Genomic DNA, 72,089 nt, shown 5'->3' with positions numbered 1-72,089 from the left:
GGCGGCACACGGCCCCATGTGGCGGCACACGGCCCCATGTGGCTGCACACAGCCCACTATTGCTGGCACATGGCCCCATGTGGCGGCACCCGGCCCCATGTGGCGGCACCCGGCCCCATGTGGCGGCACCCGGCCCCATGTGGCGGCACCCGGCCCCATGTGGCGGCACACGGCCCCATGTGGCTGCACACGGCCCCATGTGGCTGCACACGGCCCCATGTGGCTGCACACAGCCCACTATTGCTGGCACATGGCCCCATGTGGCGGCACATGGCCCCATGTGGTGGCACACGGCCCCATGTGGCTGCACACAGCCCACTATTGCTGGCACATGGCCCCATGTGGCGGCACATGGCCCCATGTGGTGGCACACGGCCCCATGTGGCTGCACACAGCCCACTATTGCTGGCACATGGCCCCATGTGGCGGCACCCGGCCCCATGTGGCGGCACACGGCCCCATGTAGCGGCACATGGCCCACTATTGCTGGCACACAGCTCCCTGTGTTATATATCGCCCCATGCTGCTGCTTTTAGGAAAATAAACTTTCCTTACCTTCTCCAGCATTGTCCTGTCTGTGTCCCCCTCCTCGGGGTTGATCTCCGGCCTCCTGCATTTCCTGGTTCTCGGCCGGTCATGTGATCGGCACGGCAGAGTGAAATCTCTTGTGCCTTATCACAGCAGCAGGAGGGAGGCCTGGCAGACACGCTGGAGGAGGTGAGTAAAAAGTTTATTATTTTACTGTTTGCAGCAGCATAGGGGACATGGCTAACACGGGGGAGGGGGCATGTGCAATCAAAGAAGGGGCAGGCAGATATAATATACACTGCTGCCCCAGCCTATCGCCGCGGTGCACTTTCAGCACCATGGTGGTGGACAGCAGCTGTGCATATTATATGAGCGGGTGCAGGAGATTAAAGTCTGCTGCTCCCAGCTTTCACAAGTCCCCCAGCAGAGCTCCAGAGCTGCCCGCACCTCCCCTGGACTCTGTAGTGTGTGTATATATATATATATATACACACCCCCCCCGTATATTCGGATTATAAGACGCACCCCCTACTTTCCCCCAAAATTTGGGGGAACAAAAGTGCGTCTTATAAAGCGAAAAATACGGTATATATAAGTAAATTATTTGACAAGCCATAGTCAAGATTTTAGATTTCATAATCAATCATCAGTTTGTTTTAGGAATATAATTATAATGTTTCTACCTATGTGGCTCTTTTTCTTTTGATACATTTACAAAACTGGCTGCTACAACAAATAATACAAGTTAAAATTCCTATACGTAAAAGCAAAAATATTTTTCATGGATAATCAGTAAACTTCTGATTTACTAGTTTATGACCCTTGATCAATCTAGAGTTGAAATATTCTGTGCATACAATATATAGAATTCCAAAATTGGAACATAAGGAATACTCACTTGTATACACAGATATTAGTGAATTGTTTCCTGTCACATTATTTTCCCCAACAACAGCAGTGACCAGCAATGTGTAATGAGGTAAACTAAGTCAGGCTCTAATATCAAACTCAATAGATATAAATACTGTCAAACTCTAGATTTCATAAAAATATAAACCTGGTCAGACAGTATTGTAAATTCTCATGGTCCAACATTTCATTGTCCCTAAATGTACTCACTTGTATACACAGATATTTCCGAACTGTTTCCTGTCATATTATCCTCTCCAACAACAGCAGTGACCAGCAATGTGTAATAATTCCCCGGTGTCAGGCCGTCAATTGTATCAGAAGTTGAAGTCACAGTTCTATTGAAAGTTGGGTCTCCCAAAATCTGTATTTCATAAGCGCTTGCATTTCCATCTGGTTTCTGCCAGTTCAGAGATATAGAAGTGGTGGTGATGATCCCAGTCATCAGGTTCTTCACCAAATCAGGCTCTAATATGAACCAAAAAAAGATATAAATACTGTCAAACTCTAGCTTTCATAAAACTATAAACTGTCAGACAGTATAGTAAACTCTCATGGTCTAACATTCCATAGTCCCATAAATGTACCCACTTGTATACACAAATATTGCTGAACTGTTTCCGGTAGCATTATTTTCTTCAACAACAGCAGTGACTATCAATGTGTAATAATTCCCCGGTGTAAGGCCGTCAATTGTGTCTGAAGTAGAAGTCACGGTTTTATTGAAAGTTGGGTCTCCAAGAATCTGGATATCATAAGAACTTGCATTTCCATCTGGTTTCTCCCAGCTCAGAGATATAGAAGTGGTGGTGATGATCCCAGTCATTGGCTTCTTCACTAAATCAGGCTCTAATGTCAAACAAAATAGATATAAATGCTGTCAAACTCTAACTTTCATAAAAATATAAACTAGGTCAGACAGTATTGTAAATTCTCATGGTCCAGTATTTCATAGTCCACAACTGTACTCACTTGTATACACAGATATTGCTGAACTGTTACCGGTCACATTATTTTCCCCAATAACAGCAGTGACGAGCAATGTGTAATAATTCCCCGGTGTCAGGCCGTCAATTATATCAGAAGTTGAAGTCACGGTTTTATTGAAAGTTGGATCTCCCAGAATTTGGATGTAATAAGAACTTGCATTTCCATCTGGTTTCTCCCAGCTCAGAGATATAGAAGTGGTGGTGATAATACTGGTCATCAGGTTCTTCACTACATCAGGTTCTGTTATGAAACAGAAAATGTAAGAATAAAGTGTATTACTTTCTTTGATAAAGAAATTTACCTGGTCAGAATATATCTTAGTTTTGTGTGACCCAAAAATTCAAAGTTTATTAATGTATGGTAAATATAGATACAGGTCCTAACTGATAACCTGGAATTTCATACATTTTCAATTTTCATACATTTACTTTTCTAGAAATTAAAGCAATATTTTTCAGTTTGAAATTTATCTCCTAACCATACTTCAGCCATATGAAAACGGACAAGTTTGAGATCTCTGGGATTGTGACAAAAGAGACCTCTTATCAATCTAAAGAACAAGGCTCAGAATTCTTAGCATCTAGGATCTGCAAAACTCAGTCTAAATATAGTCAATGTGTGCAGGCTCAACGACCATTAAATATATTGTCTATGGATCTATCGTAGAAAGCAGCCTATAGCGCATGTCTTTTTCTAACAGTCTCATAGACACTGAATAAAGTGCAGGTCTAACATGCACCTTTCTGCTCCATTCAGAAAAGGCCAGTTCCCAGACTCCTGAGTCTATTCATGGAATTCATGAATTTCAGGTGCCTGATCCTTTACAATCAGTAAGTCATTTCTTCTTCTGTGGATAGGAAATAAGTTTCATTTGTGTGAATATCTCTTTAATTTATCTGCAACCTGATATCCAACCATGCTTTCTTTAATGAGATATCAAACCAAACCTCCCTGTCTATTATGTCATAAAACATTATCAGTAAATGACATAAAGGAGTCTATAGGACTAAAAAGTTTCACATTTGCTTATTGTAGCAAAGTACTGTAGTATACTCTAGTGAAGTACTGGGGACTTTTAATTCAGATAGTTGAAGTGTCAGTAGGAGTAGAGCTTGTAAAATATTATTTTATTATGGTATCAGATACATATACATATAGTTATAATTAAGTAAATTAAATAAAGAGACAGAGTCAGGATTTTACATTTCACTCTCAGTTATCAGTTTGTGTTTGGAATATAATTATGTTTCTACCAATGTGGCTCTTTTTCTTTTGATACATTTGCAAGACTGGCTGCTACAATAAATATTTCTTTTTAATTCCTATAAGTAAAAGAAACAAACTTTTCATGGATAATCAATAAACTTCTGATTCACTAGTTTATGACCATTGATCGATCTAAAGTAGAAATATTCTGTGCATATGTGACCCTCCTGGACTATCAGGTCGTCACAGGGTACTGCAGGCGCTTTTCCTTTAGTGCAATATTCAAATACCTCATGATTCTGGGTCCCGATCTTACAGTGCTGCCTCCAACTGCAAATCAAATCCTACGAACACCCTGTACCACACCCACCAGACACACCAGTGGGCGGCTTAAGCGGAATAGGATCGCCCACCTAGGGGTCAGGAAGGGGAGGTCAGTAGAGTGTCAGTGAAGTAGGAGTAGAGTGAAGTGGAGGAAGCAGGGAGCGGTGGCTCCCCAGAGTAGCTGTCTAGATTGGAGGCGGTGGTCTGGAACTAGAGGAGTTGGACCCCCAGTCACAGGGGATTGAGGCAAGGTGCCTGGACCTGTTGAGTGATCGGTCGGCAGCCTGGTCCTATCACTGGTCCGGGATCGAAGGCACGGCGAGGTACACAGACCCTATGTCGGGGAGATGCTTCAGGCAACCCAGCCATTAACCTGCGGAGAGCGGAGCCTTTATGGACTGTTCCCACTAGCTCCAGAATCGGGGCACTAGTGCAATGAGGGGGACAGGGCCATCCACATATGCAGCCCACTAAAATCCAAAGCGTGAGCCCTGAGAGCAGGCTCCCACACTTAGCCACAGTGGGGAGCAAGGCCCGGCAAGTTCCAGACTACCAGGCTACTGCAGTGAATCTAAACTTTGTGCCAGGAGGTAGGTCACGGATCACAAGAGAGCACTCCAGGGTACGGGACCCGGACGAGCTCCCCTTGAGAGGCAGCGGCACCTAGAGACTTGGCTTACCCAGTTGTCAGCGTCTGCTTATTGGCTGAGTGAGTACATGAGTGATCTCCCTGTCACGGAACCCAGTATCATCTTCCAGAGCCCCGGGGCATAACCCTATCCGTGGAATGGTAACGACACCTTGCTGCCCTATTCCATCACCCTGGGTACTCCCAACAACGGCAGCGGCGGTACTCCCAATTACCACACACCAATGCTGCCGTCACGAACTATCATCTCCCTGTAAATATCCCCTTTTACTTTAGAGTGTGGCTCCAAGCCCCCGGGTCCGGTGACCCTCGAGCCACGAATGGACATTGCCCACTGATCCGAGAGGTTCGATCCACTACTGGGGTGGCACACATACAATATATAGAAGTCCAAAATCTAAATATAAGGAATACTCACTTGTATACACAGATATTGCTGAACTGTTACCGATCACATTATTCTCCCCAACAACAGCATTGACCAGCAATGTGTAATAATTCCCCGGTGTCAGACCTTCAATTGTGTCAGAAGTTATAGTCACGGTTTTATTGAAAGTTGGGTCTCCCAGAATCTGGATTTCATAAGAACTTGCATTTCCATCTGGTTTCTCCCAGCTCAGAGATATAGAAGTGGTGGTGATGATTCCCACCATCAGGTTTGTCACTAGTTCTGGTTCTGTTATAAAATAAAAAATATATATAAATAATGTCAAACTCTAGGTTTTATAAAGAAATTAAAGAGGTATTCCCACTAACGAAGATAAATTTTATCAATACAATTTGGAATAATAAGTACCACAATTGGATGAGATTAAAAAAATGTTCCTGTGCTGAGATTTTCTATATGTGTCCATGCTGTGTACTGTGTAATAGCCATGTCTGACTGTACAGGGACATGATCTAATCATACCACAGCTCCTGGGACAGAAAGTAAATAAACAAATATACAGATATTACTACATGGGATTGCAAATAATTCTTTCTTTGAGGTAAAAACAAGCAGGGAAATGTTTTACCTCACAAAAAGAATCAGCTATGATCCTGTGCTATAATATCTTATAATTTTTTGCATTCTCCTGGCTCAGGAGATGTGGTATGATCAGACCATATCCCTGTACGGTCATACACATCCATTAGGGCTCATTCACATGACCATTCCGTTTTTGCGGTCCGCAAAACAGAGTCCATTTTTTTCATGGATGCATCTGTGTGGAATCTGTGCGACATCTGTTCCATTCTGTATACGGGCCGTGTGTCATTCGTGTGTCATCCGTGTGCCTTCTGTTTTTTTTGCGGAACGCAAAACACGGAAGCAGCTAGATAGATAGACAGATAGATACATAGATAGACAGATAGATAGATAGATAGATAGATAGATAGATAGATAGATAGAGGGATAAATAGAGGAATGAATGAATGAATGAATGAATGTGTAATGTCACCTGACATCAAGCCCTGGGGTTACTGATGTCATGGCGTCTATCGGATACCAGACATCAGTAACCCAGTCAGTAATTAAAAAATAGACAACAAACAAATTTTTATTTGAAAAAACACTGCCCAACACATTCCCTCTCTCACCAATTTATTGAAAAGAAAAAACAAATCCGGGTCCGGCGTAATCCAATAAGGGGGTCCCATGACGATCCATACTCACTGTCCCAGTCAATGAAGAACAGAATGTTTCCCATTGGCTGGGAGAGCAATGCAGTGACCTGAGCTAACATCATGAGGTCAGCCCAGGTCACTGCAGGGCATGACCAGCGATGACTTCAGGAGGTTAGTGTGGTACATTACCTGAGGTAATGGAAGCCTCTGCACTCCTGATGTCAGAGCTGACGACTGAGTTCAATAACCGCCGCGTTCTCAGATCACCTCTCGCGAGTGGTCCATGACGTCACCGCTAAGACGTCACAGTCTCGGGTCCGCCCACGAGAGGTGATGTGAGAATGCGGCTGTCAGTGACGAGCGCTGACGTCAGGAGAGCAGGACTTCATCATTGGAGGTAATAAACTTTACTAACCTACTGACGGCAGTGCTCATCATCCCCGTGGCTGCTCACATTGCAGTGCGTGCATATGCTGACACATTGCAGTGCCGGCATATGCTGACACACTGCAGTGCGGGCATATGCTGACACACTGCAGTGCAAACAGATGCTGACACGCTGCAGTGCCGGCATATGCAGACACACTGCAGTGCGGGCAGCCGCGGAGCGGGAGTGGGACACAGACTGCAGCGGTACCTGACGGAGGTCACACGGAACTGCTTCCGTGTGGCTTCCGGGGATTTTGCTGGTCCATTGACTTGTACTGAGTCACGGTCCGTTATTATGAAACAGAATAGGACATGTTCTATAATAACGGAACGGACATAAGGCATCCGATGGGCTTTTTGTAGGATCGGATGCACACGGAAGTGCTAACGTGTACCATCCGATCCTACACAAAAGACATTGAAAAGATGGTTCTGTCCGTTGGTCCGCAAAAAAACAGGAACTGAAAAGGACAGACGGAACGGTCATGTGAATGAGCCTTTAAAGAGCATATGGCGGGGGCACATTTATAAGATTATCTCAGCATATTTTACAAAAAAAAAACCATATCCAATTGTGGAAATTATTATTATTATTCCAAGATCTATTAGTTAAAATAAACATTAATATTAGCTTTGTTTGTGAGAAAACCTCTTTAACCTGGTAAGACTGTATTGCAGCTTATGGTGTAATATGGTCTGATAGAAATACTCACTTGTATACACAGATAGTTCTGAGCTGTTTCCGGTCACATTATTTTCTCCAACAACAGCAGTGACGAGCAATGTGTAATAATTCCCCGGTGTCAGGCCTTCAATTGTATCAGACGTTAAAGTCACTATTTTATTGAAAATTGGGTCTCCCAAAATCTGGATTTCATAGAAACTTGTATTTCCATCTGGTTTCTCCCAGCTCAGAGATATAGAGGTGGTGGTGATGATCCCAGGCATCAGGTTTTTCACTAGATCAGGTTCTATAATGAAACAGAAAAAGTAAGAGTAATGTGTGTCACTTTCTTTGATAAGTAAACTTTAAATTATTGGGTCACACATAACAAATATATATTCAGAAAATTTCCTTATGTAAGTACGTACATAAAGATCTGAACTTCGAATTATGTTTTTGTTTTTGTTAAATATTTAAGTAATTTGTTTTCCTGAAATTTAAGAGTATTCCCAAGATAGAAAGTTATCAGCTAACCATTTACCAGCCATAGAATAGTGGATGAAATAGAGATCTGTAGGATTGCAACCAAGAATACGCCTGTCGTCCCTAAGAACAAACTCTGAAAAGTGGAGAACTGGGATCTGAGAAACCACGTTTAAATGGAGTCGTGATACACATGCTTGACCACCTCTCCATTTATTTTTTATGGGTCTGATTTAAAAAGCAGACTGTAGTGCATAGTATGGACAATGCATAAAGCAGAGATCAAACAAGCGCATGTCTGCTCCTTTCAGAGCCATTGGAATTTATTCAGGAATCCAATGTTACACTTTTGGAAATGCTGGGGGGTTACAGCTATCTGAACCCAAACAATTATTCAGATGTTCATTTAAAAATTGCACTGTTTAGGTGCTAAAGTCCACAGAGACTGTTTCTCTTTTAGACTGTTCATAAATCTAGCCAGAAAGTGCAGCTTTTATGCTTGTTCCCAAATTATTAGCTTCTTATATAATTTTCAACATTTACTCAATCAATGAATATATAATGAAGTGGTGAAAGAGGGTGTTTTTTTGTATTTTATTTCAAATAATTTATTTTTTTCATTGTGGTTTTTTTTAATTTCACTTATAGGGCAAACGGGATGAGTTAGGTAAAGTACCGGGATTATCGCATCTAATAGATGCAATAATTCTGGGTGGCTGCAGGCTGCTATTTTTAGGCTAAGGGGGCCCAATAACCATGGGCCTCCACAGACTGAGAAAACCAGCCCCCAGCTGTCAGTTTTATCAGAGCTGGGTATCAAAATTGGAGGACAGCACAATTTTTTTTTTTTTTTTTTTTAAAAAGCCACATAGGGTCCCTCTTATTTTGATAAACAGCCAAAATAAACACATGGCTGGGGGCTGCAGCCTGTAGCCACATGCTTTATCTGTCCTGAGTATCATATTATGGGGAGATCCTATGCCATTTTTTAATTTATTTATTTATTTTTACGTGACTATACATATTCAGAAACATCTGTGAGTACAAGCAGTCAGACATGCCTTCACACATGGTGGGAGTGAGTTTGACTGCAACAAATTAGAGATGCCGGGACTGCCAGTGGGTGGGGAAAGCAGTGCATATGCATGAGGGTAAGGAACATCCCCAGAAGTAGTGTTATAGCCATGTGGAAACTGGTAAGTATAACTCACCTGCTCTAATTCCCCTAAACTCTTTCTACAACCATTTTAAAGTGCATGAGTCGGGTCCCCGTAGACTTATATGGGGATTGGCATCTGGGTAGGTTTTTTTTTAAAAAATCCAGTTGGATCCACCAATCATGGATATCTGCGGGTTCGACAATAATTAAGTAGCTCTTATCTCTCAAGGCAACTTACAATCCAGTCTTCATACTTCATAGTTGCTTGGGGGGTGGCTGCTCCATGAGAGATAATTGCAGGTGATTAGCTCTATTCTACTTCTACATATTAACAGTCTGTCAATGATTGTTCTGAGTCTACACTGTTATCATGTCACATGGAGGTTTTCTCTAACTTTGATGACTGCATTGCGGTGTCAGGTCTTGTTCAGATTGCAGATTCTGACACTCTGCCTGCGAGAATCTCTGGTGTCTACTGTAGTAGCAATGCGGGCACACTTGGGCATCAACCTGCTGTGTGCAGATTCATCGGCAGGCTGGCAAGATTTAATCTGTGCTAGTCTGCTTGTTTGATCTTTTTGATCACCTGTTCTGTGGGAACCTATCTTATCTGTTCCCCGACTATATATACTGACTGGGTCCTTTCTCCTATGCTAGCTATAGTTTATCTTAGTTGCTCTGTTGTGGTTTATTGTCTCAGGGGTACTTCTCACGTAGCGAGATTGCTAGCGAGATCGCTGCTGAGTCACGGTTTTTGTGACGCACCAGTGACCTCATTAGCGATCTCCCTGTGTGTGACACTGAGCAGCAATCTGGCCCCTGCTGTGAAATCACTGCTCGTTACACACAGTGCTGGTTCATTTTTTGGACGTTGCTCTCCCGCTGTGAAGCACACATCGCTGTGTTTGACAGCGAGAGAGCAACAATCTGAATGTGCAGGCAGCAGGGAGTCGGCGTCTGGAAGCTGGGGATGCTGGTAACTAAGGTAAATATCGGGTAACCAAGCAAAGGGCTTTGCTTGGTTACCCGATATTTTCCTTGGTTACTAGCGTCCGCCATTCTCACGCTGCCAGTGCTGGCTCCCTGTTCCCTGCACATGTAGCCAGAGTACACATCGGGTAAATAAGCAAAGCAGTTTGCTTATTAACCCCATGTGTACTCTGGCTACGAGTGCAGGGAGCCAGCGCTAAGCGGTGTGCGCTGGTAACCAAGGTAAATATCGGGTAACCTAGCGAAGGGCTTTGCTTGGTTACCCGATATTTACCTTAGTTACCAAGCGCCACATTGGTTCACGCGTCGCTGGTGGCTGGGGGCTGGTCACTGGTTGCTGGTGAGATCTGCCTGATTGACAGCTCACCAGCGACCATTTAGCGACGCACCAGCGATCCTGACCAGGTCAGATCGCTGGTGGGATCGCTGGAGCGTCGCTAAAGTGTGACGGTACCCTCAGACTAGTTGGTGCTTGTAGGTCTTATTGCTTGGTGCGGTAGTGGAGTTTACCCCAGTTGTTTTTTGTAGCTGGGTAGGACATTGGGTACCTTTCTGCTGTGAACGCAACTAAACTGAGTGACGTCACCACTGATCGTGGCTCAGTCTCTGCCTGCAGATACAACATGTGGGCATGTTCCATGATCACATGCTGTAATTTCAGATGTAGCAGAGCTGAATCATCGTGAGACCTTGTTTGGATTACGTTGGACCTGCAGGGGTGTTTTGGGTGTTAATAAAGGGGAGAAAAAGGGTTTTTGTATTTAATTTCGAATAAATGACTTTTTTGGTGTTTGTGTTTATTTACTTTCACTTACAGAATAGTAATAGGAGTCTCATTGACCCTCCCTGTTAGATATCTAGGACTTAGTGGCAGCTGTGGGTTGTTATGAACCCCTCATTAACCCAATCGCCACCGCACCAGGGCAATTGGGAAGATCCAGGTAAAGCATTGGGCTTGTCCTGGGCACCTGCAGGCTGCTATTTTAGGCAGGAGGGTGGCCTAATAAAAAAAGTCTCCCCAGCATGAGTATACCAGCCCCCAGCTGTCAGGCTTTATCTTGGCTGGGAATCAAAATTGGGGGACCACACATCCTTTTTTTAAATTATTTATTTAAATAATAAAAAGAAAAAAGCCGCATGCGGTTCCTCTTATTTTGATAAACAGCCAAGACAAGCACATGGCTGTAGCCATGGGCTTTATCTGTGCTGGGTAGCATAATATGGGGTGATCCTATGCCAATTGTTTTATTTATTTATTTTTACACCATGATAGTGACCCGCAGACAGGGTCTATGATTGGAAGGAGTCAGACTCTCTCACACCGGCTTGGCGTATTTGACTGCCCCCAATCACCGACGCCTGGACTGCTGGTGGGTGGGGAAGCAGTGCATATGGATGAGCAATTATGTGTGGCCCTGGATGTGAATGGGCAGCCGTGGGAGCAGTGTACAGCCGTGCCAGAGACTCAGTGAGTTGAGGTGCTTGGTTCATTATTGTTTTTTTCTTTTTTCCTTTTTTTTATTTCCAGAGTGCCAAATCTGGATCAAAGACCAGGCCCGGCACTAGGGTAAGTTTGAAACTGCACAGAGCCAGACTTTTACAGTCCAGATCCACCCATCACTAATTTTGAACAATTAAATAGCTCCGGAAAGTGAAAACTGAGATTTGAATTTCTCCGGAAATTTTGCTGCTATGTGCCAAACCATTATAATTCTACAAGACTGATTCTTCAAGAGCTGGAAGAGATAGGGAGATAGGGAGGTTGGCAAACTGCTGCATAGAAATTAATGGGCGTTCGAGAGCTGATTGGGATGTTAGGAGTTAACTCATCTCCTGAAATGTATCTACTGTGCACATTCAGCCTGGCATTAGTAGCCTAGTTCCATGGAAACAATACAATATGTAATATAAAAATGGTCATTGCTAGAGAAAGACAGCAGATGGAAAAAGAAAGTCAATTATGCTTATTTGTATGCTAAGTAAAGCAATTTATTAATGTTAGAATGCCTCTTTAGGGATCCATTTATTTAGTTTATTTTAGAAATCCCTTTGTTCCATAGTCTATTTAAGTGTTCTGAGGATTTAGAGTGTGATCTTTTGTTTAAGATGAGTATTTCTTGACTAGAGCGAACATTAAAGGTGGTTATAAGGATCTTGTTTATGTTTTTCCACAGTTAGATTATATCTGGTGGTTTCAGCAGAGAAATACTATGCGATGAGCTTGTTCTTAAAGTAGTTGTCCGACATAAACTACGAAATATTTTGTAAGCTAATCTGTGCTGTATTGTCATATAAAACACCTGTACATTTTTTTTTTTTTTGGTTTTCTAACTTTTGTTCCTCTTGAATTATCCCTTTATTCTCTGCAGACACTTTATTTACCTGCAGGTCAACCAAACATGAAATCGTCCTATGCCAAACCTCCCAGTCAGAGCTGGCACCTCCCATCCTCACTGTCCAGCCCCGCCCTCTGCACACTCATTGGCTGTCAGTATTCTGCAGCAACACTGATCTCTCATCGCTCCAGCAAAGATGGGCACATTACTGTAATAAGGGGCAGGCATGGGCTCATTACTATATTATATGTTCGGTAAATATGATGTGATTGTGCTGTCACAAACGAGATATCACTGCCCTGTATTTCCAATCATTGGAAATACAGAGCAGTGATCCTGCTTCTCTCATGTGTGACAGCACAATAACCTCATATCCACCGCACATATAATGTAGTAATGTGCTCATCCCTGTCCTCATAATATAGTAATGTTCCCATCTTATAGTAATGTGCCCATCTTGTAGTAATGTCCCCTTGGGCTCCTCTTCTTGTAGCAATGCTCTGTCCTTTTTGAATTGCCCCCTAGTGTGTCAGTCATCACACATGCAAAAAAAAACAAACACAAATCCTTCTCACCTGTCCTGGTTCCCTCGGTGTCCTGCTGCCTCTTGCAGCCACAGCCCCCTTGCTGATTGCTGCCGGTGCAAGGGCCACTGCAGACAGCGCTTTATAGCAGATGACTGATTTGCAGGCACTGTGCAGGGACGCGCTCTCTAAGCAGCTTCTCCAGTAATCAGCTGCTGGCTTCTGATTGGCCAGCAGCTGATCATTGCAGTAGCTGTATACCAAGCTCGTATCTGAGCAGTGCCCAAGAATCTGTCATCTGATATAAAGCACTGACTGTACGGCCGCCTGCACAGGTCGCGATCAGCAAGGGGGCCACGGGCCTGCATGCCACAAGCAGCATCAGGAGCCACTGCTGACAGCACTTTATATCAGAACAGATGACTGATTTCCAGGTGCTCTCCAGAGCCAAGCTCTGTATACAGCTAATGCAATAATCTGCTGCTGGCCTCTGATTGGCAGGTGGCTGATTATCACTGTATACAGTGCTCCCATCTGCGCAGCACCCGGGAATCAGTCATCTGATATACAGCACTGACTGAACAGGCCCCCAGCACAGGCAGCGTTCAGCAAGGGGGCTATGGGTCTGTGTGCCGCAAGCAGCATCGGGGGCTGCATGCAGCGTACAAGCAGCAAGACCACTGCACTATGGGATGTGTAGGAGGGTGCAGGGAAGGGGGGCGGGGATGCCAAGCACTGTGCCTGCCGAGCAGGGCAGCTACATGACGTCGGCTGTGATGCCCGTCTACAAGGCGAGCATAAGCTCCTGCCCTTTTCGATGTGACATCAAAGGAAGCAGCAAAATCACAGCAGGAGAGGTCACATGACCACTCTGAGTCGAGGGAGAGGGACTGACAGCAGAGCAGGTTGGCAGTTACTATCTACTTACCTGCCCCAATGTAGCCCAAAAGGGAAATGACAAGAAAAAGGCAAAATAAGCCGGATAACATCTTTAAATGGAATCTGTCATCAGGTTCATAATACCGACAGGCAGAATGATTAAGTGCCTGGCTGCAAAATTGCAGTAAAGTAGATTCTTCTCTGTCATGCTCCAATGTTTCAGAGAAAATATACTTTAAAGATCAGATTTGGCACCATAAGGAGAGATGGGACTAGTGGGGTGTCATCCCCAGCCGGCTCTACCCAGCATCACTCCAAATGATTGTCAGGTCTCTAATTATGTACACACAAGAGAGCAACTTATAAATTACTTGCAGCAGCGCTTAGAAGAGCCAGCCAGGAGCATAGTCAGACTATTCTTGTCTCCATCTATGATACGGATCTTTAAAGTATATCACTAGAGAATTTCAAAAAAATATACTTGGCTGCAAACATAAATCAGAAGACAGATTTCCTTTCAGGGATATGTTTAAAAAATTATCTAAAACTTGACAATCCTTGTAAACACACTATAAAATAACAATAAAGCAGTAATTTATTCTTTTGGAACATAATTAAAATGTTCCTACCAATGTGGCTGCTTTTGTTTCTCATATTTTTGCAAAATTGGTTGATTCAACAAAACAGAAAAATGTTAAAATTATTAAAAGTAAAAAAAATAAGCAAAAATATTATACTTGACAATCAATAAACTTCTGATGTACTACACGACCCTTCATCTATGAAGGATAAAAATACTATCTTTCTCTCTCTCACTCTATCTATATTAGTATAAAATCTGAATATAAGAAATAACACTTGTAAGAAACTTGTAAGAAATATGTCAGAATGTTTGAAAGTAAAAGAACTATATTGTGGAAACTTTGGTTGTGATTTATTAGTAAATGCGACTTATCTATATTAATACAGAAAAAAATCTAAAAAATATAAAGTTTGAAAATCTGAATATAAGAAATACTCACTTGTATACACAGATATTTCTGAGCTGTTTCCGGTCACATTATTCTCCCCAACAACAGCAGTGACCAGCAATGTGTAATAATTCCCCGGTGTCAGGCCATCAATTGTATCAGAAGTAGACGTCACAGTTTTATTGAAAGTTGGGTCTCCCAGAATCTGGATTTCATAAGAACTTGTATTTCCATCTGGTTTCTCCCAGCTCAGAGATATAGAGGTGGAGGTGGTAAACACTATTTTCAGGTTCTTCACTACTTCAGGTTCTGTTAAAAAATTAGGAGATATCATTTTAATATCTTCATGACCAGGAAATCTGCAGATTTTGCTTGTTTATTCCAAGAGCTTTATTTTTTTTTATTTTTTAATCAATCTAGCCATTTGACGGATTTTATAGCGGAACAAGTTGCTTTTTTGCATGACACCATTAATGTTATCGTTTATTTTACTGTAAAACAGAAAAAATGCTATTCCACCATTGTTTTGCGGTTTTGTTTTTCCTGTGTTTATCGGAGAAATGACCTGTCATCATTTTTATTTAGGACAATATGATGACAACAATACTCATCTTGTAGCATTTTTTATATTTAAGTGGTGAAAAAATATTCAGAAATTTGTTTAAATAAAAATTGGTTTCTGTCATCACTTTGAGACCCATAATGGTTTCATTTTTTCCTTCGATGGAGCTATGGAAGGGAATTTTTTCCTCATATTTTTTATAGCGTTTTATTGCATTTTTGGAGAAGGCACAATGGGTAAATATATGCAATTCTAGCTTTTTAACTTGTGTTATTTATAATGCTTACTAGTGATGAGCAAGCACTGAAATAATTGTGTTCAGAACTAGTGATGGGCGGATCCACAGATACTCAGGATCGGCCGGTCCAACTGGGTTTAAAAAAATCGGTTATGGCCCTGAATTAAACCTTGGTGTCTGCCGGAATGCTGGTTCACTTATAAGTCTATGGGGACCAGAATCTGGTGCTTTAAAATGATGGTAGAAGGGATAAGGGGACTAGAGCAAGCACATTATAATTACCAAGTCTCCCACGTGGCTATAACGGTACTTCTGGGCTGCTCATTACCCTCATACATATTCACTGCTTCCCCTGCCCACTAGCAGTCTCAGCATCTGATGCTCCCCCATTCTGTGTTACATCATGTATGACTGCAACCAATCACAGACGCTGTGTGTGTCCCTATCGTGGTGTAAAAATAAATTAAAAAATTGGTGTAGGGTCCCCCCATATTATGATACTTAGCACAGCTAAAGCAGATAGCTACAGGATGCAGTCGCCAGCCATGTGCTTATCTTGGCTGTGTATCAAAAAAGAGGCTCAGCATGCAGCTTTTTAAAAATAATTTAAATAAAGAAATAAAAAAATTGGTGTGCAGTCTCCCCAATTTTAACACCCAGCCATGATAAAACTGACAGCGGGGGCTGGTATTTTTAAGCTGGGGAGGACCCATGATTATTGGGTCCCCCTCCACCCTAAAAATAGCAGCCTGCAGCTGCCCAGGATTGTCACATCCATAAGATGTGACAATCGTGGAACTTTACCCGGTTAATCCCGATTGTCCTGGTGTGATGGAAATCACGGTAATATCAGAGGTTTATGACAGCTCACAGCTGCCAATAAACCCTAGATTAGTAATGGGAGGCATCTATGAGACCCCATATTACTAATCTGTAAGTGAAATGAAATAAAATACAGAAAAAATACTTAATTTGGAATGAAATATAAAAACATCTCTCTTTCTCCCCTTTATTAACCCCAAAAACACCCAGTTCCGATATAATCTACAAGGTCCCACGATGATTCCAGCTCTGCTATATACATACTGAAAGCACAGTGCATGGGCACAGAACATGACCCCTGGCTCTGGGCTTCAGGCAAAGAGTGACAGAGCTGCAGCAAAGAGAGTTGACATCACTCAGTTTATTTGCGGTCAAACATGGAAGTTCCCACGGTTCCCCCAGCTGTGACCACAGGTAAACTGACCTCAGGTAATCTCAATAAAAACTCAGTCACCTCACCTCAAGTGAGGTCACTGAGTTCACAGACCTGCATCTCCTGTCAGAAAACCGCGGTTTTCTGCCAGGAGGTACAAATTTGGGCTGAAATGTCTGCACAAGATTTCAGCACCAAATTTGTACCTCCTGTCAGAAAACCCACCCTGAAATGGCATCAAAACTGTAATTGCTCATTTTTTGCCAAGAGATGCAGATTTGGTGTTAAAAGTTATACCAATATTTCTGGAACAAATCTGCATCTCCTGGCAAAAAAAGCATCAAAACTTCTTTATAACGGATGGCTGAGAATTAAAATGGGGGGGCGCATACCGGCTCGGGGCTGCAGTCTGTAGTCGTATGCTTTATCTTTGCTGGGTGTCATAATATGGGGAGGTTTTTTTTATTTTGTAAAACCCTTTTTTTTTTACTTTTTTTTTACTGATTTTACCAGTCCCTCTAGCATCCCTTTAAAAACACAAGCACCACATCTGCATTTTTTCCTCACTTCTGATTTTATTTTACAAATAGTGAAGTAAAAAACTCACCAAATAATCGTGTGGCCTTAGTTTGCTTTTGGTTGGGTCATGTTTGGAGCATTGACACATTGTAGCATGCGAAGAGAAGAAAAAGGACCCACATAATTTAGGTGCACGAAGCTGATAGCCAGCGTAACGCGTGGGGCTCTCCCCACGGCCTCTTTCATAGCATAACTTTGCTTCCCTGCTCCTGTGTTGGTATTTTTTCTCTATATCCATTGCATGCGATTCTTTTTATCCATCCATACTGGGCCCGGTCAGTAAATATGGTGTTTTGATATATATACAAACAGAATCTTTCCTGAAAAGGGTTTATTCAGCGCTCTATAGTCACATAATTCTGTGCTGGCATGTGCTTGGTCCACACCTGGTTATCAGCTCTATAGGGCAGCACACCTAGCAGTGCAACATTCTTTATTCACCTCTACAAGTTTTGGTTTATCATTGCATGCTTTAGCAATTATTGGATAAATACAACTGTCTATTCAAACATATGATACGGATATTTTTGCATGTTATCATTGATATTGTTACACCAACTTTTTATTGATCGGATTATTATCCCGGAGTCATTTCTGATAATTTCCCTATATATGGTTGCTTTATACCTGTTTGTTAGCTCTATAGGGCAACACACATAGTAGTGCTGATACTCTTTACTGACCGATACAGGTTCTGGTTTATCTCCTGCAGGCATTAGCAACTTTGGACATTGCAATTGTTTATTCAAACATATTATATACGGTAGATATTTTTGCCTGTCAATATTGATAATGTTATACGAACCTTATATTGATTGGATTATTTTCCTGGAGCTAATTATGAAATTTTCAGAGGCCGTGTTGTGCACTTGTGTGTGTTTTTAAATGTTTTTAAACCGTGTGTTTTCCATTGAACCAATACAATTGTTATTTATTTGTGACTTCCTGCCTATAATTTTTTGATGTGTGCCTAAAGTATGTGTGCCCTTTTTCTTCTCTTCGTACATTATTACTTTAACACATAAGGCTGCACTCATTATTCTATTTCATGTTGTGCTCCCCTCCATCTTGTTCACATTGTAGCATGCATAAATTAAAAATTTAGCAACTTAAATCAGCCATAAAAACTAGAAGTAGAAACTGAAAAATGGCTTTTGTCCTTGACTCGTCCTACGTGCTCTGTAGTCATACTTGTTCCATGGCTACTCTTGACTTTAACAACTGCTTTTATTCTCTTTATTTGTATGTATTGACATGTTTTGTGGAGTTTAAATGTCTTAAATGTCTTAAATGTCTTGTCATACTGGCAGTATGTATGTTAAAAGAAATCAATAAAATATTCCCTTTGAGCAGAACAATCAATTAATCAATAGTGCAGATGACTATAGGAAACTTTGTAATATATTTTATGGGAGATATGCTTCTTTCCCCACTTATGAGCCACATTTTCTTTACCACCTAAATTTATCATCTACTATAAAACATAAAACAGCTCAACTGCCAAATCATCGAAGTGACACCTCTTTTATACTCTATGCTGAGAGAAGCAGGAGTGAGGAGCAGAGTGAGAAAACTTGCAGATGGAAGCTCAGAAACTTGGCCTGAGCTTTATCTCACCCTAAGCTTAAAAGGGTATTCCCATCTCCAAGATTCTATGAAAATGTTTAATAAGTGTAATAGTAATATTAGAAAAAGCCTCCTAGTATAGTTCTCATGATTAGCTATGTCGCTTACCTCATGCGCAGTGTATTGCAATAGCATAGGTATCCATGTTACCACCACTCATATAGTGACAGTTATTTACTTGCCAGTGGACGTAACCACGGATACGTAATCTGCAATGCCCTGCACATGATACAAGCGACATACCTAATCAGGAGAACTATACTACATTTCTAATTGGAGGTATTTGCTAATATTATTATTATTATTATTATTATTATTATTAATAATAATAATAATGCATTATTATTATTATTGCATCTATTGAGATAGCATCTTGTAGATGAGGAATACCCCTTTAATTCACTTGCACAGATCACTACTGTATAATTCTCTCTAATAATCTGTAGCTGTTGAAAACCAGGAATCCTTTTCTGTGTGCTGTGCTGTGTATGGGAGCAATCTCTTCCCAGAAGCTCAGAGTCACTTGCAGATTAAAAGATGAAGACTTAAGACAAGAGAACTGGTGAAAATGAAGAATACCAGAAATATAAAAGCAAGCAGTACTGCTATTTGTGCATTCATGGCAGGGCCGGCATCAGCACCTGGCGCACCTGGGCAAGTGCCAGGGCCCTGGACCACTGAGAGGGCCCACTTGCAGATGGCAGGGTGGTGCACCATCAATGGTGGCAGGCCACATGGCTGCTTTGGAGCCCATAAGTCAGTGCGGCACCAGCACCCCCTCTTATGCACCCCCCTGCTGAGGATTGCCCTTGCAATTGTATAAGCATCGCAGATGCCGATACAATTGAAAGCAATGATGATAGAGGGAGCGGCGCACTGCCTCTCTCCTCATTCTCCAGCTGTGTCTGTCTGCAATCTGCCTCTGACAGCTCAGTCAGTATAGCACAGCGCGATGATGCCATTACCGAACACGCCTGTGTGCTGAGCTGTCAGAGAGGCAGAACAGTGGATACACTGAGGAGACTAATCACGGTGGCCAGACGACTATGGGGCTGCATTAAACAATATGGGGGCTGCATAATGCTGCTACATGGGGGCTGTATAATGCTGCTACATGGGGACTGCATAATGCTGCTACATGGGGGCTGCATAATGCTGCTACATGGGGGCTGCATAATGCTGCTACATGGGGGCTGCCTAATGCTGCTACATGGGGGCTACATAATTCTGCTATATGATGGCTGCATAATGCTGCTACATGGGGGCTGCATAATACTATATGGGGGCTTTATAACCCTATATGGAGGAATATGAAGCTGCATTATATTATATGGAGGAATATTTGGTGCATTATTCTATAATGAAGACTATGGGGGCTGCATAACACTATATGGAGGAATATGCGGGTGCATTATATGGAGTAATATGAGGCTGCATTAAATTATGTGGAACAATATGGGTGCATTATATTATATGGAGGAATGTGGGGGCTGTATACCCAACTTTGTTCTATAAGTTGTACAGTTGTATAAGTCCCAGAGCTCTATGTCCCTTCCTCCCAACTGCTGTATACCCCCCAGAGCTGTATGTCCCCATCCACCCCAGTGCTGTATACCCCTCAGAGCTGTATCCCCCCCCTCTGGACCTGTATGACCCCCATTGCTGTATGCCCCCCTCCTCAGTAATACGCATACCCCCCAGTAATGTGTATGTCTCTAGCCTCTATATACAGCAGTGTCAGTGTGCTCTGTGTGCGGCCATGTCTCTCAGTGACGGCCACCAATCAGTGCAGCACAGCCACATTCCCTGGAGGAGCTGGACAGGAGAAAAGCGGGGAGGTGAATGAAGCTGCTGCTGGATTCCCCATATTAAAAATATCTCTAATATGTCTGTGTGCATGTATGATGTGCATCTATGTATGTCAGTGTATATGGCTGTGTATCTATTTGTCTGTTTATATGTGTTTTTCTGAATTTCTCTTTAAATATGTATATTTCCTATATGTGTGTGTCTGCTTGTGCATTGAACAAGGGGCCCACTGAGACTCTTTCGCCCTGGGCCCACAAAAACCTGGAGCCGGCCCTGATTCATGGCAGCTTATTCTGAGAGATTACTTAGAAGCACAGTTAACCTTTAGCAGTTCTGTCATGTATACTCACTTGTAGTAACTATTAATTCTGCAGAATCTCCAAATACATCTGCTCCAGTGACTGCCCGAATGCTAATGGTATACTGGCTGCCTGGTGTCAGGCCTCTGACTCGGAGCGACTCAGAGGCCGTCTCATTCTGGTACACACCACCTGTCACTTTAATCAGAAAGTGACGGTAATTGCTTTCAGGAGGGAGCCAAATAAGATCTATTGAGTTGGTGGAAATATTATCGGCCTGAATGTTTCTGACAATGTCGGGTCCTGTAAATAAAAGACAACGATAGATAATCCATTCATGCCCAATTTATTACACAAACTTTTAGGATCAAAGAGGTTTTTTGGTTTCAACATTTTTTTTATACAAATAACCTAGCATAAGTATCACATAACAAATGGATATGGTATTCACCTTTCCCTGCACCAGATCCAGCCGCCGCTCCCATGATTGTTCACAGATCACCGCTGCAGCCAATCACTTATTTCAGTTGCTCCGAAAGCACAAGTTTCTGAGCTCAGTGATTGGCTGCCCTGATGATATGCGCTGCAGTGGCAGAAAGCTCACATTGAAGAACAGCTCTACAAATAGAGCGCATCTTAGAGGGTCATACTTTGTATCCTGCTGTGTGTTAGTAAACTTTACCCTTTTAATTAAAAGGTAAATTTGGGAGGGAGACACATTTTCTTTATATAAAACATTGCAAACATTTTTTACCACATGATATGGAACTATAGACTACTATTACAAACAATATGGAGGTAAAACACAACAGCTCCTGCTTGCACTAGCCTTTTGCATTTTTTTTTAGTAACAGGTACTCTATAATTTCCTTCTCAGATGATCATAAAAAATATTTAATGCAATTTGTAGATTGGTGATGAAGTTTTTATGGCAGTCATCATAGTAATCTAATGACTGCTGAACAGTGATGGGCATGCGTGCTTGGCACTGCTTGATACTTGATCTAACATCATGCTTGTTACTGGATCGAGTATCGCAGGGTGCTTGGGTGCTCGGGTCCCTATCCAAGCTTCTTCAACTTTCTGAATTGCCTGCTGAACTCCTAGATATCAAAGCAGAGTTTCTAAGGCCAGAGCGGACTGGACACAGTGTGAGGCTCATTGCTTAAATAACTGGTAACACCATGGCTGACAGTGCTTCAGAAGACATTATAACTCTTATTTAGTGTCAATTACTGTCTGGAGTGTGATCTTCTCTCCCTGTAATGTTGAATTGTGCTGCATTATGTTCCGCTAATCTCCCCCGGTAAGTCATGCACTGCAGCACCTGAATCTGATCTAGAGCTGTCAGACTCTTAGCTGAAGTGTGAGTGCTCTCTCTAGATAAGTCGCTGGCTCAGAGCTGCTCAGTGTGTGCAGTTTTGTTGTCTTCCCCCTGGGTCATGCCCTGTGGCACCTGAATTTGACACAGGAACTCCTTGAGTGTGAGTGCTTTCTCTGCCTAAATAACTGCCTCACCACAGCTCTGTCTGTGCAGCATTGTGGTTTCCCCCCACTGCGTCACTCGCTGCATCATCTGAGTCTGAGACAGAGCTGTCAGACTCTTAGGTATAGTACAGGGACTCCTAGAGTGTGAGTGCTCTCCCTGACTGAATTTTTGGCTCTGCTCTAGTGTTTGTAACTACCGATAGCATTGTTGGACCACTGATTAGTGTAGTGAGAACTTTCAGTACATAGGCTTCTATGTAAGTGACTAGTTAGTAACAACTCTGCTTATAGCACTTTAGGACACTGTGTAACGCTGCACTAAACTGCATTAAGGTCCCCCCATAGAGTTTCGCACTGTAGCACTTGAGTCTGTCAAAGAGCTGATAGACTCTTAGCTAAAGTGAGACTCCTTGAATGTAATTTTTTCTCCCTGAATCGCCGGACCTCTCTTTGCTGGTGAGGAGTCTCAAAGTATCACCACTAAAGTTCCCATGCGGAGTCTGTCTCCATTCATGGGACTCTCCATCCCACTTGTTAGGGTCTCCGGGAAAAATGTTCTGTTTCCCCATTTACTCGCATTATACTTGCTATTCGAGTTGAGCACGTCCGATCACTGACTAACTCCATTAGAGTTACGAGCAGTCAAGCATTTTACTGCTAGATAATCAATACTGAAGATTAATGAGGCAAATAAGTTTATGCTACTTACTTGTGTACAGACTGATCTCACCACCATATCCATACAGTAATAGGTCATTTATATATGCAGCAACCTGGATGTTGTAGAAATTCCCAGATGTCAGATTAGTGATCTGTATTGTTGTAGTATCTACAGTCCAGTTACTGGAAGGTTCTCCATAGACAGAGACGCTGTAGGATGTATTCTCACCCGGATTCGGATTCCAAATCAGCCAGACAGTTGTGGTTGTAATAAGTGTAGCAGTGATGTTATCTGCCACTTTAGAAGAAAAAATATGATAAAATCAGGTTACCAAATGAGCATAATATTTTACAAGTTTTAGATGGATTCCACAATACACTCAGTACAGTAATGGCACTAATGTATATACTCTATTTCCATTAAACTTTTTAGTGATAAATATAAATAATTCATACCAACATAGTATCAAGGCAAAAACAAGCTGCACGTTTATGCCATGTAAACAAAGCTAGTGTTAAAATTGTGTAAAACAAACAAAGAATCTTCTGATTTAAAATCACAACATGACTTGTAATCATCTGTTAGAATGGATCCGTCGGGATTCATTTTTTTAACATGGGAGTCTATTACCAACAGACCCGTTAACAGAATGCTATTTAGCCATCCGTTGTACTTGCATTTGTAATGGGTCTGTTGCTTTCTTAACAAATCCATTACAAATGGACGATAAATAACAATCCGTTAACGGATCTGTTATCCATAGACTTAACATGTTAAAAAACGGGTCCAGCTGACAGACGTTATTTAACAATAGACATCCGTGATAACAGATGACTACAGAGCATGTGAACTCAGCCTAAAAGAATATGGACAATATTACAGAATATAGTAATTTTATTAGTAATGTGATGACATGGACACCCAATGCCTAACATGGGTTAAAGTTTCTTAAAATTCAGCCAGACGTATTGTTCTTCTGTGTGTTAACTCATGTTTGCTAAACTATTGTTTGGACCAGACCCTTCCAGCAATCATTGAAATGTAGTTGTGTATTGCTAATCTAATGTAAATTACCTTAGTAGCCATTGTCTAGTCTGTGACTTGCAGACTTCATGTAGATATCCTCAATGTTTCTATCCACATCATTTAAATGAACATTATCCATGCAGCTTGAAAGTCATCCAATAAGAGAAGCAACCTTGTACAACCAATCCGATAAGGACACAGTATATCCAAAAAGAATGCTATGGCTATAATAAGGGACTTCTTTAAGTCACCAGTTGTTGATGGATGTGTATGATCCAGTCTAAGCTCTTAGGAGCTGACTAGAGGATCAGAACCAGGATACCTTGTGGACTCGGTCTAGGGACTTTGGCTCCAACTAGAGGAACACTTGGCTACATGACTTCAAACCAGAGACTTCTTAAGGAGGAAACCCAGGTTTGGACAATCCAGTCACCTGGTACAGACTTTGCAGACCTCAGCCAGCTTTCTAAATCTGGCGTTATTCCATTCTCGGTGGGTGCCCGCCAAAAGCGGGGTGCTGCTGGATTGGAGTAAATAGCCCTGGAACCTCTGAGGCATGGACATTCTAAATCCCTTGTGAGCCAGCGGAAGCGTGAGACTCTGTTGCCTGTTACATTTGTGTGTTTTGCTGTTTATGTGCTATCTGCCGTTAATTGTTTGGGGATCCAATAAAGTCTTAATATTGTGATTCCCTCACCCTGTTTTGTCTGAGTAGTGTTACGCCCACGGTTAAGGAGGTCGTGCGTTCAGTTGGGATGAGCCCTGAGCCACGCTGTCTTTCTAAAGGCGGCTGGGCCAGCGGACAAGAGCACCCACTGAGCCCCATGTCTCCACAATTAATACCACAATATGATAATTTGTAGATTTTCAAATGAAATAACACATCACCAATCCTCTATTAGGTTAAGTTCTCACAATGGTCTTTGGGTACGTTTTTGACGCTGTGAATTTTCGCTATGAAAAATATGCAATGTCTTATAGGTCCAGCAAAGTGGATGAGATTTATAGAAATTTCATACCCACTGTTTTTTTATACTGTGTAAACTGACCTGTGGTGCATTTTTTATATCCACAACAATCATTTCTCTTGCAAGTACACTTATTGTTATGTGCAGATTTTCCCCAGTTTCATTGCATTAAATGAGGAAAATCTGAAGGTAAAAAAAAACGTGTTTCAGGTACATTTCTACTGCACAAATGCACTAAAAACACGTATAATGTGCACATGACTGCAGCACTAAAGTTTTCTCAAAGCCAAATGTCAGGAAGTATAAAAAACAAAGTAGATTTATTAAAAACATGACATACCAAAAAGAGACAAAAATCATAGCTTCAAAAACACAATAAAAAAAATATAAAAAAGAAACATTTAAAAATGCAATGAAAATATGAGCGTAATCTAATTTACCTGTGGATTGCACACAAGCCAAAAAATTGGAAGAGTGCAATGCAACAAAAAAAATCTATGGAGCAGTGCAGATCTGCGATTTATTTTTCAGGCCGAATTAGACTGAGGAAAAAAAATGGCAGCATGCTGTGTTTGTCAGCGTATCCCAGAGTACGCACACTCATACAAGTCTATAGGTGTGTGTAAGACATCGGACTGCACTCATGTCATCCAATATACACAGGGAAAGACAATGGAGAAGATGGAGAGATTGCTATCTTCCTTTTCTTGTCTTTGATCCGATTCTCATAGGTGAGACAGTTGCCAGTGAATCGGTAATCAATGAGTGCAAAAGACTGCCACAGGAGGTGGTGAGTTGTCCTTCAATGGAAGTCTTCAAACATCTGTCTGAGGCCTCTTTCACACGTACGTTCCTCCGGTACATGTTTGGTCAGTTTCCTAATGTACCGGAGACGCGTACACACGTAGATCTTAGTTTTCCAATGGAGTTGAATACACGTATGTATTTACCCACGGAACGTGTGTCCGTGCCATACATACGTGTGTCCATGTGTTCCTCACAGCAACATGTCCGTTTTCTCTCCGGCACCACAGGTGTCACACAGAACGCAAACGGGTCACACGTATAGGAAACGGACCACACGGATGTGTTCCATGTGACACGCACCAGAGAAAACACATGTTTCTACGAGAGAGAAAAAAAAACTTTACTCACCTTCTCCAGCCCTGCTGTCTCTGCTGCTGCTATCACTTGCTTCCGACCGCCGCTCATTATGCACATTGCATATTCACTTCACTGCGGCTGGAGGCAGCAGCAGCGGGAAGTCGGCAGGGCCAGAGATCGCAGATCAGCACCACGGACAGCAAAGTCAAGGACAGGTGAGTAGAAAGTTCCTGTTCTCCATGTCTTATCACAAATAACACACGGAGAACACACATGTGCCATAAACACGGCTCACGGAGGGCAAAACGCACCTTTGACACGTCCGTGAAAAACGTGCGTGGTTTTTCAAGGATGTGTGAAAGAGGCCTGAGATGGTTTAGTGAATCATGCATTGAGCAGGGGGTTGGACATAACCCTGGAGGTCCCTTCCAACTCTAACAATCTATGATTCTATTCTATTCTATACTATTCCATTTTTCAATATATCTATATAATATTTATAAAATCATATATCTAATATCTTCCTATCATCTATGTCTTAATATTTTTTTTTTAATTATGACAACTTGCTTAAAATTACATAGAATTCTTATAGTATGTAAAAGATGATGTTAATAACGCATTGCATAAGGACAGCATGCAGATGCTAGGTGGGAAAAAACACATTAGCAAAGCGCTCGCATGATATATGGTATATATACACATGACATATGCATTACACTCATCCCACTTTTCTGGATGAGTATTGGAGCGATTATTCATCTGGAGATGTGAGTGATCTTCAGTAGTGCATGGTGCTATTTTTACATATAGACCATCAGTGATGTGATGTGAACTACGTCAGTGATTTACATTGGTACTTGTGGTGTTGTATGCTGTTGGTCTTGTATAAGTAGGGCATGTTGACTTTTAACATGTTCATCTCAGGCGAAGTTCACAAAAAAGTGTAAAAGATAGTTCAATTTTCATCCAGAAAATCAGATGATTTTTCATCTGTATTATCATCATGTTCAATCCTTATTGCATCCAATTTTATACATCAGCAGTTATTAAAATTTACAAGAAGAAATAGTCTCCTATGCAACAAAAGATAAATGCAACAAAAGATGTAAGAAAAGATGCTTCACCACACTGCCTGTTTTCACTTTCCTGATCAGGACAATTTTTTCAATTCTGACCAGTCTCACTTTATGAGGTAATAAGTCTTGATCGCATCAACGTATCCTAGTGATTCTGAATTGTTTTTTCGAGACATATTGTGCTTCATGTTAGTGGTAAATTTAAGAAGATATTTTTTGTGTTTATTTATGAAAATATCAGCATTTTGGAGAACATTTAGAAAATGTAGCAATTATAAAAGGTTTGAATTTGTATGCCCTTAAACAATAGAGTTATTAATAATATTATTATTAATTTCTAAATAACATTTCCTACATGTCTACTTTACATCAGCGCAATTTTTGAAGCATAATTTTTTTGTTAGGAAGTTAGAAGGGTTAAAAGTTTAGCAGCAATTTCTCATTTATCCCACAGTCACAATTTTTGCATTTACACAAGGGTAACATGAGAAAATGCACCATACAATTTGTAGTGTAATTTCTGTTGCATATACAGTCATATGAAAAAGTTTGGGCACCCCTTTTAATGTTAACCTTTTTTCTTTATAACATTTTGGGGTTTTGCAACAGCTATTTCTGTTTCATATATCTAATAACTGATGGACTGAGTAATATTTCTGGATTTAAATGAGGTTTATTGTACTAACAGAAAATGTGCAATCCGCATTTAAACAAAATTTGACCGGTGCAAAGTATGGGTGTCGCGGGCGGAGGAGGGGACGCCGCGCTCTCCCACTGCTCGGGTCCGGCTGCCGCGGCTGCTGCGGCCTGCTGCTGCTCGGTGGCTCGAGCGATGGGCCGGATCCCGGGTACTCGAGCGGCGCTCCTCGCCCGTGAGTGAAAGGGGATTGGGTTTTGGGATAGTTTATTGTCCGTGACGCCACCCACGGTTGTGGTGATTAAGTGGACACCACCGCTGCTCTGTCTGGGGAGCCCGGGAGTGGTGGTATGGAGCAGCCAGTTGTTGGTTTGCCCCTCCGTGGGTAGGGGTGTTGGTGATCCCGGGGCCCAGTGATGGGGTCGGTATGGTGGACAGGCGGGTATGGGGCCTGTGGATCTGCAGGGGCGCAGGAACAGCGCTGTGCCGCACGGCACGAAGGTACTCACTCAGCCAGTAAACACTACACAGTTCTCGGTAAACAAACGGCTGGTTGGACGGGTCCCTCGGACAGCTTACGGTGCTGTGGTTCCCTGCAGTTAGCGGTGACGGTCTCTTCCCTGCACCTATGTAAAGTATTTTTGGTAGCGATGGGTTCCCACCGGTTACCCACTCCTCGGCTTCAATCTGGGCCAAAGGAGCCCTACTTTGCGCGCAGGCGCTGGCCCTGGGAAACTGGTGCCTTGGCGGTGGCGGTGTCTCCCCTTCACGGTCGGTCTGTTGCCTTCAATCGGGACTTGGTTGTTAGGAGACAGAGGTCCCCTTCACTGATGGATTTGGCAAATTATGGCGACTCCTAGCCTTGCCGGGATCCGAAAGGCCCCTTCCCTGGTGCTGACTGTTCTTCGTATACTGCTCCGGTACCGCCGGGTCACCACCCGTCCGCGGTCCTTCCAACAACCTGCAAGCAGTCCCCCCGCAGACTATCACTGCCGTCTGCTGACCTTGCTTTCTCGGTCCGGGGCACACACCCGGACCAACTTCAGGCTTGCTTAACTGTTTCTTTTTTGTCACTGTCCTCCTCTACCACTTCACTGTTTACTCCTTCACTTCCCTAGCTTAACTCTGTTCTGCCTGGTTCTTCCCACCTCCAGGGCTGTGAACTCCTCGGTGGGCGGAGCCAACCACCTGGCCCACCCCCTGGTGTGGACATCATCCCCTAGAGGAAGGCAACAAGGATTTTAGGTTAGCCTTGGTGTACCTGCAAGGAATGTGGGGTGCATGTGATGTTGTGGCCTGTGACCCCTGGCTTCCCCAGGGCGTCACATGGGCACCTCAACATAAAAGTGACATTAATATTTTGTAGATCCTCCTTTTGCAAAAATAACAGCCTCTAGTTGCTTCCTGTAGCTTTTAATGAGTTCCTGGTTCCTGGATGAAGGTATACAGTTAGATCCAGAAATATTTGGACAGTGACACAAGTTTTGTTATTTTAGCTGTTTACAAAAACATGTTCAGAAATACAATTATATATATAATATGGGCTGAAAGTGCACACTCCCAGCTGCAATATGAGAGTTTTCACATCCAAATCGGAGAAAGGGTTTAGGAATCATAGCTCTGTAATGCATAGCCTCCTCTTTTTCAAGGGACCAAAAGTAATTGGACAAGGGACTCTAAGGGCTGCAATTAACTCTGAAGGCGTCTCCCTCATTAACCTGTAATCAATGAAGTAGTTAAAAGGTCTGGGGTTGATTACAGGTGTGTGGTTTTGCATTTGGAAGCTGTTGCTGTGACCAGACAACATGCGGTCTAAGGAACTCTCAATTGAGGTGAAGCAGAACATCCTGAGGCTGAAAAAAAAGAAAAAATCCATCAGAGAGATAGCAGACATGCTTGGAGTAGCAAAATCAACAGTCGGGTACATTCTGAGAAAAAAGGAATTGACTGGTGAGCTTGGGATCTCAAAAAGGCCTGGGCATCCACGGACGACAACAGTGGTGGATGATCGCCGCATACTTTCTTTGGTGAAGAAGAACCCGTTCACAACATCAACTGAAGTCCAGAACACTCTCAGTGAAGTAGGTGTATCTGTCTCTAAGTCAACAGTAAAGAGAAGACTCCATGAAAGTAAATACAAAGGGTTCACATCTAGATGCAAACCATTCATCAATTCCAAAAATAGACAGGCCAGAGTTAAATTTGCTGAAAAACACCTCATGAAGCCAGCTCAGTTCTGGAAAAGTATTCTATGGACAGATGAGACCAAGATCAACCTGTACCAGAATGATGGGAAGAAAAAAGTTTGGAGAAGAAAGGAAACAGCACATGATCCAAGGCACACCACATCCTCTGTAAAACATGGTGGAGGCAACATGATGGCATGGGCATGCAGGGCTTTGAATGGCACTGGGTCACTTGTGTTTATTGATGACATAACAGCAGACAAGAGTAGCCGGATGAATTCTGAAGTGTACCGGGATATACTTTCAGCCCAGATTCAGCCAAATGCCGCAAAGTTGATCGGACGGCGCTTCATAGTACAGATGGACAATGACCCCAAGCATACAGCCAAAGCTACCCAGGAGTTCATGAGTGCAAAAAAGTGGAACATTCTGCAATGGCCAAGTCAATCACCAGATCTTAACCCAATTGAGCATGCATTTCACTTGCTCAAATCCAGACTTAAGACGGAAATACCCACAAACAAGCAAGACCTGAAGGCTGCGGCTGTAAAGGCCTGGCAAAGCATTAAGAAGGAGGAAACCCAGCGTTTGGTGATGTCCATGGGTTCCAGACTTAAGGCAGTGATTGCCTCCAAAGGATTCGCAACAAAATATTGAAAATAAAAATTTTTTTTTGGGTTTGGTTTATTTGTCCAATTACTTTTGACCTCCTAAAATGTGGAGTGTTTGTAAAGAAATGTGTACAATTCCTACAATTTCTATCAGATATTTTTGTTCAAACATTCAAATTAAACGTTACAATCTGCACTTGAATTCTGTTGTAGAGGTTTCTTTTCAAATCCAATGTGGTGGCATGCAGAGCCCAACTCGCGAAAATTGTGTCACTGTCCAAATATTTCTGGACCTAACTGTATTTGACCATTCCTGTTTACAAAACAATTACAGTTCAGTTAAGTTTGATGGTCGCCGAGCATGGAGAGCACGCTTCAAATCATTCCACAGATTTTCAATGATATTCAGGTCTGGGGACTGGGATGGCCATTCCAGAACATTGTAATTGTTCCTCTGCATGAATGCCTGAGTAGATTTGGAGCGGAGTTTTGGATCATTGTCTTGCTGAAATATCCATCCCTGCGGAACTTCAACTTCGTCACTGATTCTTGCACATTATTGTCAAGAATCTGCTGATACTGAGTTGAATCCATGCGACCCTCAACTTTAACAAGATTCCCGGTGCCGACATTGGCCACACAGCCTCAAAGCATGATGGAACCTCCACCAAATTTTACTGTGGGTAACAAGTGCTTTTCTTGGAATGCCGTGTTGTTTTTGCCTCCATGCATAACACCTTTTTGTATGACCAAACAACTCAATCTTTGTTTTATCAGTCCACAGGACCTTCTTCCAAAATGTAACTGGCTTGTCCAAATGTGCTTTTGCATACCTCAGGCGACTCTGTTTGTGGTGTGCTTGCAGAAACGGCTTCTTTCGCATCACTCTCCCATACAGCTTCTCCTTGTGCAACATGTGCTGCATTGTTGACCGATGCACAGTGACCCCATCTGCAGCAAGATGATGCTGCAGGTCTTTGGAGGTGGTCTGTGGATTGTCCTTGACTGTTCTCACCATTCTTCTTCTCTGCCTTTCTGATATTTTTCTTGGCCTGCCACTTCTTGCCTTAACAAGAACTGTACCTGTGTTCTTCCATTTCCTTACTATGTTCCTCACAGTGGAAACTGACAGTTTAAATCTCTGAGACAACTTTTTGTATCCTTCCCTTGAACAACTATGTTGAATAATCTTTGTTTTCAGATCATTTGAGAGTTGTTTTGAGGAGCCCATGATGCCACTCTTCATAGGAGATTCAAATAGAACAACTTGCAAGTGGCCACCTTAAATACCTTTTCTCATGATTGTATACACCTGTCTATGAAGTTCAAAGCTCAATGAGGTTACAAAACCAATTTAGTGCTTTAGTAAGTCAGTAAAAAGTAGTTAGTAGTGTTCAAATCAAGAAATTGATAAGGGTGCCCATACTTTTGCACCGGTCGGTCAAATTTTGTTTAAATGCGGATTGCACATTTTCTGTTAGTACAATATACCTCATTTCAATCCAGAAATATTACTGAGTCCATCAGTTATTAGATATATGAAACAGAAATAGCTGTTGCAAAAACCCAAATTGTTATAAAGAAAAAAGGTTAACATTAATAGGGGTGCCAAAACTTTTTCATATGACTGTACCAATTTTCCATATGTGTGTTTGGGGACATGGCAGGGCTTGGAAGGGAAAGAGCAGCATTGTAGATGCCATGTCAGACTTGAAGAGCCCCTGACATGAAAAACCAACAGAAACCCCCACAAGTGAACCAATTTTGAAAACTACAACTCTCAAGAATTTTTTTTAGGGGATTAGTGTGCAGTTTTAACCCTCAGGCAATTCAAATAATTATATAACATTGGACTGAGTAAATAAAATAATTTTTCCACTAAAATGTTGCTTTGGCCCTAAGTTTTTAATTTTCCAATGTGTAATGGGAAATTAATGATAACATTTGTTATGCCATTTCTCCTGAGTACACCAATATGCTATATGTGGTAAGAAAATAACAACCTTTTGAAGCACAGTGCAAAGCTCATAGGAAAAGGAGCACCATATTGGAGGTTGAATTTTGCTGTTATGGTTTAGGGGTGCCATATCACATTGGCAGAGCCCCTGAGGTGCCAAAAAAGCAGAACTCACCCATTTGTGACTACATTTTACAAGCTACATCCTTAAATTAATTTATTTATGGGTGTAGAGATTATATTGACACCACAGATGTGACAGATAATTTAAAGGGCAAGTTACACGCTACGATATATCTAACGATATGTCACCGGGGTCACATCGATAGTGACGTACATCCGGCATAGTTTGATATATCGTAGCGTGTGACAGCTATGAGCAACTGTGATCGAGCAAAAATACTTACCTTATCGTTGCTCGTTAACACGTCGCTCATTTTCAAAATATTGATCAATTTCCTAGAAGCAGGTTGTTCGTCACTCCCGAGGCAGCACACATCGCTCCATGTGACACCTCGGGAACGAGGAACACAGCTTACCTGCATCCCGCCGGCAATGCGGAAAGAAAGAGGTGGGCGGGATGTTACGTCCTGCTCATCTCTGCCCCTCCGCTTCTATTGGCCGGCCACTGTGTGACGTCGCGGTGACGCCGAACGTTCCTCCCCCTTCAGGAAAAAGATGTTCGCCGCCCACAGCGAGGTCATTTGGAAGGTAAGTACGTGTGACGGGGGTTACCGACTTTGTGCGACACGGGCAATGAATTGCCCGTGCCGCACAAACGATGGGAGCGGGTGCGATCGCACATGTGATCGCACAACATATCGACACGTGTAAAGCAGCCTTTATACCATTGGATGGTGAAGAAAACATGATTAATTTTTAACTAATTAATGTTGTTTTAGACATAGATTTTACATTTTCCCACATGCAAATAGATAAAAATGGCACAAAAATGTATCACACAAAGTCTACTGAACGTGACAATACCCTGTAAGTGGCTGTACAGTACTGCTTAGCCACATGGGGAGACTCAGGAAGGAAGGAAGGAGCAATACTTGTCACTTGAGTACAAATTTCTATACAATAGTTTGTGGACTCCATATACAGAGCCCCTAAGTACCCCTCAATTGACCCCATATTGGAAAATACACCCCTCTAGGAATTTATCTACAGGTGCAGTGATTATTTTGACTCCATAGGTGTTTTCCAGAGACAAGCAGCAATGCATTTTGCTGAATAAAAACTGAAAATCTGCATTTGTAGTGCCCAGCATATTGTAGGGCCCAATATGTTGCAGCGCCCATAGATTGTGCCCAGCTTATGCTTCTGGAACATGCACCCACTACATTAGGTGGACTCTCTTCACTACAGAAATGCCAAACATGTGGATGCTAAATGTGGTTTAGGCACACTGTGGGGCTCAGAAGGGAAGGGGGTATTTGGATTTGGGAGAACAGGGTTTTTTTGCATGAGCATTAACACTTTCCAGAACCTTTGTGCTACCAGTAACATGGAAGCCCTCTATATTTCTATTGACAGATGCCGAATTTTAGGGGGGACTTTTTTTTGTAGCATGTGTTGAAGCATTTTTTTGTGAACAGTTTGCATACAATTTTAAATTTTGGAATACATTTATCCTGTGGTCTATGATGAGCACTTTAATCCATCCATAGGGTTTCCATCTAAATCTCAAAATGACATGATTAAGATGACACCACCGAGGGATCCATTCGATATAATGAGCATAGTTACTCTGGACTCATCTGGCATCTGATCAGTGGTGTCCTTTTCAGAAGTGCACAAAACTGTGGTCGATTGACCTTTTATGCACCAGCGAAAAGACATTAACCACTGGATCATAGGATAGTCTGAGTACAAAGTGACTACTTCTGCCTCATTTCAGGGAATGTTGCATCAGTGATTCCATCTGAATCACGCATTTCAGATATTTACACGTAAACCATGGTGTAAACATTCAGCATAGAGTGTAGGATAAATGTGAGCCGAGCCTTACTGTAATATTTCGGAGAAAGAAAAAATAAATCAACAGCAGGTAAAGAATTATGTTTTTCAGGAAGGTCTTCCCTGATGAAGCCAACTTAGTCCAGTGACACGCATCAGATACATTGATATCCTAATCATTTGTCTGGGGTTATACCTTACTTTGCTTCCTTTGGAGAATTGCTGAAATGAGTATTTCTTGCTCCACTATTCCTGCCTTTACAGTAATTATGAATTTTTACAGGCAATTGGGTATATGCAATATTAATTGTGTTGTATTATACACTGGAGTCCTCCGCATTTACATATCACAGTTATTCTCATGTCTCCACATCTACCATAGCATCCTACTTTTTCCCCATGCAGCAGCATTGGGTCTCCACTAATACAGTGGTTTCATACACTCCCGACTATCCTTTACAGCTCAGCGATTACATCTATATAGCTTGTTAGCAATTTGGTGTCTCGGCACCTATTGTTCATTTTTATGTGTTTTTATTGTGTGTTTTTCAGTTTTACTAAAATTTGGACTTTTACCACTACATGGTTGTATGCTTTTCATCATGCTTGTCTTTTTCTCTTTTTTCTCACTGTCGAAGGTATGGGCCAGTTTAATGAGACACTCCCAGTACTTAGGCCCTGATGAATGGACTAGTCTGACAAGGTTGGAAAGGTTTTGGAAAATAAAGAAGGAGCACCTAGTATCCTCTGTCATTCCTCTGTAACATACAACTACTAGGAATCCAAGATGGACAAGTAGTATGAACTGGCCATCTATGCCTTGGAGGTGCTGGCCAGCTCCACAGCGAGTGTTTTGTCAGAGCACATTTTTAGTGACACTAAATGTCATAACAACCGATAAGCACATCTGCCTATCAACTGAATATGCTGATAGACTGACTCTTATCAAAATAAACAAGTCCTGGATTGGCCCAGACTTCTCAACCCAGGTGGCCCTCACTCTAAATTTTTAGAGGGTCATTAGGAGGCCTTTGCTCCAAATGTTTAGAGGGTCACCAGTCAGCACTTGTTCGAAATTTTACAATTATAAACAGGTGGCTCTTGGTCAAAATCTTTAGAGGGTTATCAGGCAGGTCTTTCACCAAATATTTTGACGGTCATCAGATAACCCTCACTCAAAATTTTTAGAAGGTTATCAGGCGAACCTTTCATTACATTATTAGAGAGTAAATAAGCAGACCTCTGTCAAAATCTTTAGAGTCATCCGACAGCCGTTTCTCTAAAGTTTTAGAGGAGGTGATCTGTGCTCCAAAATTTGAAAGCGTAAACATGCAGCCCTCAATCAAAATCTTTAGAGGGTCAGGTGGCCCTTTATACATCTTAGTGGGTTATAAGGCGGCCCTCACTCCAAATTTTAAAAAGATAAACAGATGACTCTCTGTGAAAATCTTTAGAGGTCATCAGGTGGTTCTGATGCCAAATCTCTTGAGAGTCATCAGGCGGCCCTCACTTAAAATTTTTACAGTGTATTCAAGAGGTCCTTACTCCAAATTTTTAGAGGGTAAACAGGCAGTCCTCGGTCAAAATTTTAAGAGGATATACAGGCGTCCCTCACTCCAAATTTTTAGAGGGTCATCAGGTGGCTCTTGCTCCAAATTTTAAGAGGTTCATCAGGCAACCCTTGCTCCAAACTTTAAGACGGAAATTAGGCGTCCCTCTAAAAAATTTTGAGGGGTCATCATGCGACCCTCGTTCTTAATTTTTTCAAGATGTGTATGAGTCCTACCTGTACAACTCTGTTACATATACATATGTATACCTCCCAAGGGTAAATGGTTTTCAGTCCTTACAATAAGTGAATAGTCTTTACCAGTCTAGGAGTCCCACACCTTAAAAATGAGAAAAAAATGTTTTCTGAGGCCCTTTTCTATGTGTTTTCCAGGGTAAATAGCAATTCCTACTGATTTTTGGCAGCCCTTGCAATTAGTGCATAGGTTTTATGAGTCTAGAAGTCCCACTACCTAACAATTTTAACAGAATGTGTATGAAGTCCTCCTTCGTGTCTAATTTTTGGCAGTTCTTGCATTTTCCACATTGTTTCGGAGTTCCTCTTTCATAAATTAAAAAAAATGTGTCTGACCATGTCACACACACCACATGCCAAGATAAGGTAGTAAAATGTTAAAATTACAATTACCGGGGACTATCGATTGATGTAGTTTTCTCTCCCTCTACTTTGTCAAGGACTGTAATCATAGGCGAAGAGGCAATACGGTGATAGATGACCAAGCTATTAAGGGGTGGAAGAGGTGGTTTATTTTTTTTCTCTTTTTAATTTTGCCTTATATACAAGTTAGTATACAGGAAAGAATGTTTCCAAACATTTTTATCCTGTAATATCCATTTTATATTTGGTTTTGTATGTTAAATTGTCAGTCCATAAAAGTGCCATAATACTCTGACAACCCCTGTCAGTAGTGACAGTGACATAGATCGGTTGCTAGATGGAGGAGGCTTCCTCTGCTATGAATGGCACAATTTGATTGTGATTTCATTGTGCCACTGATTTCCATGGTGACCCTGGGGCGTATAATGGCCACAGGGTCACCCAGTTTCCATTGAGTATCATGGAACTCAATTGGGAACATGGACATTTTTCTGTAAGATCCTACCTGGATGGTAGGGGGGAGGAAAATAACTAAAAATGATGGAACCAGGGCTTAAATGGAACAGGAATGGCATGGGGAACATGCAACAATGATGAATGAAAGAATGAATGAACAATCATAGTATTAGTGTTACGAACCGGCGCCGCCATAGCCGCAAGCAGCCTGCTGCGGTTCCTGTTGCGCCCAGGCGCCGGCTGCCGTTCTTGGCCGTGCCTCTGGTCGTCCAGTTGGCTGTTCCTTCCACCACGTCTAAGTGTTGAGAGGCGGCTAGTGCGCATGCGTGCGCCGATTTACCCCAGCTAGAGTTTAAGCCCGATGTTTTGCCTAGTGAGCATGCTCAGCCTGTTTGTGTTATGTCTGAGACTAAGTCCTCAGTTCAGGCTATTGAGCATGCTCAAACTGATAGTCTGCTTTCTAAGCCTGTGGCTCATTCTACTGAGCATGCTCAGGCACTTAGTGCATCAGAGGCTAGGTCCGGTAAGGACCTCACTGAGCATGTCCGTGAGGTGGCAGGTCCTGATAGGGCAGAGGGTGTCAGGTGTCCTGATGACGTGGCAACTCCGGACTGGCTCACAGAGGCCCGCCCCTATGATCTGGCACCTCAGTATTGGTCGTCAGACGATGACTGGTGAAGTGTTTGGGGCGTGGCTGCCATAAGGTCATCAATGACGTGGCGGTTCCGGATAGGTCGCATGTGATGTCACTGATGACATGGCACTCTGCTATTGGAACTTGGTGGTTCCACCCTGGGTTTGAGGCGGACCCAGGTTATAAAAGGGGCTGGAGACAACATGGAGGTGCGCAGTCTTCACTTTTGCTCAGTCAGAGCACACCTCCATGTTAGAGCCTCATTGCGGCATAAGCCTATTTTGGGAAGCGGTAGGTAGGGTTAGGCGAACGGTGCCTGTCACGCCAAGATTCGTGGCTCGGCACATCAGGGTCAGGTGCCGTGCTTCCCTCCTGCCGTTCCAGTCTTGCTATAGCAGCCCAGTGGCGTTAACTGGGCTGCGGCTGCTGTGCTTTCTGTCCGATTGTGCCCCCTACGCACACGGACAACGCACCTGCTGCGCCACCTGTCCGATTGTGCCTCCTACGCACACGGAGAACGCACCTGCTGCACCACCTGTCCGATTATGCCCCCTACGCACACGGACAACGCACCTGCTGCGCCACCTGTCCGGTTGTGCCCCCTACGCGCACGGACAGCGTACCCCAGGACCCCTGTGGAGTTAACAGGGTGTTCCTTATCCTCCTCGGCTTCCCGGTCAATGCTACTGGTGTACCCATTTGGCCTGACGTGTCCTACGCACCTGCTGCGCCACCTGTCCGATTGTGCCTCCTACGCACACGGACAACGCACCTGCTGCGCCACCTGTCCGGTTGTGCCCCCTACGCGCACGGACAGCGTACCCCAGGACCCCTGTGGAGTTAACAGGGTGTTCCTTATCCTCCTCGGCTTCCCGGTCAATGCTACTGGTGTACCCATTTGGCCTGACGTGTCCTACGCACCTGCTGCGCCACCTGTCCGATTGTGCCTCCTACGCACACGGACAACGCACCTGCTGCGCCACCTGTCCGGTTGTGCCCCCTACGCGCATGGACAGCGTACCCCAGGACCCCTGTGGAGTTAACAGGGTGTTCCTTATCCTCCTCGGCTTCCCGGTCAACGCTACTGGTGTACCCATTTGGCCTGACGTGTCCTACACACACGTGGCCAGTCAAGAGGTGGCCAGAAATGCTAATCGGAGGACTGCTCGGCCTGACGTGTCCTACACACGTGGCCGACAGGGCGCTTTCGTGGCGGTCGTCCGGTCAACGCTACCTGGTTACCACCCGGCCTGACGTGTTTCCTGCACACGTGGTTGGTGTAGCGCTAGGTGCACCAAAACGCTAATCGGGTTGTCGTCCGGTCTGACGTGTCCCAACACACGTGACCAGTTCCCAGAGTTCCTGGGTTATCTCAGAGCCATCCAGCTCTATAGTCTCCGCCTAACCCTCAGGTGCCAGCAGCTCCTTTGTCATCTGGAGCACGGTGGGCCCCGACTGGCGATTAGGATATATACCCCCCTGGTCCTAATCTGCCGCTTCCCCCGTAACAGTAAGACTGCGCCAGGGTCTGGCTGGCATGGCGGAGATGGAGCAGCTACGTCAGTTCATGCTGCAGCTTGATGCCAGAGTGAGGTCTCTGGAGAAGTCTGCTCTTGCTGCTGATATGGATGATGTGGTGGCTCAAGCGGCTGCAATGGTGTCAGTCACCAAGCCTACTCCAACCCTCCCTCACCTCTCGCTGCCCAACAAGTTTACGGGGAACAGCAAGGCATGTAGGGGATTCGTGAACCAGTGCTCAGTCCATCTAGAGCTGTTGGCTGCATGGTTTCCTACAGAGAGGTCGAAGGTGGGGTTTATCATCTCCTTGCTCTCTGATAGAGCACTGGAGTGGGCTACACCATTGTGGGAGAGGAATGACCTCGTAGTACAGGACTCTAAGGAGTTTTTGGAGTCCTTGCGACAAGTGTTCCTGGGGCCTCAGGTCACTCACGACTCGGCCCTACAGCTACTGACTTTGGAGCAGGGGCGTACCTCCTCAAGTCAATATGCTGTGAGTTTCAGGACACTTGCTGCAGAACTGGGGTGGTCAGAGAGGACTCTCATTCCACTGTTCTGGAGGGGATTAGCCTCGCACGTGAAGGACGCATTAGCGTCGCGTGAGGTACCAACTACCCTTGAGGGCCTCATGACTCTGGCTACCCGTATTGACCTGCGGACCTCCGAACGTCAGCTGGAGTGCAGGTCAGAGGGTCGTTCAGCCACTGTAGTGGTCTCTCCTACTGCACCTCCCTTAGAGGACATCTCTGTCCCTATGGACATCGCTAGGGTTGGTGTTGCTAGGTCTTCGAGTCGCAAGGGCATTTCCTGTTTCGCTTGTGGGCAGTATGGTCATTATGCCAACCATTGCCCAAAGCGTCAGGGTAAGCGACTGCGATTGGTGACCATAGCTGAAGGTAGACTGGACTCTGCGTCATCCATTAGGTTGATGTTTCCCGCGTCCATTTCCTTTAAGGGGTCAACATGGTCCACAAGGGCAAGTGTGGACACAGGTGCTGGGGATAGTTTCATCTCCTCCTCTTTTGCCCGGCGGCATGCCATCCCACTGGTGCAAATGCCAAGGCCAGTGAGAGTCCGTGTATTGGATGGGTCCTTGTTGCCCAAGGTAATTCACCAGCGGACAGTGCCCATTACCCTTGCCATGTCATCTGGGCATAGGGAGACCATTTCTGGTTCTCCCTAAGGGTGCAGATGATATTCTGCTGGGTATTCCTTGGTTGAAGCAACATTCCCCACATATCGACTGGTCGTCTGGGGTGATTACGCGGTGGAGCGAGTCTTGTAGCTCCCACTGCATGTCTCCATCTTCCGCCCGTCACTCAGTGGTATCTGTGGCGACTATAGACCATTCGAGTGGGAGGGCCGCTAGAGGGGGGGGTACTGTTACGAACCGGCGCCGCCATAGCCGCAAGCAGCCTGCTGCGGTTCCTGTTGCGCCCAGGCGCCGGCTGCCGTTCTTGGCCGTGCCTCGGGTCGTCCAGTTGGCTGTTCCTTCCACCACGTCTAAGTGTGGAGAGGCGGCTAGTGCGCATGCGTGCGCCGATTTACCCCAGCTAGAGTTTAAGCCCGGTGTTTTGCCTAGTGAGCATGCTCAGCCTGTTTGTGTTATGTCTGAGACTAAGTCCTCAGATCAGGCTATTGAGCATGCTCAAACTGATAGTCTGCTTTCTAAGCCTTAGTGCATCAAAGGCTAGGTCCGGTAAGGACCTCACTGAGCATGTCCGTGAGGTAGCAGGTCCTGATAGGGCAGAGAGTGTCAGGTGTCCTGATGACGTGGCAACTCCGGACTGGCTCGCAGAGGCCCGCCCCTATGATCTGGCACCTCAGTATTGGTCGTCAGATGATGACTGGTGAAGTGTTTGGGGCGTGGCTGCCATAAGGTCATCAATGACGTGGCGGTTCCAGATAGGTCGCATGTGACGTCACTGATGACATGGCACTCTGCTATTGGACCTTGGTGTTCCTTATCCTCCCGGCCTGACGTGTTTCCTGCACACGTGGTTGGTGTAGCGCTAGGTGCACCAAAATGCTAATCGGGTTGTCGTCTGGTCTGACGTGTCCCAACACACGTGACCGGTTCCCAGAGTTCCTGGGTTATCTCAGAGCCATCCAGCTCTATAGTCCCTCAGGTGCCAGCAGCTCCTTTGTCATCTGGAGCACGGTGGGCCCCGACTGGCGATTAGGATATATATCCCCTGGTCCTAATCTGCCGGTTCCCCCGTAACAATTAAGGTATGTGAACATGTGGATTGTTTGGATGCAGAAATTTCTGCACCATTTCTGTATCTCTTGGCAGAAAAAATGCAGCAAAAAACGTGTATTTTGCCACTTTTTCAATGAGTTTTTGCATGCATTTTTAACCTGTATTTTTTGCATTTTTGAACACCAATGAATGCTATAGAGATTGATAATAGATAGTGATAGATATTAGAGATAGATGGATAGATACATAGATAGCTAGAGACAGATATATAGATATACAGACAGATAAACAGAAAGACATATAATTGTAATACCCCCTTCAAATAATAAAATTGCACCCTGTGGAGCTTATTGCACAGCTTTTTATGTTTAAATAAAGGATAAAATGATGTGGGTTCCCCCCTATTATTAATAACCTAAAAAGCAAATGTAAAGCAGACAGTGTGGGTTAATATTATCAGGCTGGGAAGTTCCATGGTTATTTGGCTCTTCCCAGCTTAAAAATAACAGCCCACAGCCACCCCAGAAGTGGCAGGTCACACAGAGGGAAGAGTGAGACCTGGAATGTTTCACGAGTTGTGAAAATACTGAGTTAGTGACATCCTCGCTCGTGAGACACTCCATATTTTGCGCTGTTCTTTTGTGTGACTCAGCGATAGTAGTGATGAGCGGTAACATTAGTGACATTATCACTGCTTTTCACAGTTGCTGTGTATGGCAGAACGCTGCTTGACCAAGAGTGATTTATGCACCATAAGTTCTGCTACAGAATCGGTGGCTGTTGTGTGAACACCTTGGACTATGTCGAAGCTGTGGAGATTATTTTTTTTACTAATAAATTGGTGAACGAGGTACAGTATCTTATCTTTCTCTCTTTTTATATCTTTCAGGTTTCCATTTGTCGACAACTTTGGAGTCGGTGATTTACTTCGGATCGGCATGGCTTTTTTTTAAAATAAATTGGTGAACCAGGATTAAAGTCAGGGTGTGTTTTTTAGATAAAAATATTTTTGTGTGTTTTCTTTCTTTTAACTTATTGGGTTAGTAATGGAGGTGTCTTATAGAAAGCTCCCCATTACTAACACTAGCTTGATGCCAGCTGACACTACAAATTTGACAGCAACACCAAGTACCATCACCCTGATTGCCACAGCACCAGGGCAAATGGGAAGAGCCAAGTCGAAGCACCAGAATTGACTCATGTAACGGGATGCACCACTTCTGGTGCTTCACCTTGGATCTTCCTCCCTAGATCTGCTCTCCTGAACTGCTTCAGAGGAGATTGTGCCAAGCATCGCTTCACCAGATCCTATATAACATAGTTCCCCAACTCTAATCCTCAAGGTCCACCAACAGTGCATATTTTCATGATTTTCTTAGCATTGCACAAATGTTGGAATCATTACCTGGGCGGGTGATTGAATTATTACTTGTGCAATACTAAAGAAATACTGAAAACATGCACTGTTGGTGGGTCTTAAAGACTAAAGTTGTGGAACTCTGCTATTTAGGACCTGATGACACAATGCAGCCGGCCAATTGCCGCATGTTGATTGGCTGTTTAACAGCTGTGACACATGTGGGGAGGGCACTTGAGCATGGTGCTCGGGCACCCTGATGCTCAACAATTGAGTTGTGGCGTGCATGCTCACTCATCACTAGTTAACAGCAGCATCATCCAGCCACAAATGCTCCATGATGTAAGAGAACATCATGGGCGGGAAGGGTTTAAAGACTTAAAAACATTTTTTACAATACTTATTAGTACCCAAATGGATTGCAGTTTTTTGTTATGTCCAATTTTATCTCATATGGTCAGTGTAAAATTGACAAGTAGGCTAACAGACCAAGCCTCCAGTGACAACTGTTAGGTTGTAAAATAGTGCAGAACTAGAGGCAATCATTGTCAGGCCTTCTGATTGTCATAGCAACCTATCACACCACACAATAGCCATCTTTTAGTGGTGGTTTTGAGGGGCTGACAGGAGAGCTCTACCTCTTTTAAACTCCTTATGTGCTGCAGTCACCAAACTGTTGGGTTTGGTTAGAATACTGAGCCTGAAGAAGAGACCTGAGTAGTCTGGAAAGCTTGCTATTATTACATCTTTTCAGTTAGCCATTAAAAGGTATCAACCACTGAGGACTCTCAGTTCTTTTAAACAAACTTTTTGTTAAAATACCGATCATAGCAGTTACAATAGGAGCCTGGTTGTGTACATCTGATGGTATTATGCAGCTGATCGCACCATAAGTTGTACTGTGCAATCACCTTGATGTAAAAATCCATCATAGAGCACAAAGTGACATGTTCATGACAGATATGTACATTAAAACATATTTTACAGCTGGGTTAAAAAGTAGAACTACTGGCATGCATTTTTTCATTTCTATGTAATGCTGTGTTACTGATAGGAAAACCTGGTTAGTTAATAAGTAGAAAACAGCAAGTATTATATGCTTTTATAATATAAAATTGCATGGAAGCCAAAACATACAATAAACAAGTACCTAATACAGAAATCTCTTTGCCGTCAGCCAGTAGTCCATTGCCTGCAACTGCAGAGATCCGCACTGTGTACTGGTTCCCACTGGTCAGGTAATTGATTGTCGCTGATTGAGAATAAGCACTGAAATTCTGATGTGGATCTCCAATCACTTCTACCAGATATGAGCTTCTGTTACCTTCTGGAAGTTTCCAGCTGACATATATTGTGCTGCTGTTTATTGTAGAGGCCTTTAGATCAATTACAGTGGCTGGTCCTGTAACCATAATATTCTGCATTAGTAAATTAATACATTACATAATGACATTTGTGTAATAATGACAAAATGACATTTTACATACTGAAATTATAATGAATTTTGGATCTATGGAACAAAGTGACATTTTGAGTGTCAACTTTTAAGTGTCTTTTAATAGTTTCAGGTTCCAAAAGATGCCAAGTAACTAAAATAAGTGAGCAGATTTATCTTCAGGCATTTTCTCATCTGAAGGTGCTCTATATTTTGTAAAACAAATCAATAGAAAGGCTTAAATTGAACCAACCAGTAGGATCTTCCCATATAAAGTAAAGGCAGTACCAAACTGACGCTAGCATAGCGAATCATGCCCGTAGTTTACAGATAGATATTTCCCCAAAAAAAAAATCATTCTCAAAGGTCCAGAAATTAGTACATTGCTTGATTGGCATCTGCAGCGGGGCGAGCCTTCGTGGATCCTCTCCCCTATATAAATTCCTTCTCCTGCGTCCTCCTGGCTTGCCCCGTTTATTTAAATTTTACTCAACAAAGCCATTGTTGAACCTGCGGCACATGCACATTGCAATTGTAATACTGTCTTCATTAAAATGGCGCTGGAGTCAGCACATGCATGTACCATGTTCTCCTACGTCATTTTATTGAAGACTATATGGAGAAGACTATTAGCGGCAGAGGCGCGTGTGCAGATGAAAAAAAATCTGTGCTGATGCCGCTCATATTCGTCTCCACAGTGTCTTCAATAAAATGGTGCCGGAGATTGTGGTACATGCATGCACTAACTCTGGCGCCATTTTAATGAACATCAAAATACTAATGCTCATTCTCCGCAAACATCATGGTGGTCTGGTGCAAAATTTAAATAAAGAAAAGGGAGCAAGCAAGGAGAACGCAGAAGAGACTCGATACAGAGTACTCGACCTACAAAGCCCCTCCCCACTTCACACGCCAATCAAGCAATGCACTAATTTCTGGACTTTTGAGAATGGAAGTTTGATTTGGCAATCTGGAAACTGAAGGTATGATTAGATTCACCATGCTACTGCCAATATGGCACTGACTTTGCTTTATATGGGAAAATTCTGTTGGTTGGTTCCCTTTAAAAGATGCCTAAAAGACACCCAGGAATCTTTTTAAAGGATTTGCTGGCATTTTAACTTTTTCTTTAAAAACTTGTCTGGTTCACTGGCCTTAAAAAGAACATTCCTAAATGGCAGATCTTTAACTACTACATGCCCAGTTTATACTAATTATATAATACAACTAACTGTAGTACTGTAGTACCTGGCGTTGCCCGGGATAGTAACTGTCTCTCTCCCAGTCTCTGTCTGTGTCTTGCTGTCTGCCGGTCTGTCTCTTTCTGTCTCTGTCTGTCTGTCTCTGTCTGTCTGCCTCTCTGTCTGTCTCTTTCTGTCTGTCTCTGTGTGTCTATCTCTGTCTTTCTGTCTGTCTCTTTCCCTGTCTGTCTCTGTGTGGCTGTCTCTCTGTCTGTCTCTTTCCCTGTCTGTCTCTGTCTGTGTGTCTGTCTCTATCCATGTGTGTCTCTGTCTCTATGCCTGTCTTTCTGTCTGTGTCTATCTCTCTGTCTGTCTGAGTCTCTCTGTCTGTCTGTCTCTCGCTATAATAATAATAATAATAATAAGTTTTATTTCTATAGCGCCAACATATTCCACAGCACTTTACAATTAAGAGGGGACATATACAGATAATATGAGACAATACAAAATAACAAAATTAAGATACCAGGAGGAGTGAGGGCCCTGCTCATAAGCCTACAGTCTATGAGGAAATAGGGGAGACACAAAAGGTGAATGGGGGGAGAAAAGCTTGTCATATATGGTCCAGCCATCGATTTAATAGGGTATTCAAAAGCAGCTGCATGAACCCGTCGGTGAGAATTTATACAGGTACAGGGGACGAGAACTGGAAGTACATTTTTTGAAGTGCAGAAAGGGACTAGATTAGATCAGGGCAGAGAGTTGATAGGCTAGTCTAAAGAAATTAGATTTTAGGGCCTACTTAAATGTGTGCATGTTGGGAATTAATCGGATTTCTCTTGGTAGTGTGTTCCAGAGCATAGGCCAGCTCGTGAGAAATCTTGAAGACGGGATTGGGAGGTTCGAATTGTTGAGGATGTCAGTCTTAAGTCATTAGCAGAGCGAAGGGCACGGGTGGGGTGATAGACAGAGATGAGGGAGGAGATGTAGGGTGGTGCAGAACTGTGGAGAGCTTTGTAAGTGAGAGTGATAAGTTTATATAGGATTCTGTAACGGATAGGCAACCAGTGCAATGACTGGCAAAGAACAGAGGCATCAGTGAAGCGGTTGCAGAGGAAAATGATCCTGGCTGCGGAATTCAGAATGGATTGGAAAGGGGAGAGTTTAGTAACAGGGAGACCAATTAGTAAAGAGTTACAATAATCCAGGCGAGAATGAATGAGAGCGACAGTAAGAGTTTTTGCAGAGTCAACGGTAAGAAAAGGTCGAATTCTTGAGATGTTTTTGAGGTGGAAGTGACAAGAACGAGCAAGTGAACAAATATGGGGAGTGAAGGAAAGATTGGAGTCAAATATAACCCCAAGACAGCAGGTGTGCTGCTGGGGCGTAATGGTAGAGCCACACACAGAAATGGTAATATTGGGTTTCGGAAGGTTAGGAGAGGGAGGAAACAGGAGAAGTTCAGTTTTTGACAGGTTCAGTTTTAGATAGAGGGAGAACATGATGTTGGAGACAGCGGACAGACAATCGGTAGTATTTTGTAATAGTGCAGGGGTGATGTCAGGAGATGTGTTCAGTTGGGTGTCATCAGCATAGAGATGGTACTGGAAACCAAATCTGCTGATTGTTTGTCCAATAGGGGCTGTGTATAGAGAGAACAGGAGGGGGCCTAGGACTGAACCCTGAGAAACCCTGACCATAAGGAGAAGAGGAGAGGAAGAGGAGCCGGCAAAGGATACAGTGAATGAGCGGTCAGAGAAGTAAGAGGAGAACCAGGAAAGAACGGTGTCCTTGAGCCCGAGAGAGTGGAGCATAGTGAGTAGGAGCTGGTGATCCATAGTATCAAATGCAGCAGAGAGATCCAGGAGGATCAGCAGGGAGTAGTGACCATTAGATTTAGCTGTTAGTAAATCATTAGAGACTTTAGTAAGAGCAGTTTCAGTAGAATGTAAGGACTCAGAGCGGAAACCGGATTGTAGAGGGTCAAAGAGAGAATTATCTGACAGATAGCGGATTAAACGGAAGTGGACCATACGTTCCAGGAGCTTGGAGATGAATGGGAGATTAGAGACAGGTTTGTAGTTAGCGGCACAATTTTGGTCCAGGGATGTTTTTTAAGTAATGGGTGTATGCTGGCATGTTTGAAGGAGGAGGGAAAGACACCAGAGGAGAGAGAGAGATAGAATATTTTAGTTAGGTGAGTGGTGACAGCTGGGGTGACAGATTTAAGGAGATGTGAGGGAATAGGGTCACTGGTGCAGGTAGTAGGGCGAGAAGATGCGAAGAGCCTGGTGACTTCTTCTGTGACTGGATCAAAAAGTGAAAGGGAGATAGATGAAGTGTAGGAGGGCAGACAATGTGTGGTGTTATGAGGCTGGGAGGAAATTTCCTGGCGTATATGGTCAATTTTTTCTTTAAAATAATTGGCTAGGTCATCTGCACTGAGGTTGGTGGTTGGAGCCAGAACTCTTGGTCCTAGGAGGGAATGGAAAGTATCAAAGAGTCGTTTAGGATTGTTGGCTAGAAAGGTGATGAGGGTGTTAAATTATGCTTGTTTGGAGAGGTGAAGGGCAGCATTGTATGTTTTGAGCATAAACTTATAATGGATGAAATCTTCGGCTAGATTGGATTTATTCCACAGACGTTCAGCGCACCTGGAACACCGCTGGAGAAAGCGTGTTTGCAACGTGTGCCAGGGCTGCTGCCGTCTGCGCTGAGTTGCTTTGTTTGTAGCAGGTGTAGCTTCATCTAGGACGCTATGTAGGGTGTCATTAAAATATTTTACAGCAGAGTCAGGACATGAGAGGGAGGATATTGGGGCCAGTGATGACTGCAACTTCTTCAGAAATTCCTGGTTGGTAATGGCATGTATATTCCTATATGGGGGGTGTCCTGAGTGGGTTGACAGCTCTTGACCAAGAATGAAAGAAGGTTGTGGTCAGAGAGTGGGAGAGGGAAGTTAGTGAAATCATGCACTGAGCAGAGACGGGAGAAGACCAGGTCCAGCATATTCCCACCTTCATGTGTAGGAGAGTTAGTTAGTTGTGAAAGGCCAAGAGAGGAGGTTAGAGATAAAAGATGAGTGGCAGCTGGGGAGAGGGGAACATCAATAGGGATGTTAAAGTCCCCCATGACAAGAGTGGGGAGGTTACAGGCTAGGAAATGTGGAAGCCAGGTGGCGAAATGATCCAAGAACTGACTGGTTGGGCCTGGAGGGCGATACACAACTGCTTCTTGCAGGGAGAAGGGTCTGTAAAGCCTGACAGTGTGGACCTCAAAAGAAGGGAAGATAAGTGAGGGAACAGGAGGGATGACCTGAAAAGTGCAGTTTGGGGAAAGCAACAGACCAACACCTCCACCTGATCTGTTGTCAATTCTAGGGGTGTGTGAAAATTGTAGGCCACCATATGAGAGAGCAGCAGCTGCGGTGGTGTCTGACTGCTGAATCCAGGTCTCAGTAAGAGCCAGGAGGTTGAGGGAATTGGAAAGGAAGAAGTCATGGATGAAGGAGTGTTTGTTACATGCTGAGCGTGAGTTCCAAAGGGCACAGTTAAAAGAGACAGAAGGTATGCAAGGAATATTAATGAGATTTAGAGGGTTTCTGAGAATGCCAGGGAAATAATTGAGCTTACTATTATAAGAAGGTCCTGGATTAGGTGCAATATCTCCTGCTAAAAGGAGAAGGAGAATTGAGAGAGTGAGCATGTGGTTAACAGATTTCTGAGAGTTTCTATTATGTTGCATGGTGGGAGTGGATGGATCTGGATGGTTTATAATTTTGAAAAGAGCATGAGAGCAGTACATAGGAGAGGAGAGAAGGACTGATATAGATGGAGTGCACTGGGTGTGTGAAAGAGCGGTAGAAATGAGGCATTGAAGCAGATAGCATATAAATTGTACAAATACATAGGGTGGAAACATGTTGCAATACACAGAGATTTGGAGCAAGTTTGTTTCTTAGTCTTACATGCCTTTCCCGTCTCCTGCCCTGTACAACTGCCATGAATAACTGCAGTGCACTTATCAAAAATCAGCACTTATAAAATCTGCACAAATGCCCCCTGCATAAATGCTTCCCCTTAGCTAGGTTTACTTATATAGGAAAATTTGTGCTTAGATGTGGGTCAATTTAGCTCGCTAATCAATCAATCAATCAGCTAACTTGAGACACAAAGAGGCAATGACTTGTAATAACAACAAACAGGCATGGATACTAACAAGATCATAAAACTCATGAGCAACTGAGATAAATTTTCTACATCTAAGAACAAGCTCAGTAAGAACTAATGATATATACCATTTCATTGCTATAAGCAGAAAGCGGAGTTAGAATTCACCCCAGAAGAGGAGATGAGATGATCATATATACCATTTCATTGCTATAAGCAGAAAGCGGAGTTAGAATTCAGCACACACAGCTATCTCTGTGTCTGTCTCTCTCTCTGTGTCTGTCTGTGTTTTTCTGTCTCTATCTCTATGTCTGTCTTTGCCTGTCTGTCTCTATCTCTGTGTCTGTCTGTGTCTGTCTGTCTCTCTCTATTTCTGTGTCTGTCTGTCTCTTTCCCTGTCTGTTTCTTTCCCGAACTGTCTCTTTCCCCGTCTGTCTCGTTCCAGGTCTGTCTCATTCCCTGTCTGTCTCTTTCCCTGTCTTTCTCATTCCCCATCTGTCTCATTCCTAGTCTGTCTCTTTCCAGGTCTGTCTCTTTCCAGGTCTGTCTCATTCCAGGTCTCTCATTCCCTGTCTGTCTCATTCCCCGGCCTGTCTCGTTACCCGTCTGTCTCTTTTCCCGTCTGTCTCCTTCCCTGTATCTGTCTCTTTCCCTGTCTTTGTCTCTTTTTCTGTCTTTGTCTCTTTCCCTGTCTTTGTCTCTTTTTCTGTCTCTGTCTCTTTGCCCCTTTCCTTGTCTCTGTCTCTTTCCCTGTCTTTTTCCTTGTCTCTATCTCTTTCCCTATCTCTGTCTCTTTCCCTGTCTATGTCTCTTTCCCTGTCTCTTTCCCTGTGTCTTTCCATATCTGTCTGTCTTTCTCCATTTCTGTCTGCCTCGTTCCCTGTCTGTGTCTGTCTCCCTGTCTGTCTCTTTGACTGTCTGTCTCTCTGTCTCTTTCTCTGTCTGTCTGTGTCTGTCTCTTTTCCTGTCTGTCTGTGTCTGTCTGTCCCTGTCTCTCTCTGTCTGTCTGTCTGTCTCATTCTCTCTATCTGTCTCCCCACCGACATCTTATTACCTCACACATAAGCTTCTTATACTAACAATTTATTTTGTTTCTATAGTCGCCAATTATAGCTCCTATTAATTACCCGTAGCTTACAGCTCCATTGACTTTAATGGAGGCAGGTTTTTTGGAGAGTAACTGTAAAGAGCGGTGTTAAATTTTCCCTTCAAAACATAGTCTATGACGTTCCTTGAGTCACATGAAGCGTCTGTGCAAAATGTTGTAATTGTAAATGCCACGGTGCAGATTCCTTTAGCAGACACACACACACACACACACACGCACACACACACACACACATACATACACTAAGCCTTTTATATTAGATTAATAAACCTAGACACCTCAGAAAATAATATTTCTATGTATGTAACCAAATGACTTAGTGCAATCTAAAGGGAAAAAAAATCATGACTGTTCCTACAATGAATAATTGGGTACGTTTTGATGTTACAGATTTTCAGCAGCATTTCTCTACCTATTACATGATATAAAAACATACAAACACAACTTTTTGACCATTTTTAAATACCTGATGTCTGCCGGATCCATTTTTTTACATTGGATCCATTAACAGATGGTTATTTAGCCATCCATTTTTCTTGCATTTGTAAAGGATCCTTTTTTCTTACAGGATTCATTTAAAATGGAAGTTAAATAGCAATCGGTTAACAGATCCATCCTCCATAGACTCCCATGTTTAAAAACCTGATCCAGCAGTAATCTACAGGATCCATTCTAACAGATGATTAGAGGAAATGGGAGTTCAGTCTTAGGGGTACTTTGCACACTGCGATATCGCTAGCCGATGCTAGCAATGCCAAGCGCGATAGTACCCGCCCCCATCGCACATGCGATATCTTGTGATAGCTGCCGTAGGGAACATTATCGCTATGGCAGCTTCACATGCACTTACCTGCCCTGCAACATCGCTCTGGCCGGCGACCCGCCTCCTTCCTAAGGGGGCGGGTCGTGCAGCGTCACAGCGACATCACACGGCAGGCGGCCAATAGAAGCGGAGGGGCAGAGATGAGCGGGACATAAATATCCCGCCCACCTCCTTCCTTTCGCATAGCCGGCGGGACACAGGTAAGCAGATGTTCCTAGCTCCTGCAGCTTAACACAGCGATGTGTTCTGTCGCAGGAACGAGGAACAATATCGTAACAGTGGTCGTCTCGACATTATAGAAATTACCGACGCTAGACAGATCACCGATTTACGGCGCTTTTGCGATCGTTTATCGGCGCATCTAGGCTTTACACGTTGCGACATACTGGCGCCAGATGTGCGTCACTTTCGATTTGACCCCGACGATATCGCAGTAGCGATGTCGCAACGTGCAAAGTACCCCTTAGGCTATGTGCCCATGTAGCGTATTTTCATGCAGTTACGCTGCGTTCTGCACTGCAGCGTAACTGCATGTGTCCTCAGCACAATCTATAAACATTGTGCCTAATCCATGCCCACGTGGCGTATTTAGGCTGCTTTACACGTGTCGATATCTTCAGGGATCGCATGTGCGATCGCACCCGCCCCCATCGCTTTTTCGGCACGGGAAATTTGTTGCCCGTGTCGCACAAAGTCTTAAACCCCCATCACACGTACTTACCTTCCAAACGACCTCGCTGTGGGCGGCGAACATCCACTTCCTGAAGGGGAAGGGACGTTCGGCGTCACTGCGACGTCACACAGCGGCTGGCCAGTAGAGGCGGAGGGGCGGAGATGAGCGGGACGTAACATCCCGCCCACCTTCTTCCTTCTGCATTGCCGGCAGGACGCAGGTAAACTGTGTTCATCGTTCCCGGGGTGTCACACGGAGCGATGTGTGCTGCCTCAGGAACAATGAACAAGCTGATGTTCGATTTTTTGAAAATGAGCGACGTGTCAACGATGAACGAGAAGTTGAGTATTTCTGCTCGTTCATCGTCGCACGTAGCTGTCACACGCTACGATATCACTAACGATGCCGGATGTGCGTCACTTACGACGTCTCCCCGCCTAAATCTTGTTAGATATATCATAGCGTGTAAAGCCCGCTTTAGAATGCAGTGCATCGGCTACTGCCGAAGTGCTGCATTCTAAAAATCAACATGTCACTTCTTTCATGCGCTTTGAATTCAGGTCCCGCTCTGTCTATGGGAGAGGCTGCATCCAGAGCGCATGAAATCGGCTTTTCAGTACGCACTGTTTCTGCAGCGATTTGAAGCGCATGTATGCTGTTCAAATTGCTGCAGAAATTTCTGCAGGGACAGAACGCAACGTGGGCACATAGACTGATACTGGCAAAACACCTTTTAGACCATGTTTTTGGTATGGTTTACCAGGCCACTATAGCTGGCATACCTGTAGGTCATCATTTGAACTCGAGTTGCCATGACAATGATTGGAAGCCCGCGATTACTTTGCAGTGGTATCGTGAGTGGGGAGGGAGTCCCCCACTTTTCCTAGCCTCCTAAATTACTAATGATTGTGACATTTTGTGGATTAAACTATAAGAGGTGGCACGGGCAATGACTCTGGCTGTGACAGCCAGAGTTTGTCTATCACTTAAACCAAGCTGCCAGAAGCGATTGTGTGAGAACAGCTCCTGAGTCCACACAATCACCATGATGCACTGGAACAACCATTTGCAGAAAGCACCTGCAAGATATTATGTACTGGTACGTCACATGTTATGAAGGGGATAAAGGTATTGTTTCTTTTCAGACAATTTCTGTCCTGGCTGATTTTGTTAAAACATAAAAACCAAATTGTGTTCATTTTCCCCAGTTCCACCTGGTGACGATGAAAAAAGATGAAGACACTGGAGGGTGAGTATAGTGCTAGGGGACTTAGATTTAAAGCACCACTCCAGCGGTGAGGAAAGAAAAAACAAACTGCTGGAGTGGTGCTTTAACTTAACAAAATAATTTTATAGCCTTTTAACCTTGAAATTGCAACACTAAGAAAGGAAAATAGTGGTTATGGAAATTGCATGATTGATAGAAATGTTAATTATATGTAAATGATGAAAAACTATAAAGAAATGTTTCAATAACTTCAATTTCATTATAACAGAGTATGAGCATCACAGAGAGAAGTACATTCACTTACATGTTTTGGCATGCTATCATACAACACCATGAAAAGGCTTCCATAGCCTGTCGAGTTCTGTGACGTCACATGTTGTCTTCACGCATGAGTTCGGGTATCTAGGGAAGCTGCCTGCCGGGGCTCCTAGATACCGGCGCTAACCTTTGCTGCACACTGCTTATCCTGCTGGGTAGGGGAAGCCTCGACCCGCTAAAGCCAGCTCCGTAGAATATCTGCATACTCTACATCATCCTCGCGGCAAACAACTTTGGTATAGTTATTCACATCATCCAAGTCTCTGCAGCACGCAATGGACCTCCAGATGAGTGCACGCATTCATTACTCATCCAGCCCGGTACATTCAACAGGCAAATTCTTTATTCTCATTTCACTATGTGCATTTTCATGTTATAAATCACTGGTTTGCTGTTCTGTGAGCACTATAGTTTATTGTGTATCATGTATTTAAGTGTGTATTTTAACAGTAAAAAAAAAAATACTTTGCCAAACCTATATAGAGATGCTCTGAATACCAAATCTCACAGTTCACTTCACTTCTACTCATGTGTATAAACCAGTATTTCTGAACTGTTTGCTATTATGTTTTTTGTCCAAAGCAGTAATCAGTCCTTTCTACATTTTACAGGCCACCCGTTAATTTAAATAGGCGCCATATAATGCTTAACATAAGGAATACTCACTTGTATACACAGATATTTCTGAACTGTTTCCGGTCACATTATTCTCCCCAACAACAGCAGTGACCAGCAATGTGTAATAATTCCCCGGTGTCAGGCCGTCAATTATATCAGAAGTTGAAGTCACAGTTTTATTAAAAGATGAATCTCCGAGAATCTGAATTTCATAAAAACTTGCATTTCCATCTGGTTTCTCCCAGCTCAGAGATATAGAAGTGGTGGTGATGATCCCAGGCATCAGGTTCTTCACTACTTCAGGTTCTTAAATGAAACATAAGAGATTCAGTTATTTAAAAAATAATTTAGTGATAAAAATATATCATGCCATTAAAGCATACTTAATGGATTTTTCCATTGCATCAGGAAGTGAGCAGTGCCATGGAGGTTAGGTCTGCATATATGTGCAGGTATTTATGCATGATATGCCAGGGTTGTGCACATGGTCATCATTCATTAGAATAGGATATGTATATGATACCTGCAGATACTGAATACATGCAAACTATGTATGGGACAAGGCCACTTTCCCCTGTTCCGAAAATACACTTTTTTGTTTTTCATAGCTCTGAAAGTTTTTCTCGTTCATATATTCTGTCTCTTTTTCTATGACACATGGGGCACAATTATTATGTTGTATTTAAATTCTTATTTTTAAAGTCAATTTGTGACATTTTTTCATTTCAAACAATTCCACTATCAACTGTGATTGGTCTAATTGAAATTTGATTCAGTTTAATACTTCAAAAATAATATGCATATATACAGTATATAAACTACTTATTCACTGATCCACTAATAGGAACTGAAAATACTTTAAAATCTAAATCTTTCTTGTTGTGCTTTAAAATTTAGATGTAACAAACTTTAGTGAAAAATTACAAAATAAAATAAAGATTTATTAAACCCATCATTCATGGTACAATATTGCTTTAATTTATTTTTCCTTTATAGCTATGATAATTTGTATTAATATATTTTTTAAGATGCTTGTCTGCCTTCGAGGTATAAGGAGATTCTTTTTCAGTATGGTAGGACTATTCACCACATACTGTATATTCTCACTGAGCTCTTTTTCTTGGCACACAGATTCACATGAGAACTAACACTATTGTACCTATAATGCTATTCGGGTTTGGATTATACGTAACGAATCCCAAAGTACTATTCCGGTATTCGTCATGAATAACGAACCTAATTCAAGTCAGTGGGGAACAGCAGCATTTTTCTTGAAGATCTCTCAGAAAAATCATTGGGTTCCCGATTGTCTTGCATTTAGGTTTGTTATTCATGGCGAATACAAGAATAGTTCTGTTGGCTTTGAATAATCTGAACCCGAATAGATAGTATTCACTCATCACTAGTTATATTGAATGTTTCATATTTTCATTTTACAGAATTATTTCTGTTTATTGCATATAATCTCATATGGTAATTGATAGTAGCCACCTGCTGTCTCCAGCACACTAGCAACTTATGAGTTCAGTGCCCCCTACACTGATGCCATTCCCCTCTCCTGGCCCAATAATGAATCTTCATTTCATACGGTTGATCTGTCTATTGATTTGTCAGGAATCCTTCCTAGGAGCAGGAAGTGTTTTCTATATGGATTCTCAGGAAAATCCACCAATGCCAACACTGTTTACAGCTGCTTCCTGTTTATTTACACTATTGTATCTACTGTATATATACTAATAATAATAATAATAATAATAATAATAATGACACAGGTATGCAAAATTTGGGTTTATGAACATTTTTTTCAAATCCAATAACTTATTCTTATATTTTCTTATACCCTGATATAAAAAAACACTTCTATATTAAACCATCACATATGGATTTTGTAAAAAACGAGTGTGAAATTACGTACAAGTAAGATGAGCAGTAAAAATCTATTGTAGCCAAAAATGTACAGAAAATTATATATAAAAATGTATTTGAACATTCATTCTGCAACTTTATTTTAAATTAGTTTTTGCACCTTTTCCTATTTTCTTCATAGCTTCTCTTGATACTTTTTCTCTTATAGAAGGCCTGCGGATCTTCTCTGTGAAGCCTCCAGCAGTAGTCCCCCATTGGACCGTCTCAGTGAAGCATCCAGCAGTAGTTTCCCATCAGATCTTCTCAGTGAAGCATCCAGCAGTAGTTTCCCATTGGATTTTCTCAATGAAGCATCTAGCAGTAGTCCCCAATCATGTTCATGTTCGATCTATCTTGGCATCATAGTCCCCAATCGGATCTTCTCTGTGAATCATCCAGCAGTGTTCCCACATCGGATCTTCTCAGTGAACATCTAGCAGTAGTCCCCAATTATGTCATGTTCCATCTACCTTGGTATTGTCGCTCCATCTCCTTGATATCCTGATGAAATCTTTATCCTTGCTTTTCACTAACAGCACCAAGGTTTTCAGGAAAGTAGTCCAAATGGGAATGTAAAAAATGTAACCTCAAATTCATCAGATAACCCAAGGCTTTGAAACTTTTCAGCATGGTCTCCACCATGGATTTAAATTTTGAATCTTTGCTGGTACCTAGAAATTTATCATGAATTCTTTAAAAGCATCCGAAGCTCTTTTCTCAACAGCTTTCATTTTTGTTTGGGACACATCATCTTTCATGAGTTTTGAACCCACAAAATACGTTACTTCAGTTTTGTTCAGGACAGTCTCTGAAACGTAGTACACAGGTACTTAAATGTCTCTCCTTTCAGTAGAGCATTCACAAACTGCTTCATCAGTCCAAGCCGAATGTGGAGCGGTGGCAGCGGAAATTTATTAGCATCAATTAAACTTTCTGCAACTTACGTTCTTAAGTTGCATATCTCTCTTTACTGTCCATAACAACCAATTAGAGTGCATCTTTTATTTCTTATTCTGTTGACGTAAAATTAAAGATATCCTGTGATTGATGCTATGGACACCACACTCTTTGGAAGCTAGTTTAAGAAATCTTCTTTGCCCACAGCAGCTGATTACAACATAGTGTCCATTAATTTCTAACCAATCTAATGACACCAAAATAAGCTACCAAAGGTTACTCAAAAAGGTCAAAGTATCGCCCAAGAAAAAACCTACAGAGTGTTTGTGAAAAAACTGTACATTATGGAATTGTTTTTATATATTTTTACAGAGTTTAGAGATTGAATGTCTATAAAAATCCCCTCTTACTTTTCAAACAATTTACCCTTGTAGACCATTGTAACCTTTATATACACTTCGGCTCCAAAGGAAAAGCAACTGCATATTTATGACCATGGTTTTAAAACTAGGTGTCATAAAAGCTCAAATAGGAGTAATATGTAGATGTCTGAATATTTTTGTCAATAGAGGCCTCCATTCATCAAGCCCATCAATTAACACACCTGTCATGATAAGGTGACTTGTTGGAGTAAAACACTTCTGATTCATTAAGAGGGGCATGCCTCAATGCATTAGAAGCATCTGAAGGGGGGTGTACACCTCACCACAGATCTTCCAGTAAGGGGATACATTTCTGGTGTACAGAATGCCACAACTAGTCATGAACTAGATGAGATGTAGCATCGTGCTCCAACTCTGACCACGTCAAACCTTAGCTCAGCTCACTTTGATAGAGCTGGGAGAAAGAGGTGTGGAAATGCAAAAGTCACAAAATATTTTATTTTTAAAATATTATGTAAATTCTAAATTGTGCAAACAAATTAGCATTAGTGATGAGTGAGTACTAAAAAGCTCGGGTGCTCGAGGCTCGGGCCGAGCATCCCAAGATACTCGTGTACTCGGCCCGAGCACCGAGCCCAATGTTATCCTATAGGAGACCCGAGTATTTTTGTGAAATGACCCCCGGCAGCATGTAGAAACCCTAAAAATGTCACAAAAGTCTCAGAAGAGTGCTCAAATGACATGGCAACAGCATGGGGAAGACCCCTTGAAGCATTTATCACTCAAAAGTCACAGCTGTGAACAATTTTGTCCGAGTTTTACGCCATTTTTACGGACTCACCAGAAAACCTTCCAAAATGACACCAAAATGAATTTTCATGGCGGAAATGTTAAGGGCACATACCCAATAGTGAGATAGAGCTGGTGTATGTTACTTTTGGAGATTAATAATACATGAAAGATTTTACGTAAAACATTGTGTGGCACTCCGATGTCCAAAACGCACGTTTTGTGCTTTTTACTAGCGATGTCGGTCATTTTTTTTTTTTCATTCTATCTCCCGTCGGTCGGTCTCGCTCTGTCTGTCTCTCTCTGTCTTGTCTGTCCCCCTCTCACAGTCTGTCGGTCATTCTCCCCCCCCTCTCTTACTTACCGTTCCCCGATCTCCGGCGCGGCGCTGCACGGCTGTTCACTAAACTCCGGCGGCATTTCCTCTTTTGAAAAAGCCGGCCGCTCATTAATCAATCTCGTATTCTCTGCTTTCCTGCTTTTCGGCGCCTATGATTGGTTGCAGTGAGACAGGCCCCCACACTGAGTGACAGCTGTCTCACTGCACCCAATCACAGCAGCCGGTGGGCGTGTGTATACTGTGCAGTGAAATAAATAATTAAATAATTAAAAAAAACGGCGTGCGGTCCCCCCAATTTTAATGCCAGCCAGATAAAGCCATACAGCTGAAGGCTGGTATTCTCAGGATGGGGAGCTCCACGTTATGGGGAGCCCCCCACCCTAACAATATCAGTCAGCAGCCGCCCAGAATTGCCGCATACATTATATGCGACAGTTCTGGGGCTGTACCCGGCTCTTCCCGATTTACCCTAGTGCGTTGGCAAATCGGGGTAATAAGGAGTTAATGGCAGCCCATAGCTGCCACTAAATCCTAGATTAATCATGTCAGGCGTCTCCCCGAGATTCCTTCCATGATTAATCTGTAAGTGACAGTAAAAAAACACACACACCCGAAAAATCCTTTATTAGAAATAAAAAACACTAACAAAGTCCCTCATTACCAATTTATTAACCCCGACAAACCCTCCATGTCCGGCATACTCCACAGTCCTCCAGCGTCGCATCCAGCTCTGCTGCATGGAGGTGACAGGAGCTGCAGAATACACCGCCGCTCCGGTCACCTCCACACAGCTAATGAGATGAGTATAGCAATCAGCTGAGCTGTCACTGAGGTTACCTGGATCCAACGGTGGATGCAGCGGTGGCCGCGGGTAACCTCAGTGACAGCTCAGCTGATCGCGCTACTCACCGCCACTCTGGTCAGCTCCATGCACCAACTGAGGTGAGTATAGCGATCAGCTGCTGTCACTGAGGTTAATCGCGGCCACCGCTGGATCCAGCGGTGGCCGGGAGTTACCTGACTGACAGCAGCTGATCGCGCTATTCCCTTCATTAGCTGCGTGGAGGTGACCGGAGCGGCGGTGTATTCTGCAGCTCCTGTCACTTCCATGCAGCAGAGCTGGACGCGATGCTGGAGGACTGTCGAGTACGCCGGACATGGAGGGTTTGTCGGGGTTAATAAATTGGTAATGAGGGACTTTGTTAGTGTTTTTTATTTCTAATAAATGATTTTTTCGGGTGTGTGTGTTTTTTAACTGTAATTTACAGATTAATCATGGAAGGAATCTCGGGGAGACGCCTGACATGATTAATCTAGGATTTAGTGGCAGCTATGGGCTGCCATTAACTCCTTATTACCCCGATTTGCCAACGCACTAGGGTAAATCGGGAAGAGCCGGGTACAGTCCCAGAACTGTCACATATAATGTATGCGGCAATTCTGGGCAGCTGCTGACTGATATTGTTAGGGTGGGGGGCTCCCCATAACGTGGGGCTCCCCATCCTGAGAATACCAGCCTTCAGCTGTATGGCTTTATCTGGCTGGTATTAAAATTGGGGGGGGCCGCATGCCGGTTTTTTTAATTATTTATTTATTTATTTTACTGCACAGTATAGACCCGCCCACCGGCTGCTGTGATTGGGTGCAGTGTGACACCTGTCACTCAGCGTGGGGGCGTGTCTCACTGCAACCAATCATAGGCGCCTGTGGGCGTGGAAAGCAGGGAATATGAGATGGCTGTGTGCAGAGCACAGCGCGCCCGTCGGTATAAAGGCTCGGTCACGCTGTGCGGGCCGGCCAATCACTGCAATTCCACAACTAACAGGGCTGTGGTATTGCAGTGGTCTGCCAGCCAATCCCTGCATGAGGGCTGGCTCTCAAAAGAGCGCCAACATGCAGGGATGAAGACCACGAGTACAGCACGAGTATTGCAAAATTACTCGGTACCCGCCGAGTAGCCCGAGTACATTGATACTCGTGCGAGTCCCGAGTAGTAACAAGCATACTCGCTCATCACTAATTAGCATCTTTTGAAATCAATAAAAGCCAGAGTTATGGCTAAATTGTTTTGAAAAACTAGGGCTATAGTATAAAGGAAGATGCCAAAATATTCACAAAATTAGGTGTACTGAATGTAATTAAGGTATAGATATGGCTGTAATTATTTCATGTCAAAATGTTATTTACTTGGATTAAAATCATATATAATATTAGACTCAGTCTTGACAAAGTGTATTTTAGCATGAAAGTAAGAATACAGTTTACTTCATATATCAGTTTTGCATAAATTAAGGGGGTTCTGGAAAGTGCTACAACCTTCTAATGGAATTGGGTCTCAGTTCTTGAGCATGTCAGGGTGACTGTTTTTAGTGAATAACCTTCTTGACCATCTTCAAATGCAGTTATTGAGAACATACCCGTTTTTGTTTGGAATTGAGATGTTGAAAAAATTATCTAGACAAAGCCCTGTGACCTAAAGCACTTTGGCCCCGATTCATCATTGCCTTTCCACATTATTTTTGCTCAGTTTCATGTGTTTTTTTTGCTTTTTTGTTTTCAAATAATTATTCTATTTACGTGCTCACTTGTTTTTTGTGGATTAAATTTAGCGATTCCTTATGCCTAATTCATCTGATTTGTTCATTATACTTCTTTTTCTTGGTCACTGGGTGTTTTTTGTGGGATATTTTCTTACATTCCCTGTGAAAGGTTTGTTGCTTCATTATTTGAGCTAAGCTTGTTCTTTCCATTGTAGAACTCTGCATTTTACAGATATTAATTGTTTTAAACTTTTGTGCAATTGGTGTTTTTCGTATGGCTCTTTTATATGATTTTCAATAAACGTGATCACATCATTTTTGAGTTGTGCCTTTCTTCATTATAGTTATTTTATTTTTCTTTGAAACATTTCTTATATGCTACTATGAATTGTGCACTCTCCATTATCATGGTGGTACCCACTTCCTTTATATTATTTGCATAATAAGCCATCATTTCTTTACATTTAAAACAAAGCAATAACTTTGCTTCCAGAAAAAAAAGAGGACAATTTTTGGGACTATTGATAAAAAGCTCATAATTGCCTAATCATTTGGTAATTAGCAAATCAGCTGCAAACTCAACAAAAGGAATATTTTTTTTCCACTTCTAAAAAACAATACAGTACATTTGTTGCCCTAATTAAAGAAATAATGTTTGAAAAGCTATCGCTTCTTCATTTTGGAAAGTACAACGTTCTTTATACTCCCTAAACAGGCTTAATTGTTGCACCCAAACATTTGAAAATGCCATGGCTTCTTCACTTTGCACCACCTGTCTATGAACAACAGTAATACATGCATCTGTCCTTCCCCCTTATCTCCAAGGGATCATTTTTATATTGTTAATACAATTTAGGAAGTCTAAAAATTCTGATATTGCAGTATGTTAAATATGCTGTATCTTTGGTTACCATCTATTTTTCCTTAACCTGATATGTTGAAGTTATTTGGACATTTAGAAAACTGTTTTTGTATTACAGACCTCAAAATGTGTTCAGCTGACTCAAAGGTGAAATTCTGAGAATTTGACTTTCAAAAGATTCAGTCATCTCTATTGTCTAAGATTGCACAGAGAGACAGGAAGATTTGTGCAAACCTACATCCACAGAAGATCTGTGGTTAGTCCTCCAAGATGTTTGACACATCCTCCTTGCTGAGTTCCTTCAAAAACTGTGCAAGTGTACCTCAAAGAATTGATGCTATTTTGAAGACGAAGAGTTAAAAAAAATATTAATTTGACTGAAATTGCTATTTGGTTTATTCCCCAAACAAATTAAATTATTTGTTAATTGAAAAAAAATAAACTATTAACAATAGCACTGCTAATTTTGAAATAAATATTACTGTGTGCCATTCTTTTTCATCTGCCATTTTTTTTGTGCTTTTACACAATACTGAATTCTTTTTAAAAACTAGTACAAAAGAGTGGAATATCCTTTGATAAGGATGATCATTTTTTTGGCAAATGTGATGATGAACATTATAAGTGTGTTTTGTTTTTTTTTAATTTGTGACCTACTCCAGACCAGCAGTTCAAACAAGAGATGCACATACACTATTTAATGCACTGTATTTTAGATGTGCATTAAAAGACATCTGCAGGTGTGTCTCTAATTAACTCAGATGTTGCTAATAAACCTATCAGAAGCTTCCAAAGACATAACATCATCATATGGGCTGTCCCATATTGTTTAAAGGCATAGTACTCGTAGTGTATGTAAACTTTTGACTTTGCAGAAAGTAATAAAAATACCTTAAAACATTCTCTCTCATTATTCTGGCATTTGGCAAATCTAAATAATTGTGTTAATAAAAATTAGCCTAAAACGTGAAAGCTTTGTTTTGATTTAATGTCACATAGTGAGAAATATATACAGATGTGTCTTTTTTGATAGTGTATATAAACTTCTGGTTTCAACTGTACATTTCAAAGACAACCTAATGGCTAGCTGATTGTAAAGCTGGGTTCACACATAGCGACAGTGACAACGACATCGAGGTTACGTCACCATTTTCTGTGACGTAACAGCGACCTTGTAAGTCGCTGTTATGATTGCTGCTTAGCTGTCAAACACAGCGACGCAGCAGCGATCATAACGTCGCTACATGTGCAGAGAGCAGGGAGCCGCGCACACTGCTTAGCGCTGGCTTCTTACTCTCCTAGCTACAGTACACATAGGGTTAATTACCCGATGCGTACTGCAGCTACATGTGCACAGAGCAGGAGCCGGCACTAGCAGCAAGAGCGGCGGAGGCTGGTAACGAAGGTAAATATCGGGTAACCAGGGAAAGGTCTTCCCTTGGTTACCCAATGTTTACAGTGGTTACAGCTTTCTACAGCTGCCAGACGCCGGCTCCTGCTCCCTGCTCGCTTCATTTCGTCGCTCTCTCGCTGTCACACACAGCAATGTGTGCTTCACAGCGGGAGAGCGACGACGAAAAAATGAAGCAGGACATTCAGCAACGAGCAACGACCTCACAGCAGGGGCCAGCTCGTTGCTGGATGTCACACACAGCGACAGCGACGGGACGTCGCTGCAACGTCACAGAAAATGGTGACGTAGCAGCGACGTCGTTGTCGTCGTCGCTGTGTGTGACACCACCTTGAGGCTCAGTTTCTCCAGTGTTAGCACTGTAGAGGAATTGAATGTTTACAAACATGTTTACCTACGGACATGTAATCACTGGGGGAACAAGTAAAGAGACATACATTTTTTTATCACCCTTTTATCACAAAACCCTATAACAGGTATAATTTATCCAAAATGTTATAATAGAGACATACTGTACTGTATAATGATAATTTTCAAAGAAGCTTGTGGTGCAATCAATTTGTTGCAAAATGTTGCAACCAATTTAGCTAAACATCCTTATGTAACTTTTTTCAAAAAATATTCATGCAACAATGTAGGGACATGGCAACAACTTTATAAATAAAAGAAACTAATGTGCAAAATTATAGGTATGTTTTAAACTTCAGATTTAAAGGTATGTCCATGGATCCAACTGGGATAGAAATGCAGTGTAAGTTAAGATAATGTATATGTATTTATAGAATGTAAAATATATCTTAGCACCGTGTTAGCCAGTAGAGATAAAAAAAAATGTTTAAAAGTACTGAAGTCCTTAGTGGTTGATACCTTTTAATGGCTAACTGAAAAGATGGTAATATACAGAAAGCTTTCCAGACTACTCAGGTCTCTTCATCAGGCTCAGTATAACACAAAATATGAAGAGTCACTTATTTATACACAACAGGACATAGAATGGAGCAGTAAATAAGACAAGTAACGTGAAGCAGAACTATCACTATGGTAAGGGGACAAATTGTTGTGGCAATAAATGTTGCAACAGTTCATAGATAAGCAATGTGAAAGTTTTATTGTCCTCTAATTGGGGTCTGGTCCAGAGCTGTGATGCCCCCTGAAGCTCTGAGGAGCACATTTCTTAATTTATGTAAAAAGACATAAATCCATGTGACACATTCATTCCTGCTCTGAATGTGTCAAAGGTCATCATAAGTTTGTATTCCCATTCCCATGACATTGCTGGTATTGAAAGGAAATTTCAAATCTCAGAGAGACAGAAGGGTCTGGAACACAAACTTATGATGATCTTTGAATCATTCAGAGCCGGAATGAATTAGTCACATGGATTTGTCTGTTTACTTCGATTAATAAATGTGCTCCTCAGAGCATCTGGGGGTATCACAGCTCTGTACTAGACCCCAATCAGAAGACAATAAAACTTTCACACTCTTTATCTATGAACTGCTGCAATATTTATGGCCCCGACAGTTTGTTCCCTTGCCATAATGATAGTTCTGCTTCACATATCTTGTCTTATTTACTGCTCCATGCTATGTCCAAAAGGTGTATAAGTATGTGACTCTTCAGATTTTGTGTTATACTGAGCTTGAAGAAGAGACTTGTGTAGTCTCGAAAGCTTGCTATTATTACCATCTTTTCAGGTAGCCATTAAAAGGTATCAACCACTGAGGACTCTCAGTTCTTTTAAACAATTTTTTTTATAGAATGTAGCATTTTAAATGTTAAAGCGCATGACAGTATAATTGTAAACAGATTGAAAAATTGGAGCTTGTGTGAAAAGGTTGTCAAGAGAAAGAAGAGAAAGCTTTTTTTTTCTAAAAAAATAAATAAAGATGGCAGCATATATATGTTGGCATGGATAAAATTTGCAATGCTGCATCAAACTAAACTATAATATCCATTGACATCAAGTTTGGACCTAATGACCCACACCATGTTTGGCGAAAACCAAACTAAGCAAATTACCATAAAAAAATAATTTCAATTATAAAGAACAGTGGTGGAGGAGTGATAATTTGGGTTGTGTTGATCATGATAAGCTTTGCAAAGCTGTAAGTGAGGTAGGAGTGCCAGAGCACCTGTTACATGGTGTTTGGCTCTAAACTCGCCAAGGGTCATGGCTTCAGATGCTATTTACATTGCAGACTCTGACACTCCACACTATGCTTTCACTCTGTCCATGTGCCTTCTTTTCTGAAAAATTATCTTCGGTCAAACGTAATTACGACATTAGTAATAGGGAACGTCTCGCTATCAAATTAGCATTTGAGGAGTGGCGAGACTTTTTGCAGGGAGCTAGTCATCCTGCTACTGTAACTATGGACCATAAAAATCTCCTTTACCTCAGGTCGGCAAAACACAAGCTGGATGTCATTATTTTTTCATAAATTTAACTTTTTTGTAACAAATCATTAAGGGTCTAAAAACACGAAGGCTGATGCATTGTTCTGCAGTTTTTTTGGGGGGAACATTGTGAGGAATCTGTGCCCATCCTGCATAAGGGAGTGGTGATATTGGCGCTCAGTACTGAAGTTGAAGCTGAGATTGTGGATGTCCAGGATGAGGCATCGTCTGGGGTCCCAGCTAAGAAGGCATTTGTTCCCCTGAATCTTCCCCTTAGGGTTCAGGGGAACATCATGATTCTGCCCTGGCTGGTCACCCTCGGGTGAATGGTTCTCTGGATCTCGTATTCCGTCATTTTTGGTGGCCCAAAATCCAAAGGGATGTGGCGTCTTATGTGTCTACATTTGTCACCTGTGCACGTTTTAAGGCATCGATTCTCATCCATCATGTTGTTTGCAGCCATTGAGTGTCCCTAGCAAATGTTGTACAGACATTTCCGTGTACTTTATTACAGAACTTCCTCCCTCTGCTGGCAATACTGTCATTTTTAATGTGATTGATGTTTTTCAAAATGACACATTTTATCACCTTACCATCATTATCTAATGCTAAAACTTTAGCTCAGGTAATTATACGTGGGATTATAAGACTCCATGGAATTCCATCTGATTTTGTTTCTGATAGAAGTACTCAAATTATTGGAGGGGTTTCGGTTCTCGGTTAGGGATTAAACTGTCTCATTCATCGGCGTTTCATCCGCAGTCTAATGGATAAATGGAGTGCATAAATCAGAACTTGGAACTATGGTCACCATACCCAGTTCTATACTTCTCTTAAGGGGCATTTATGGGGTGCCCAAGGAGGAATAATTTGGCTTAGCACTATCGTCTACATGGGAAAAAGTTCAGCAGCACTTGCATAACATGAGCACTAAGTGTAAGCATGTGGCTGACTGTAGACATGTGCCTGGTCCGGACCTGTGTGTGGGTGAACTGGTGTGGTTGGTCACTAAAAGCATTAAGCTTAAAGTACCGTCACTTAAGTTAGGACTTCAGTTCATCGGTCCATTCAAAATTATTGCTGTCATCAACCCATTGTCTTTCCGTCTGGCCTTACCAACATCATATAAATCCATAATGTTTTCCACACATCTCTATTAAAGAGATTTGTGGGTTCTGAATCCTCTCTTCCCATACCTCCACCTCTGGTCTTAGTTGATGGGTCTTTGGAGTTTCAGGTATCCAAAATTATGAATGATCAGTTCGTATGTTGTTCTTTAATGTACCTGGTTCATTGGCAGGGTTTTGATCCTGACGAGAGGACTTGGGTACCAGCCTCTGATATCCATGTAGAGTGTCTGTTTAGGGCATTCTATTGCTATCATACGGAGAGTTCTTGTCCTAAGGGTCCAGTGGCCCCTTGTAGAGGGAGGGGTACTGTCACATGGTGTTTTGCTCTAAAATCACCAAGGGTCGTGGCGGCATCAGATGCTATTCACACTGCAGACTCTGACACTCCACATTATGCTTTCTCTGGTGCTTCGGAGTTGCACAAACAGGCTAGGGCATCGTCCAGCTGTGTGACCATTAGTGATCAGGCTTGCAGGAGTTAATTTCTGCTAGCCTGCTGATTACCTCTTGGATGACATGTTGTGGGAGACCTATCACAGTTACCACTCGCCTTTTTAACATGGTGGAGCTGGTCTTCCCATGCTGAATATAACTTTTGCTAACCCAGTCCTTGTGCTGTTGTGCTCTAGTTTCTGGTGATTTGTTGCATGCTACTTGGTGTGCTCTGGAAATCCTCTTGTTTAGTTATTCCCTCCCTGCTCTTTATTTCCTCCTGAACATGTATTGTCATATACTGTATCTCTGTGTGTGCTAACTGTGTAAAAGAGTTTTGGTTTCTTCATTTGTCCATTGCTGTGGGTTCAACAACTACTCTCCTGATCCTCCCCTGGGGTGGGAGAGAGAGGGATTAGACCAGGGCTGGCCAGACATCATGAAGGCGGCCCAGACATCATCACAATTAGATGTATATTTTGGAGTAGGGACAGCTAGGGACCCAGGCCTGAGGGCCAGTCTAGGAGCCTTGGCACCCTGTTATCCCCTCACACCCCGTGGAGCATTGTATTAGGTCAATCAGGTCACTCCACAATGATCAACAAACTACAGTGCAAACCAGTTATGAAGATACAGAATGGATCAAGATCAAAAAGGGCACAAGATACGTATGTGTTCTCACCACTTTTGAGGAAGCTTGACCTAGATAATTCAAGTGTTGGGGTTTAAAATGAGTCGAAAAACCATCAGCATCTTGCGCCAGTGCTCATTTCATTAAGAGTGGCATACAAAATGTCAGTTGCAGTGAATCGGGCCATAGTGTCCAAACATTGACTATCAATTTTATTTCCAAATTACTAGAGTATAGCCATGTTGGATGAAGATAGTCAGTAAATATATAGGCTCTAAATTTAATATATATGTAGGAGATATATTATGAAACAGAAAAGATATAAATAAGGTTCAACACACTTATATAGAAATTTGCATGAAAATAAAGTACAGCAACTTCTTATGGTCCAAAATTTCATAGTTGGCTAGAATGAAGAGTAGAGATGAGCGAACCGGTCCCGGTTCGGCTCGAGGTCGGTTCGCCGAACGGAGGTCCCGTTCAAGTTCGGCTCGTCGAACGTTCGACGAACCGAACTCGAACTGCATAGGAAACAATGGCAGGCAATCACAAACACATAAAAACACCTAGAAAACACCCTCAAAGGTGTCCAAAAGGTGACAAACAACTCACAACACAACACAAACACGTGGGAAAGTGACAAGGACATATACTCATGCGAAAACAAAAGAGCTGGACAAGGAAAAAGAGGAGGACACACAGATATATGAGTATATGCAAGGAAACATCGATTCCATTATTGTGCAACTTGAGCCCTGCTCATTTTAGGCTTCCAATCTGGATAAATTGCCTGAGCTCGCCACGTACGCCTTGGGGATCTTGTCGTGTCCTGCAGCCAGTGTTCTCTCGGAACCTGTCTTCAGTGCTGCTGGGGGTCTGCTGGCAGATAAGCACACGTGTCTGTCCACTGACAATGTGGACATGGCTCTCAGAGGACTTTTCTTCCCCTGGGTCAGCCAGGGGAGGCGAAAGGCACGCGTATTTTTGAGAGTGCTTCATGCAAAGCATCTTTTTCATTTTGAAAAGGGGCATCAACTGATGTCAGCCAAGTGGGGTGTGTGTGGCCCAATTAGTGGCAACGAGGGAGACTGTGGTTGGAGTCCCCTCGCTGTGTTTCTAAAAAAACCAAAATGAACAAATCATGGCTCTCAGAGGACTTTTCTTCCCCTGGGTCATCCAGGGGAGGCGAAAGGCACGCGTATTTTTGAGAGTGCTTCATGCAAAGCATCTGTTTCATTTTGAAAAGGGGGATCAAGTGATGCCAGTCAAGTGGGGTGTGTGTGGCCCAATTAGTGGAAACGAGGGAGACTGTGGTTGGAGTCCCCTCGCTTTTGAAAAAAGAACCAAGATGAACAAGTCATGGCTCTCAGAGGACTTTTCTTCCCCTGGGTCATCCAGGGGAGGCGAAAGGCACGCGTATTTTTCAGAGTGCTTCATCCAAAGCATCTGTTTCATTTTGAAAAAGGGGATCAAGTGATGCCAGTCAAGTGGGGTGTGTGTGGCCCAATTAGTGGAAACGAGGGAGACTGTGGTTGGAGTCCCCTCGCTTTTGAAAAAAGAACCAAGATGAACAAGTCATGGCTCTCAGAGGACTTTTCTTCCCCTGGGTCAGCCAGGGGACGGGAAAGGCACGCGTATTTTTGAGAGTGCTTCATGCAAAGCATCTTTTTCTTTTTCAAAAGGGGGGGTCAACCGATGCCAGTCAAGTGGGGTGTGTGTGGCCCAGTTAGTGGCAACGAGGGAGACTGTGGTTGGAGTCCCCTCGCTGTGTTTCTAAAAGAACCAAGATGAACAAGTCATGGCTCTCAGAGGACTTTTCTTCCCCTGGGTCAGCCAGGGGACGGGAAAGGCACGCGTATTTTTGAGAGTGCTTCATGCAAAGCATCTTTTTCTTTTTCAAAAGGGGGGGTCAACCGATGCCAGTCAAGTGGGGTGTGTGTGGCCCAGTTAGTGGCAACGAGGGAGACTCTGTTTGGAGTCCCCTCGCTATGTTTTACATGATTTTCGAAGGGCATGACATGCCTAAGAGGTTGAGTACATCATCTGTAACTTGTTGGCAACAGAAAGGCTGCCTTTACACCCTTTTGAGACCGAGGATTTTCGAGACCTTATGCCCATTGCAGTGCCCCAAGAGCCGATGGCCAGTCGTCACTCCTTCTCCAAGAAAGGCGTGCCCGCGCTACCACAGTAGGTCGCACACAACCTCACCGATTCCTTGAGAAACTCTGTGTGTGACAGGGTGCATTTCAACACAGATACTTGAACCAGTAAGCATGGACAGGGGAGTTACATGTTGCTGACTGGGCACTGGGTAACTATGGTGAGAGATGGAGAAGGGTTTGCTGTACAAGTCTTGCCGTCCCCACGACTTGTGTGTCAATCCTTCCTCTGTATGTACAAGTTCCTCCACTGCTTCTGCCTCCTCAACCTCGTGCGGGTCCTCCACCTCGGCCCAAACCCTGTGTGGTCAGGCCACCCTTCCTTGTAACTGCGCCCAAGGAATCCCACACACCTCCTTACTATGCTGGCAGCAGAGCTCAAGGCCATCAGGCGGTCAAATGTTTACTTTGAAATGTAGGGGAAATGTGAGACACCGCTGAGGAATTGTGGACGGTTAGCTCTGGAGAGTGAGACCGAGTTTCATCAATGGTTGTCTCCACTCAACCAGCAGTCAGGGAAGGTCGGGTGCGACAATGATGCAAACCAGTCTGCGACCCTTCTTCAGGGCAATGTGACACACGTGCCTTGTATGGCTCACGTGTTGAACCTGGTTGTCCAGCAATTTTTAAAACACTATCCCGGCCTACATGGCCTTATGCAGAGGGCACGGTGTAATGCCTGCCTGGATCGACACACTCAGATGGGCTGTAAAGGATAGGCTAGAGGCAAGCCACTCACCAAGCTGGACACCCAGAACCCTGAAACCCTTTAACCCCTATACAGTGATTTGGAATTACACAGGGCCCAAGTTGATCAATACCTGTGGAAGGCTGCAGTTCCAGAGAATAGTAGTCATGCAGGGTCAAAATCATTAATTGAGGAAGAGGAACAGAATGGGATGGCCAGGACTTAATCAGAAAACAAGCAGAGGTGAAGTGCGGATCGGCCAACGAGGTACATAAACAGCAAGCAGGAAACGTAGTCAGGTAACAAGCACACAAACTCATAAAACTGAACTGGGGGTAACAGTAACAAGAGGTTCATAGCTTTGTCTGGCAGTGGTCTGCAGACAGGAGGGGCCTAAAAAAGGGTGTGGTGTCTTCCCATTGGGACCAGAGTACAAATTGATTGAGTGGACTACGTTGGTGACTTAACAGCCGTGTGCGGCAATGATGCAAACCTGTCTGCGGCCCTTCGTCAGGGCAATGTGACACACGGGCCTTGTATGGCTCACGTGTTGAATCTGATTCTCCAGCAATTTTTAAAATACCATCCCGGCCTACATGGCCTTGTGCAGCGGGCACGCTGCTATGTGCTCACTTTCATCCTTCGCACCCAGCAGCTCAACAACTTTCATCGCTCCGGAAGTCTTAGGGTCTGGCGGTTAAACGCCGGAAATGCGATGTTCCGACACACAGGAATTGGAATCTGCACATGTTGCAGCGTGTGTGGCAGCACCGCAGTGCCCTGCTGAAATACGGTATGACGTATACCCTGGGCTAACTTGATCCAGAGGTGGTGCAGATCACGCTGCTGGAGTGGTGTCAGATCAAGGACCTATGCACCCTTCTACACAGTTTCCAAATGTCGACGAAGATGTTTAGCACTGGCAATGCCATTCTCAGCGTGACAATTCTGGTCATCTACATGATGGAGCACACTGTAAGCATTATTCGGAGTCAGGT

At 43.0% G+C, this 72,089-nt stretch overlaps 1 long non-coding RNA gene across 1 annotated transcript; it reads right to left on the bottom strand.

Moving 5' to 3' along the window:
• Nucleotides 1-21,171: 21,171 nt before the first annotated feature.
• LOC142295395 (uncharacterized) lies at nucleotides 21,172-44,306 on the bottom strand. Its single transcript, XR_012751450.1, has 3 exons — nucleotides 44,122-44,306; nucleotides 23,155-23,403; nucleotides 21,172-21,260 (listed from the first exon to the last, which is right to left on the bottom strand). It is a non-coding gene; the product is annotated as an uncharacterized LOC142295395 (long non-coding RNA).
• Between the last annotated feature and the right edge of the window lie 27,783 nt (nucleotides 44,307-72,089).

This window comes from Anomaloglossus baeobatrachus, chromosome 3 (genome assembly GCF_048569485.1).
Source record: "Anomaloglossus baeobatrachus isolate aAnoBae1 chromosome 3, aAnoBae1.hap1, whole genome shotgun sequence".
Lineage (NCBI taxonomy): Eukaryota > Metazoa > Chordata > Amphibia > Anura > Aromobatidae > Anomaloglossus > Anomaloglossus baeobatrachus.
Note: the sequence above shows the minus strand (reverse complement) of the source record. Positions and strands in the feature narration are given on the sequence as shown.